The sequence below is a fragment of the Ziziphus jujuba genome, chromosome 2 (assembly GCF_031755915.1).
Source record: "Ziziphus jujuba cultivar Dongzao chromosome 2, ASM3175591v1".
Lineage (NCBI taxonomy): Eukaryota > Viridiplantae > Streptophyta > Magnoliopsida > Rosales > Rhamnaceae > Ziziphus > Ziziphus jujuba.
The window spans coordinates 29,699,554-29,771,642 of NC_083380.1; the positions used below are offsets into that span (position 1 = coordinate 29,699,554).

General features: G+C 32.8%; 7 protein-coding genes and 1 long non-coding RNA gene across 8 annotated transcripts; 1 reads left to right on the forward strand and 7 right to left on the reverse strand.

Annotated features, from left to right (window-relative positions):
• Positions 1–24,154: 24,154 nt before the first annotated feature.
• Positions 24,155–25,153, reverse strand: LOC107419377 (mitogen-activated protein kinase kinase 9). Its single transcript, XM_016028145.3, has one exon. It carries the CDS (start codon positions 25,151–25,153, stop codon positions 24,155–24,157), a length of 999 nt encoding a protein of 332 aa, XP_015883631.3.
• Positions 25,154–25,566: 413 nt separating this feature from the next.
• On the forward strand, positions 25,567–26,261 carry LOC107419378 (putative F-box protein At5g52610). Its single transcript, XM_060815057.1, has 2 exons — positions 25,567–25,920; positions 26,037–26,261. Exons 1-2 carry the CDS (start codon positions 25,567–25,569, stop codon positions 26,259–26,261), a joined length of 579 nt encoding a protein of 192 aa, XP_060671040.1.
• A 3,197-nt stretch (positions 26,262–29,458) lies between these two features.
• LOC107419379 (receptor-like protein 9DC3) lies at positions 29,459–30,000 on the reverse strand. Its single transcript, XM_048474798.2, has one exon. The coding sequence runs from the start codon at positions 29,846–29,848 to the stop codon at positions 29,459–29,461; it is 390 nt and encodes a 129-aa protein (XP_048330755.2). The 5' UTR covers positions 29,849–30,000.
• Positions 29,890–32,294, reverse strand: LOC132799265 (receptor-like protein 6). The gene is made up of 4 exons (XM_060815058.1): positions 31,907–32,294; positions 31,363–31,842; positions 30,749–31,263; positions 29,890–30,438 (listed from the first exon to the last, which is right to left on the reverse strand). Exons 1-4 carry the CDS (start codon positions 32,292–32,294, stop codon positions 29,890–29,892), a joined length of 1,932 nt encoding a protein of 643 aa, XP_060671041.1.
• A 1,901-nt stretch (positions 32,295–34,195) lies between these two features.
• Positions 34,196–38,480, reverse strand: LOC107419382 (uncharacterized). The gene is made up of 5 exons (XM_016028151.4): positions 38,265–38,480; positions 37,064–37,333; positions 36,662–36,767; positions 35,035–35,178; positions 34,196–34,664 (listed from the first exon to the last, which is right to left on the reverse strand). The coding sequence occupies exons 2-5, from the start codon at positions 37,330–37,332 to the stop codon at positions 34,437–34,439; spliced, it is 747 nt and encodes a 248-aa protein (XP_015883637.3). The 5' UTR covers position 37,333; positions 38,265–38,480; the 3' UTR covers positions 34,196–34,436.
• Positions 38,481–39,533: 1,053 nt separating this feature from the next.
• On the reverse strand, positions 39,534–47,795 carry LOC112491667 (putative late blight resistance protein homolog R1B-16). Its single transcript, XM_025073786.3, has 2 exons — positions 46,016–47,795; positions 39,534–45,821 (listed from the first exon to the last, which is right to left on the reverse strand). Exon 2 carries the CDS (start codon positions 41,801–41,803, stop codon positions 39,740–39,742), a length of 2,064 nt encoding a protein of 687 aa, XP_024929554.3. The 5' UTR covers positions 41,804–45,821; positions 46,016–47,795; the 3' UTR covers positions 39,534–39,739.
• Positions 47,796–47,931: 136 nt separating this feature from the next.
• Positions 47,932–49,234, reverse strand: LOC125422336 (protein CDI). Its single transcript, XM_048473621.2, has one exon. The coding sequence runs from the start codon at positions 48,985–48,987 to the stop codon at positions 48,238–48,240; it is 750 nt and encodes a 249-aa protein (XP_048329578.1). The 5' UTR covers positions 48,988–49,234; the 3' UTR covers positions 47,932–48,237.
• An 8,765-nt stretch (positions 49,235–57,999) lies between these two features.
• LOC112491547 (uncharacterized) lies at positions 58,000–58,707 on the reverse strand. The gene is made up of 2 exons (XR_003055798.3): positions 58,563–58,707; positions 58,000–58,411 (listed from the first exon to the last, which is right to left on the reverse strand). It is a non-coding gene; the product is annotated as an uncharacterized LOC112491547 (long non-coding RNA).
• Between the last annotated feature and the right edge of the window lie 13,382 nt (positions 58,708–72,089).

Below are 72,089 nucleotides of genomic sequence, written 5' to 3' on the forward strand. Positions count from 1 at the left end.
TTATTTTTTATTTTTTATTTTTTAAGGACATGTCTTGATCTCACTATTAATTTTGGAGAATTTTTTTTTTTTTTTTGGCAACAAGTAACAACCAAAAAAATAGAAAAAAGAAAACTGGAGGAAAATCATTTTAGCAAAGATCAATAAAATTGGATTTTTTGGTCCACAAATTAAATAATAATGAAATTCGATTTGAACTTCGATTATATGGATGGCGGGTTAGCGGATGATTCATTCGGGGTTTCAAAAGCTCAATCAGCTTTACCCAAATTACATATGCACGAGTCCATGTTGACTTTCCGACTGATCGCCACCTTACTCCACGGCAAGTCTCCAAACCTCCCTCCTGGTGTGTGTGTGTGGTGTTTTTTTTTTTTTTTTTCTAATACATTTTTGCCCCCCCTTTTTTTTTTTTTTTTTTTTAACCAAAGAACCGCTAAAAAGTTTCAGATTAGTACCTTAGGTTAGATTCTCACAAACAATTTTTTGCTTAGTGATTATAAGTCAATTGAGCATAAAGGGTTTCTAAAAGTAAGGTTTAAAATATCTAAATTTCCTGTGAAATTTTTACAAAATTTTCATTTTATAAATATATCAAAAGAAAATTTAACTCCCAAATGGAAATAGATATAACTTTCATAATATTTATACAAATTTTTAATTTTTTTTTTATAATTTATATGCAAATTTCCCTCATAATATCCATATCAAATTTTTTTCAATTTGATTAATAAATCCATAATTTCTATAGAAATTTAAAATTTGTTTATGAAATTTTCATAAAAATTTTGAAAATATGTATGATTGTTTTGTTATATTTTTAATCAAATTTTTTTTATAAATATTATTGATATTTAGTAAAACTTTTTGCTAAGTTAATATTATTGATAGTGTTCTTTTATCTTTTAATTATTTTTCAATAATTCGGCAAATAAAAAAAAATTCATATTTAACAAATAATGTTTAAAATTACATTAAATAAATTTACTTATTATATTTGTAGAGAAAATTAATATTTGCAAGTTACAATTTACCTATAATTTTTCTTTTTGCAATAATAAATATAATATTTTTATAAATATTATAAAGTAAATAAAAATTAGAATGTAGAAAAAAAATTAAAAGATATGGACGAAATGTATTTTCTACAAATCAAAATCCAAAACTTCGATATTGATGCCATATTAACAATTAGATGCAAAATTATTAACGGGATATTTTTTTTTTAATAATTATTTCTTATATTTCATATTTTAAAATAAGAAATGAGAAAAATATAAACAATTCTCAATCACCCTTATAATATTGAAATAACATTTATAAAATATAATACAATTGTAATAATTATTTTATATATTTTAATTAATAAATAATTTTATTGAATATATATTTTCTTATATTTTTTTATTAATAATAGTATACATTTAATTATTATGTTTATTATAAATTGATTAAAAAAACTATAATATTCATTCAATATTTTTGCAATTCTAATAGTTAATTAACTAATTAATTAAATACGCTAATTCTAAGGGTTTAATAAAAAAAATTATTTTTTAAAATAAATTTCCATCAATTTTCTTTACTTTTTTTATGAGTTTTTATCGATATTCAATAATTTATAATATTTTCATGGATATTTTCATATTTTGAACCTTTAATATTTTCATTAATATCGAAATTTTGAACCTTCTCTAAAAGATACTACAATTTTACTAGGAAACCGGTTTTGCTCTTCCCGACCCCAATACAACGGTGGATCACAGGAAAAGGCCTCTTGAAGGGAAAAATATCCACACGCTTATAAGCCATGCTTCGTTCCACTTTCCAACCGATGTGGGATGTTACAATCCACCCTCCTTAAGGCCCAGCGTCCTCGCCGGCACACCGATCCGGGTCCGGCTCTGATACCACTGTAACAGCCCAGACCACCTGCCTCAAGATATTGTCCACTTTGGGCCCGGCCCGCACCGTTTTACTCTTCCCGACCCAATACAACGGTGGATCACAGGAAAAGACCTCTTGAAGGGAAATGTATCCACACGCTTATAAGCCATGATTCGTTCCCCTTTCCAACCGATGTGGGATGTTACACTAAATTGTCTGTAACAGCCCAAACCACTCGCATGAGATATTGTCCGCTTTGGGCCCAGACTGCACGGTTTTGCTTTGCGACCCCGTTACACTGTGGGTCCACAAAACGCGTCTCAAGGGAAAGGTATCCACACCCACTTATATGGCATGCTTCGTTCCCCTTTCCAACCGATGTGGGATGTTACATCAACTATTGGGAGTTCACTTTTTCAAAATTATTTATTAAATGTCCACATTCCGATCCAAAAAGCTAAACCAAATTAGGACAATATGTTACCTAAGATTGTTGCAACATTTACCAGCTTTGTCTTAGAGGAAAATGGAGAAAACGAAGGGAATGGATTCAATTTTCTTGTTACTAATGTGGTTGTTGTATTTTTATATGCATGAATGTGAAGCAATGGTGTAAAAACCAATTAAATGGATTTGGTGAGGGGGTCATTGTGTTCAGACTTCAACTTGTAGCTTATGTGACTGGATTTTTTTTGTTTTTGGGTCCCACACCTCATGTTAAAGTGAGAAAACAGAGAGGGTCAAAGACCTCAACTTGCATATTTTTACTAATCAATAATTCAATGTCATGCTAAAATCATTGCTACTTTTTTTATGTGGTTGTCTCTAACTTCAATTTGTTGTTGGAATGCTCAAGTTCTAACCCATTTGGAAAATTCAGTAAAAGGTTGTTGTAGCTTGTATTTTTGACAGCTCTTTGTAACATCCCACATCGGTTAGAAAGGGGAACGAAGCATGCCATATAAGTGGGTGTAGATACCTTTTCCTTGCGAGGCCTACGTGGTCGCACCGTGTAACGGCGATGCTTAACAAAACCTTGAGGTATGCTTCCGCTGCCAAAGAGGACAATATCGTGATTGGGCCTGGGAGGCCCGGGCCAGTGGGACTGGCAGGTGTAGGGGTGGGACCCCTAACCATTGCGAGGCCTTTTCCTGTGACCCACCGTTGTTCTGGGGTCGGGAAGAGCAAAACCGTGCGGGCCCGGCCTAAAGCGGACAATATCGCATGCGGGTGGTCTGGGCTGTTACAGTGGTATCAGAGCTCTAGGTTCTAGTATTCCTAAGGGACTGTGCATTGTTGTGCATCCCTTCCGCATCTAATCTCTCGTTTTATCTGTCTTAAAGCGTTCTTTCCGTTTGTCTCGAAGCAAATTCGTTGCCCGAGTTTGAATAACTCTAATATTCGAGGGTGTCAAAATATTTTTTCCGATCGATTATTAAAACTTAAACCCTTTTCAAAGTGATATTTGAAATTTAAGGGTATTTTATTCAAGTATTTTTTGTTTATGTACGTACATGTATTTGTATGCTATATTGTTTGATATTATACTGCACCATATGGAGGCGGCGAAGATCGGCAGCGATTTTTCCCTCCACCGCCGGCCACCGCCGATTGACCCATTTCCGGCCATTTTTTGGCCACACACGCTAGCTAGCCCTCACCACCTCCTCAAGCCCGGCTGACCCACCAAATTTCACGGCCACCGGATCACCGACGCGCCGGGATCGAAGCTTTTTCCGGCGAGGGGCCGGAATTCTTCAAACCGCGATTTCTCCGCCGTCCGGCCTCCGTTTACTCATCGCCGGTCCCGTTGGAACCCTCTCCCCTCGATCTACAAAACCGCCAAAAATCTCAGCCAACGGCCACCGCACGGGCCGCCGCCGGCGACGGTTGCCGGTGACCGCGGCGGCTCGCCGGAAGTTACTGTTTCGGCGAGTACCCAGTCACCCCGCCGATCCCTCCCGACTGTGTTCGACCTCCTGAACCTGAATCCGACATCCGTTTCCGCCAATTCGTGATGGTTTGGGAGAATTGAAGAGTCGAAACCCGAAAGATTTTCGGCGAGATTCCGGCCACCTCGGGTCCGATCACCGGAAAGTAAGACCGAATCCGTGATCTTCGTTGCTCAAGCTTCGATTCGGTATATTATTCAATTATTTTGGATAACGTTTGTGTTTGACCCCCCGGGTACCGGGTATTATTACCCGATTAAAATATTAATTTATTTGACTGTGTCTGGATTTTGTTCTAGGAGCACGGGTGAATCATGGAATTGATCCCATGGTGGATCTTAGATTAATTGCGTGCTCCAGGTGAGTGACCCACCTTCAAAAATATTTTGGGCAATTAATTATGTTTAATTGGTGTTTAATTGGTATTTAAATTATGCTCATGTGGTACAATTTAGTTATGGTTTTATTGTGATTTAATTTATTTATTGTGCATGAGCAAAGTATATTTCAGTAATAATTGTACGTGGTTTTAAGTGTTATTTTTCGGGCATAATTGGGTTAAATATTTTATAAAAATATTTGTTTAAGTTGGTGGTTTAAATTATAAATTATGCCCGCGGTATTTGAATTGTTGAACCTCGTATTACGAGAAAATTATGGTTTTATTGATCATCGATGTTTTCGTACCGGTTTGTTAAATAAAAATATGTGGGATGGTATTTTGCGAAAATTTGGTATATTTCCCACGGTAATTTTGGAAAACGGTACGGTTGGTTTAATAATTATTTTAGACGCATTCACACAGTATTGGTGTTTTGGTATATGTATATGTGGTTCAGCGTGCAAGTATTATTATTTCACCCGTGAGTTGCCATTGGACCGTGGGCAGGCAAGTTTGATATTGGCCACAGCCACCCCTCCCTTGGCCGGGATGATGGTTTCAGCAGCTGTACTGTCGGGACGCCAAAGTGCCGTTTGCAAGTTTCTCTCTTTAATCTCCCCGCCAGTCGGTGCTCAGGACTCTGGGTATCGGAGGGCATCACTGGTATATGGTGTGGTGCGTCAAGTACAAATTTTTCGGATAGAAATTTCAAACCCCAAAGAGTACAAAATTATTTATTATAATTTATTGCAGTTTATTTATATTTGGGGTATTTATTTATTGTTTATTAAATTATTTGGTCCCTTGGTTTTTGGGAAGTACGAATATCAGGTTTTGTGAAAATGTTTTAAAAGGGGGACATTTCCAATGGAGTGAATAGTGAGGGTTTTGAGAGAAATTGTTATCTCAATTGTTTATTTATTTATTTATTTAATTGTTCGGTATTGGTTGACTAAATTCCTTTTATTTTTTTTTATATTATTAATATTAAAGGTGTACAGTAGATAGGGTCACTCACTGAGATGATTAGCATCCCACGTTTTTAAATTCCGTTCCCCTAGGTCCAGGTTGGGAGACGTTGATTATCCGGGACTAGCCCAACGTCTCAGTTCGTTGCCGAAGTCCAAGAAGTATTTCTTCCCGTTTTCCTCTCTATCTTGTATTGTTTTTTATCTGTCATGGTATTAATTCCACATTTGTTGTATAATGCTCTGTATACTATAATGGACATGTAGTTATCATTTATGCACTGGGTTGCTGTTGTAATTATTTGAAGTGCTGTAAATTTGTGGAAACAAATTGTAGTAATGTGGGAAGAATAAGGGGATGAATTTTTGAAGTGTGTTTTCAGTGCAGGTAATTTTTGGTAAGTCCTACCCTTAGGGGAGGTGCTGCCAGATTTTCCGTTGGAAGGTTCGGTGGTATTTTCCTGGGATCAGGGCTTGTCTAGGGTTCCAGGGAAGAAATTCTGGACGGGTCCTGACATCTTAATACTTGGATGTTTGCAGTCGATTTTGGTTAAAGATTGATGCTTGAGTTTTATTGAAATTCTAACCTATATCTGAAATAATATAGTTTCGACATTGATGGACAAAGCAATGCTCCTTCATAGTGTAGTTAACTTTGTCTCATTAAAGGCAGCTTATTTAAAGTTGTTGAGTTTGATATCTTTTGCAATTTCCACCGTCTTTTGGATTTTATCTAAAAAAATTTCTCCGTCTAAGTTGTCCTTTTAATTGTTTTTATATAATTTTGCTTCATACAGGAATGTGCTTCATGCATCAGTGGCTGGTTTCAGTCCTTACACTGTTTCTGATCTCCTATCCTATCACTTATATCTCTTTATATGTATGAGTTTTGCTTATGTCTATCTGTTTCCAATTTGCAAGTGTCATCCTGCATCTTACTGTTGCTAAGAGAGGAAAATCATGGTCAGATTTGATAAAAATAGGAGAATTTCATGATGATGACATTAGAGTTCAACTATAACTGATGCTGAACACCCGCAAGTAAGAAATGATAAAAATTGCAAGTGTCATCCTGCATCTTATAAGCCTTATGTTTGCACCTTTCACAAGAAGCTGCAAAACACCTACAAATAAGAAATGATAAAAATTGTTTCAGTGAATCCAACTATATATTCACATATATATTCTGGTCTTAAAACTATTTGTGCATTAGAAAAAAAAAAAAAATATATATATATATATATACATATATAAAGTAGGTCCAAGAATATGATAGGACGAACCCTCAAACCCCAATATGGGACGATCTGGGTAAGCATTTTCTCGCCTACACTATCAGTTTTGCTTTTTTCGATCGCAAAATTTGCTTTTATATGTTAATTCCTCATTACTTTTTCTAATAAAAATATGTTTGGCCCTTTTATTTGTATCATGGGTGTTCAAGATTTTCATAGCTTCTTAATAATTTTTAGATTACTTTTTGCTTGGATCTGTTGGTGGGTGAGTGCTTGTTCAGTGTGGTGAAATTCTGGAAAGCTCATTACTTTGTTTTTATCTTTTGGTGGATGGAAAGTTCATTAATTTTTGTGCCAGCAGGAAATTTTGTCATTTTGGTTTTTGAAGCTCATTTGCTGGAGACAATGAGAATTTGGGTTTTATCTGTCTGTGCCAGCTCTTCTGAAATGAGATTCTGATTCAAAAATGGTGATGGTGGAAGTGAGAGAGTGTAATAGAAGTAGGAGATTCCTCCGTTGCTTGGGTGTGTATGTTCTGGCCTTCATGCAGCTTTAGTTTAGGTAGAAGCGATGGAGGCATCGTCTGAGTATGCTTTTAAGAAATCTAGTCGTTCTAGGGGATTGAATACTTCAAGAATCTCTAGCCATCTAAAATTGTAACATCTATGATTGTCTTTATCATTTGCTTTTAAATGAATACCTTGCTCTGTATAGTGGTGGTTATTGTTGGAATATTGATGTAGGAACAATTCTTGATATAAGGATATTCGAAGCATACAGTGATAAGGATTTATGGAGTATGCTATTCACTATGCTCTATTGCACTCCTGCAACAGCAACTGCAAGGCATTTGCATTGAAACATTGGTGGGATTTTGGAAGGAGACCAAGATATTTCTTCTGCGTGAGGAGGATGAGGAGAGGCATTGGATATTCACATCTGTGGACGAAATACAAGTATGATTAGCTGCCAACCGACAGAGCTTATTTCCGATTGTCTTTGATTGATCAACTCGCTAATTTTCTAATAGCAGGCAATTTCCTTCTCTTAGTTTCAGTTGTTGGATCGATCAACTCCTTAATTTTCTAATAGAACTTTTCTCCTTTTAGTTAGTTTCAATTGTCATCCTCTTCCATTTATGAAGTTTTCATGTCCAATCCAACCAGATTGATTGCTGATGCAGGAAGGTACGCATGTGTTGCATTAAGGACTTGATAATGGGTGGAAACTAAAATTATTAATTTGACTAATATTGAGACATCTTAATTCTTACCAACAAGTGAAGAAGGTACGCATCCATATCCACATTAATTTGAAGTTTTTGGGATTGGGTTTGATTCCAAAAACAATGAGTACATGCCCTTCTTCGCTCACACTGTAAGACAATACAGTTCCCTATCAGAGTTTGAGGAGAGAAATTGAGAGATGTACAGCTCCCTTCTTCATCATTTTTATTAACTATGGATTTGGACGATGTTCAATATTGGACACCTTTAGCATATATAGTTCCTTGCTTAATTAGTTTGGATTTTAGTCTACATTAAAGATAGTAAATAGAATGAGAAAATTAGACAAATAAAAACTATATATCCTTGTTGTTTTCACAATATCATTGTTTATCAAATACTGAATCTGGTATATGTAATTTCCAATCTAGTATATAATATTGATCTTCCATAGGTTGAGCTTTTGAAAATGAAACAAGTTAGGTTTTCCAAACTCTTATAGCCAACTGATCACAATTAAAAAGAGCGATAGACTATTTGGTATAGTGAAGGAAATAAATTTTTATTGTCACTATAATTTGATGTAATACTATAAGTCAAAATGCAAGGTATATATGGAAGTATCCATTCACAGAAAACTGTAACATGCAACGGTGATGTGGTGCCTTTGGAAGTATCCATTTGTTAAAAAAAAAAAAATTTAGATGCGATGAGTGATGTTCAATCTTTTATAAGAACAAACGAAAAAAAAAAAAAAAGAACAAAAGAAAAGAAAAAAGAAAAAGAAAACTTTGTAGCTTTTAACTTAATTACAAAAATAATGTTTATAATTACCATTACTCCTCTAAAGCTTTTTGATCCCCAAATATACATCTCAAAGCAACGATTTTGATGTTAACTATAAATAATTACAGTAACACTTTTTAATTTGACACAGAAAATATCTAATTGTTTGTTTTTGGCCAATCCATTGCTTTGTCTTTAACATGCATTGACAAGAAAATAGCATTATTTAGTATTAGAAAATCTTATACAAGAAGATTGCTTTTGCTTTCGTAATCAACATTATTAATACTGAAAATTTTACGCAATAGTTGCCTAGTTATTCACTAAGAATATTTAAAAAATACATATATATATATATATAAACAAGAAAAATTAAAATATAACATAAAAATGAAAAGAACTTAAAATTTACAACCGGAAATCAAGGTTAATTATTCAAATACCCTAAAATGCCCTATTTGAGAAATGTGATTGACCATATTCTTTTTGATTAATCTACTATTCCCAACAAAAAAAAAACAATTTTTTTACGTCTAAATTTACATTCAATAATTTCCAATTCTTATTTGATTTAGGAGAGATATAAATATATATATATATATATAATAAGAAAATCCTACTAAATCCTTACCATTCTCCCCCAATAAAACCCATATCTTCTAGGATCCTCCCCCCCCCCCCCCCCCCCCAAAAAAAAAAAAATCATCATGGTGACGAAAAGAACGATGGTACTGGCGGCGATGAGGTTGCCGGAGGAGTTGGTGATTGAAATTCTGTTGAAGTTGCCCTCCAAATCTGTTATTCGATTCAAGCGCGTGTGTAAGTCATTTTATTCCACAATCAGAACCTCTTTCTTCATCTCCAAACACTTCCTAATCAATCGCGACGATACTTACATCGTCATCGTCAATTGTGATGGAACCCACATTCTTTCCTCTTACAATGAACTCGAGCGCAGGGCCCGGAGCAGCCGGCCCCGGCAGCAACCAATCATTCACCGAAATTTCTTGTACACATGCTGTCGAGGGCATTCTGGTAATTACAGATTGTATGATTTTCACTGCCTGTGTTGTTGCGACGGCTTCATGCTTGTTAATTACTCACACAACTACAATGACTATGCAATGTGGAACCCATCAACCGGAGATACAAAGCTTATCCCAAATCATCCATACCCTCATCATTTTGATGGAGTGGTTTGTGGGATTTGGTTTGATTCCAAAACCAATGAGTACAAGCCCTTCTTCGCTCATTCTTCATTGGAAAGAAAGGGAATCGAGATGTACAGCTTCAAAACGAAGTAGTGGACAAATCTCATACATGATCATTCTGAATTGGGTACTATTAATGTTTTCCTATATGGATGGTAAAGAGCTAGAAGGATTTTATATGCCAATGGGATTCCACATTGGATAGGATTCAGTGGATTTCTGGATAAACTTGTCATAATTTCATTTGACATGAGCAATGACAAGATTCTAACCACACCCTTTCCTGATGATATTAATTTTCAGCCGCATCCTCATCATATGCTTTTCAATGAATCTCTTGCTCTTATTAATCACCATTGCCAGAGGAATGGTAATTTTAGTTTTGATATATGGGTATTAGGTGAATATGGTAATAAAGATTCATGGAGTATGTTATTTACTATTCCACCACTACAACCCTTGAAAGGCATTTGTACAACTGTGAGATTTTGGAACCAAACCAAGATATTTATTTTGTGTCAACAAGAGGAGGAGGATGAGGATGGCAAAGCTAAGCTGTTTCTGTATGACATGCTTACTAAATGAGCATTGGATCTTCGTATTTGTGGAACAGAATCAAGAGTGATGATGTAACACCCTGTCCCGAAGTACAACAGAAATTTTCCAACTTTGACCGGGTTGATCGTTGACCGTTGACTTTGACCATTGACCGACGGGGTCAAAAATTGACTTTTTGACTCAGATGGAATTCTAGGTTGACTGAGGTACCGTTATGAAGTACATGTTGGTACGAGTCCGTAGACTAGCGGCACGTCCGATTTGGACATGTGGTTTGAAAGTTATGGACCTGTAGAGTTTTTCAAATACTGTATTATTTTAATATTATTTTTAAACGTGTAACAATGTGCCACGTGTGACTTAATAAAAGTGACCATGTGTTACCATGTTGAGATGCCACATGTCAACCATGCTTAATACCATATTATTTTATTATTGTTATTTTATATAATAATATTATTTTAATATTATTTAATTATTTTATTTTATTTTCTTTTTCTTCCTTTTTCTTTTCTTATTTTCCTTTCCCCCACGTGGGAAAAAAAAAAAAGCCACGGGCCCCTATTTTCTTTCTTCTTCTTCTTCTTCTTCCTTTTTCTCCTTCTTTCTTCATTTTCTCCTTCCCGTCAATATATATCTCTCCCTGCTGCACATTTTCCGGCCACCACCTTGTTACACGCGCCGGCCAGAGAGGAGCGGATGGAGGAGGCGAGCTCGGCCCTAAAATTTTCCGGTCACCTGACGCCGGACGCTCCCAGATTGAGCAGGCGAAGCTCGACGGCGGGAGTTTTTCTCTCTCCTCGATTTGTGTGTTTTCCGGCCAACCCAGCTCATCCCATACCTCTATCCCATCATTTTTTACCCCTGTGAGTCCATTTCCGAGGTTAGATTGCCCAAACTCTCCACCGTTTGAGAGATCCCTCAAGTTTAAACTCGGCCGAAGCTTTCCGGCCAAATTCCGACCACCGCCGGTTGAATTGAGCTCAATGGAGGTCCGTAATGTGATCCTCATCTCACAAGCTTTCCATAGACTTATAATTTGTCAATTTTGGTTAACGTTTATGTTAGACCCCCCGGGTAACGGGTATTATTTATCCGAATAAAATATTAATTTATTTGACTGTATGTGAATTGTTGTTCTAGGAGTACGTGTGCATCGTGGAATTGATCCCATGGAGGATCTTAGGTTAATTGCGTGCTCCAGGTGAGTGACCCACCTTAAAAAATATTTTGGGGTAATTAATTATATTTATTTGGTGTTAAATTGATATATGGAATTTTGCTCATGTGGTGGAAATTTAATTATAATTGTGAAAAAATATTATTTTATAAGTACATATATGTTTATTGGTGCTAAACGGAATTTTGGGTTATTAAGAAATCCCCGATTTTTATTATTGTGATTTAATTGTATTTATTACACATGAGCAAAGTATTTTCATTAATTAATTGTGTTTGGATTTTTATATTATTTTTTGGGCATAATTGGTTTAAATATTTTAAGGAAAATATTTGTTTAAATTGGTGGTTTTAAATTTGATAATTATGCCCGTGGAATATTATTTGATGGACTTTGTGCTACGAGAAAAATTATTTGTATATAGTTATCGATGGTTTCGTGCCAGAAATGTTAAAGGAAAATGTGGGATGGTGAATTTAAAAACTGGTATATTTCCCACGGTGATTTTTGAAAAATCGGTACGGTAATAAGAAATTTAATAATTTGTTTTAGACGCACTCATAGAGTATTGGTGTTCTGGCTGTATATGTGGATTAGCGCACAAGTTATTATATCTCCCGTGAGTTGCCATTGAACCAAGGGCAGGCAGGTTTTATATAGTGCACATAGCTGCCCCCTTCCATGGCTGGGATGACGGTTTCAGTAGCGGCGCTGTCGGGACGCCGAAGCGTCGTATGCAAGTTTCTCTCTTTAACCTCCATGCCAGTCGGTGCTCGGGATGCTGGGTATCGGAGGGCATCACTGGTATATTGTGTGATGCGTCAAGTATAAATTTGCGGATAGAAATTTCAAACCCCAAAGTGTTCAAAAATTATTTATTATATTTTATTACATTTTGTTTATAATTGGGGTATTTATCTATTGTTTATTAAATTAATTGATCCCTTGGTTTTCGGGAAATACGAATAACGGGTTTTGTGAAAATGTTTTAAAAATGGAACATTTCCAACGGAGTGAATAGTGAGGGTTTTGAGTGAAATTATTACTTCCAATTGTTTATTATTTATTTATCTAGTTAATTGTTGGTATTAATTAAGTTCCTTTATTGTTATATTATTAATATTAAAAGTGTTCAGTAGATAGGATCACTCACTAAGATGATTAGCATCTCATATTTTTAAATTTCGTTCCCTTAGGTGCAAGGGGTGGTAGACGTTCTTCCGGAGCGTACCTAATCTCCGTCGCTGTCTCAGTTCGAGAAGTTACCTTTGTCTTCATTTATTTCAATTGTAATATTTCTTTCATCCTTGTTGTATTCTATACTTAATAGTACTTCATGAAGCTCTGTATACTGTCTCGGACATTTATGTATTAATTTTGCACTGGATTACTGTTATTCATTTGGAGTGCTGTAAATTGCGGAACCAACTTGTAGTTTTGTGGGAGGAATAAGGGGATGTATATATAAGTGTGTTTTCAGTGCAGGAAATTTGTGGTAAGTCCAACCCTTAGGGAAGGTTCTGCCGGATTTTCCATTGGAGGGTCCGGTAGGGTTTCCCTGGGATTAGGGCTTGTCTAGGGTTCTGGTGAGGAATTTTGGACGGGTCCTGACAGTTGGTATCAGAGCTCTAGGTTCTAGTATTCCTAATGGACTGTGTATTGTTGTGCGTCCCATCCGTGTCTATTCCCTTGTTTTAATCATCTTAAAGCGTTCTTTCCCTTTGTCTCGAAGCAAATTCGTTGCTCGAGTTTGAATAACTCTAATCTTCGAGGGTGTCAATTAGAATCATCTATCCTAACGGGGAATTCCTATGGCCTAGTCAATGGTCGAGGATTGCCTTTTCCTTATTGAAGGTCAAGTAATGGGGCCAGATCCAATTCTGTGAATCTTTTGGGATTCGAAGTGGTCCTAGATATGGATTGAGTAGTTATGCATCTTATGTTTATGGACCGCTAGCATAAAGGAGTAAAGTTAAAGTGATTCAGCTTACCTGAAGTGGTGCTTCGTGGAGGAGTTAGGAGGCCTTTGCTGTGGTTAATTTCTGTCCTCGTCTCCAAGGAGCTATCGGAGAATGGTTGTCAAAGATATTTAACCCATGTGGTTGATGTCCGAGTAGATGGTCAGCGTTGGAACTGCTCATAGTGGGAAGCAATTCGAAAGCATTTTCCCAACAAGTTACTTGGATTATGACCGTAAAAAGGATATCGAATCATTATTGAATTGGCTTTGGACATCGATCTATTTCAGTACCGCCATATCGTGCAACTCTATCAAAGTTAAAGGACTGAAAGGCTCAGCTACGAGATTTGGTGAGTAAAGGTTTCACTCGATCAAGCTTATCATCGTGAATGGCATTTGTTTCATTCATGGAGAAGAAGGATGATTGCCTAAGGGTGTGTATCCTCTATCAACGATTTAGCAAGGTCACCACCCATAATTGATACTTGTTGTCGAGTGTGGATGTTTGTCGATCAACGCCAAGGTGTCAAGATATATTTTTTCCGATCGATTATTAAAAATTAAATACTTTTCAAGGTGATATTTGAAATTAAAGGTATTTTATTCAAGTATTTTTGTTTATATTCATACATGTATTTGTATGTTATATTGGTTGATGATATACTGCATATACTGCACCATATGGAGGCAGCGAACCAATGTGGTCCATGTAGAGCTAGCCCCATAATCATGTTGCCTACGAGTCTAAGGGATCGGACGGCCAATATAGGCAACCACCCTGGTTTGTATTGGTAGCGGAGTGCCGGTGACAGCTGGAATCATGGATCACATAGCATGTTAGAAGGTATCGTACGTACCTCCATTACGAGCGTGCATATTTCATTTTATGCTAATGGATTTTAAGATATGATTTTATGCATTTATTCATGTTTTTATTATTGTTCCAATGTGGAGTTTTAACAATTGCCTATGCAAGTTAAGAAGTTTGGAAATTTAATTTGGGTTGATGAATTGTATATATTTTATGTTGGTGGTATATTTGAAAAATATATTTTATTATTTGTTTTATGTTATATTTTTCCAAAAGCCATTTAAGGTTTAAGTATCGCCAATTGAGAATCCAAAGTAGGATATCGTTGAGTTCAAAAAGGAGATCCTAAAGGAAGCACATGATTCAATGTATGCGATACACCCCAAGGGTACAAAGATGTATGGAATGCTCACTAGATGACATTATGGTTTGGCACGATAAAGGAAGTTGCAGGATTTGAATAAAGGTACTTAAGTCACCGACAAGTAAAAGTGGGGAGTAGAAACGTTTGAGGTAGTTTCAATCCTTGTCCATTTCCGTGTCGGGTGGGGAGATGTAAATATGGATTTCGTGCTCAAACTATCATTCACAAAGAGAAGGTACGACAGCGTTTAGAGAATCAAACAAGATCCGGATAGCGATAAAGTTCTACTTGGTTGTTAATGAGGTTAATGAGATGAGGATGATTCCTTAAGCATGGTTATTTTCATTCTAGAAGCTAAGATCTTGATATCTTATTTCCTTGGAGATTTAACGTTCGTATTGGTGGTGCTTTATCGATTCAAGGTGGTTGATATTATTGGTGATAATTTACAATGATAAGGAGTATGATTTTTAGGATGTAGTTAGAATTTAAGAAGTGTGGAATACTTTTATGGGTTAAGGATCTAGTGATTTGTTCATAGTATTGGTGGTGATGCTAGAATTAAGATTTAAATTCCTTATTGCTTGAGGTGTGGATTCATGGAATTTATTTGAAATTGGGGGAACTTAGGGTTTTCAAGAATGGTATTTGAATGTTGAAAAAATTTTATTCATGACCTTGATGAATTTTGTTAAAAGAAAGATTGATGTTTGTCGAGGTTAAGACTATTGGTTAATCAATGAGGAGCAAGGGTTTTATAATTGTAAGTACTAGGAGGGTAATCAAAGACAAGAGAATTAATCTCAATCTTAACTTGGTGATATTAGTATTTGAGGAAATTAGACTTAAGTTCTAATCTTACCTTTTGAATTGCTGACCGATTTACGAGAGTTGGTTGTTGATTTAAGGATGCATGCTTCAGAAGCACTTTATGGTTAGCGTTCGACTATGACCAAGACTTGTAGATCATGTTCTCGTGGTCTAGTTTGAATATCCTTAATTAGTCGTCATGAGAAGGAAAGTTGCACAAGAGGAAAGTTAAAATTCACTATTAGGCGTGATGGTAGTGTAGTGATAGTGGATGAGGTCTCTATTATACTTGCTAAGTTAAGTTGCTCAGGTTCAGAAGAAGAGCTATACAATTGTGTGTATACAGATACACTTGGAGCGAGACTTAACGACTGCATCGCCTTTCACCATAGGCCAATGGACAAGCAAAGTGCAGAATTCACACTTGGAAGTTATGTTGAGACCGTGCATTATGCAATGTCGAAAGGAGCTGGATTGAGCAATTTCTACCGATAGGATTCGTTACGATATTAGCCACCAAGCGAGCATCGAGGTGTCTTTGTATGAGATTCTATATGGAAGGCAGTGTCAAACCCCACTATATTGGAGTGAAGTAGGTGAGAAGAAGCACCATACGACAACCAACCTGAATTGGATGCGAACACCTATGAATGACTATGAATAAGGTGAAGGTCATCCAAGAGAGTTTGAAGACTGCTCAGGGACAAATGTGTTAAGTCGACGTGCATGGAAAAGATGTTAAGTTCAAAGTTCGAGATTAAGTTTTTGAGATCATCTCCGTAGGAGAGAGTCGTACGCTTTGGTTGACAGAGAGAGCTAAGTTCTCGTTACCTTAGTTTCTACGAGGTTATTGGAAGAATTGGTTTGGTGGTGGGCAAGTTAGTATTTTCAGGAGAGCAGACATGGGTATGTAGCGTAATTCACGTATTGTTGCTACGAAAGGACATCGAAGACCTGTCATGTAAGGAGCGACCAGTGCAGATTTTAAATCATGAAGGATGCGTATTGATCAATAAGACTTTTTCTCAAGTAAAGTCTTATGGTGAATTTTAACCTAGTCGGGAAAGCGACATGGAAGCTCGAGGCTCAAATCCGCAACAAATATTCTTCTGCATTTCTATGACGTATGAAATTTCGAGTATGAAATTTTTTGTAAGGGGGGAAGATTGTAACACCCTGTCCCGAAGTACAACAGAAATTTTCCAACTTTGACCGGGGTTGATCGTTGACCATTGACTTTGACCGTTGACCGAAGGGGTCAAAAGTTGACTTTTTGATTCGCGTGGAATTCTAGGTTGACTGAGGTACCGTTATGAAGTACACGTTGGTACGAGTCCGTAGACTAGCAGCACGTTTGATTTGGACATGTGGTTTGAAAGTTATGGACCTGTAGAATTTTTCAAATACTGTATTATTTTAATATTATTTTTAAACGTGTAACAATGTGCCACGTGTGACTTAATAAATGTGACCATGTATCACCATGTTGAGATGCCACATGTCAACCATGCTTAATACCATATTATTTTATTATTGTTATTTTATATAATAATATTATTTTATTATTTTATTTTATTTTATTTTTCTTTCTTTTTCTTTTCTTTTTTTCTTTTTTTTCCCTTCCCCCACGTGGGGAAAAAAAAAGGCCACGGCCCCCTCTTTTCTTTCTTCTTCTTCTTTTTCCTTTTTCTCCTTCTTTCTTCATTTTCTCCTTCCCGCCAATATATCTCTCTCCCTGCTGCACATTTTCCGGCCAGCACCTTGTTACACGCGCTGGCCAGAGAGGAGTGGATGGAGGAGGGGAGCTCGGCCCTAAAATTTTCTAGCCACCGGACGTCGGACGCGCCCAGATCGAGCCGGCGAAGCTCAACGGTTGGAGTTTTTCTCTCTCCTCGATTTGTGTGTTTTCCGGCCAACCCAACTCACCCCATACCTCTATCCCATCATTTTTTACCCCTGTGAGTCCATTTACAGGGTTAGATTGCCCAAAATCTCCACCGTTTGAGAGATCCCTCAAGTTTAAACTCGGCCGAAGCTTTCCGGCCAAATTCCGACCACCGCCGGTTGAATTGAGCTTAATGGAAGTCGGTAATGTGATCCTCATCTCACAAGCTTTCCATAGACTTATAATTTGTCAATTTTGGTTAATGTTTATGTTAGACCCCCCGGGTACCGGGTATTATTTACCCGAATAAAATATTAATTTATTTGACTGTGTGTGAATTGTTGTTCTAGGAGCACGTGTGCATCGTGGAATTGATCCCATGGAGGATCTTAGGTTAATTGCGTGCTCCAGGTGAGTGACCCACCTTAAAAAATATTTTGGGGTAATTAATTATATTTATTTGGAGTTAAATTGATATCTGGAATTTTGCTCATGTGGTGGAAATTTAATTACAATTGTGGAAAAATATTATTTTATAAGTACGTATATGTTTATTGGTGCTAAACGGAATTTTGGGTTATTAAGAAATCCAGATTTTTATTATTGTGATTTAATTGTATTTATTACACATGAGCAAAGTATTTTCATTAATTAATTATGTTTGGATTTTTATATTATTTTTTGGGCATAATTGGTTTAAATATTTTAAGGAAAATATTTGTTTAAATTGGTGGTTTTAAATTTGATAATTATGCCTGTGGAATATTATTTGATGGACTTTGTGCTACGAGAAAAATTATTTGTATATAGTTATCGATGGTTTCATACCAGAAATGTTAAAGGAAAATGTGGGATGGTGAATTTAAAAACTGGTATATTTCCCACGGTGATTTTTGGAAAATCGGTACAATAATAAAAATTTAATAATTTGTTTTAGATGCACTCATAGAGTATTGGTGTTCTGGCTATATATGTGGATTAGCGCACAAGTTATTATGTCTCGCATGAGTTGCCATTGGACCAAAGGCAGGCAGGTTTTATATAGTGCACATAGCCATGCCTCTCCATGGCCGGGATGACGGTTTCAGCAGCGGCGCTGTCGAGATGCCGAAGTATTGTATGCAAGTTTCTCTTTTTAACCTTCCCGCCAGTCGGTGCTCGGGACGCTGGGTATCGGAGGGCATCATTGGTATATGGTGTGGTGTGTCAAGTATAAATTTTCGGATAGAAATTTCAAACCCCAAAGTGTTCAAAAATTATTTTTTATATTTTATTACATTTTGTTTATAATTGGGGTATTTATCTATTGTTTATTAAATTAATTGATCCCTTGGTTTTCGGGAAATACGAATAACGGGTTATGTGAAAATGTTTTAAAAAGGGAACATTTCCAACGGAGTGAATAGTGAGGGTTTTGAGTGAAATTATTACTTCTAATTGTTTATTATTTATTTATCTAGTTCATTGTTGGTATTAATTAAGTTCCTTTATTGTTATATTATTAATATTAAAAGTGTTCAGTAGATAGGATCACTCACTGAGGTGATTAGCATCTCATATTTTTAAATTCCGTTTCCTTAGGTGCAAGGGGTGGTAGACGTTCTTCCGAAGCGTACCTAATCTCCGTCGCTGTCTCAGTTCGAGAAGTTACCTTTGTCTTCATTTATTTCAATTGTAATATTTCTTTCATCCTTGTTGTATTCTATGCTTAATAGTACTTCATGAAGCTCTATATATTGTCTCGAACATTTATGTATTAATTTTGCACTGGATTACTGTTATTCATTTGGAGTGCTGTAAATTGCGGAACCAACTTGTAGTTTTGTGGGAGGAATAAGGGGATGTATATATAAGTGTGTTTTCAGTGCAGGAAATTTGTGGTAAGTTCAACCCTTAGGGGAGGTTCTGCCGGATTTTCCATTGGAGGGTCCGGTAGGGTTTCCCTGGGATCAGGGCTTGTTTAGGGTTCCGGTGAGGAATTTTGGACGGGTCCTGACAGATGACCTGCCCACAGACATTATTTCCACTTGTCTCCAAGTGAAAAATTAGCTTATACCAACTCCATCTTTTAATATCAGGTAGTTAATCAACACAACTCCTTTGTATTTTGTTAATTTCAGTTGTCGATTGATAATGGATGGGTGTAAATTAAAACTTTAATTTGTATTTGTTCAACTCCTTCCTCCGTTTTCATTTCTCCCTTTTAGATGGATTTTTTTTGGGATGTACGATATTTAGATCTTTTTTTTTTCTTTTAGTCACACAGCTAATATAAGTGTCATTTTTTTTTTTGGATTTAATATAATATAAGTAGATTTTAGTTACGGGTACAAAGTTCGAGACATTATGGAGAATTTGATTGATTAACATATTTTTAGATGAACTTTATTTTTTTAGGAATGCATAGTATTTTTTTTTGGCTAATATACAGTTTATTATAATATAAAAAAGCTAAAATATGTTTTTTTGTTTATCTATTTATTAATGTTTGTTTGTCTATCTATTTATTGATTTTTTTTGTCAAGTGTCTAATACGTTTGCCTTTTTTTTTTCTTTTTTTTTTTTGGATTTATTTAAATACAATGGTCAAACCTGGTTATGAATCAATAAAACATGCTTCCTTCTTCAATATTTCTGTAATATTAAGGTCATTTTTTGGAACTTAATCTATTGGAGGGGAAAAAGTACTCATGTTCTCATGAAAGTAAAAGGTTTTTGGCATGTATATGCTTCATTCTAGCCTTTTATTTTATAATATCTTCATTTTTAAATATAAAAAAATAAGCAATTAATTATTTCTTTTCATACAACTTCAGAAGAATGTCTCAAGAACTAAAGAAACGGGAAAAGAAAAACAAAAAAAAAAAAAAAACTCTGGACCTTTACCATGACTCCTCTAAAGCTTGTTGGTCCACAAATATACATCTAAAAGCAACAATTTGATGTTATTGTGTAACACCCCGTCCCAAACCACATCGGAATTCTTGCCCGTTGATCGAGGTTGACCGTTGACCGAGTGGGTCAAAAGTTGACTTTTTGTTCCAGTTGAAATTTCTAGTTGACCGTGGTACTGTAGCGAAGTACATGATGCCCCGAGTTCGTACACTAGTAGCACGTCGAAAACGGAGCTACGGTTTGAAAGTTATGGACAAAACAAGTTGAGATTCAAACTGTCCAAAAGGTGCCGGAAGTTACTTTTTATGGTTGTAAAGTACTCGTCGATACGAGTTCATAGACTAGCGGCACGCTTAAATTGGACATCTGGTTAAAAAGTTATGGACATGTGAAGTTTTCCGAATACCGTAATATTTTATTATATCTGGCTTAAGTGAACAGTGACGCCACATGTCGACATCTGAGAGGTCCACGTGGGTGAACAGTGTCACCCACCGTGGCTTTTATTTTGGCAAAACGGGAGGGGAGGAGAGAGAAAGAGAGAGAGGAGAGAGAGAGAGAGAGAAAACCACTGGCTGCCGGAGTTGCAAACTTTTCCGGCCGAATCTTGCCACACAAGCCGGCCAAGCAGGAGCACCTCTCCATTCTCGGCCAACCCCCAAAATTTCATGACCAACCGACTGGTGACGGGCCCGGATCGGGGCTTTTTTGGGCGGCGGCGCCGATGTCTTCAACCGCCGAGATCTCCACATTCCGGCCTCCATTCTTGTCACCGCCGGTCCCGTTGAGACTCTCTCCCTTCAATCTATAAAACCCCCAAAAATCTTGGCCACCAGCCACCGTACGCGCCGTCGGCGGCGACGGTTGCCGATGATCGCGACGGCTCGCCGAAGAAATCACTATTCCGGTGAGTACCCAGTTGCCCCGCCGGTCCCTCCCCACTAATTCCGACCCCCTGAATCCAAATCCGGGGTCCTTTTTCTTCAATTCGAGACGGTTTGAGAGAATCGAAGAGTTGAATCCCGAAAGCTTTTCGGCGAGATTCCGGCCACCTCGGGTCCGATCTCCGGGAAGTAAGAACGGATTCGTAATCCTCGTCACTCAAGTTTCGATTCGGTATATTACTCGTCAATTTTGGTTGTCGTTTATGTTCGTTCCCCGGGTACCCATTTGGGTGTTACCTGATTAAAATATTAAAATAATTGGTTTGGTGTATTGTTGTTTTAGGAGCACGGATGCATCGTGGAATTGATCCCATGGAGGATCTTGGTTTAATTGCGTACTCCAGGTGAGTGATCCACCTTTAAAACTATTTTGGGATGATTAATTATATTTATTTGGTGCTAATTTGGTATCTGGAATTATGCTCATGTGGTGGAATTTAAATATAATTGTGGAAAAAATATTATTTTATATATAAATATACCCATTGATGCTAAACGGAATTTTGGGTTATGAAGAAATTTCCGATTATTATTATTGTGATTTAATTGTATTTATTACGCATGAACAAGGTATTTTCATTAATTAATTGTATCTGGATTTTAAGATTTTTTTGGCGCATGATTTGATTTTTAAATATTTTAAGGGAAATATTAGTTTAAATTGGTGGATTCAAATTTTATAATTATGCCCGTGGAATATGAATTGATAGACTTAGTGATACGAGAAAAATTATTTGTATATTGTTATCAGTGGTTTTGTATCGGAAATGTTAAAGAAAAATGTGGGAGGTTGCGTTCGAAAAATAGTATAATTCCCACGATGAATTTTGAAAAATTGGTACTTTAATAATAAATTTAATAATTGGTTTTAGATGCACTCATACAGTACTGGTGTTCTGTACTGTATATGTGATTAGCGCGCAAGTTATTATGTCTCCAGTTATTTGGTAGTGGATCCCATTTTATAATAGTAGGCTTGATTATAAAACAAAGGCAAATTAATTAAATATAATTTAAAAATTGACAATGTTGTTTTTTAGCATTTGTAATTGGAGTATTGCTTTGGCAAAAATTTGACATTAAAAGCATTTGTATTGCATTAGAAAACTACTAAATTTTATAAGTGGGATTCATCATTAGAAATACTCTCATTAAGAACGCCAAATTAGGATAAAATGCTAAAATTCATTGACAACATTGCCCAATGGCATATTCCCTTGAAAATGCCATGGCAACTGGTATGGAAAAAAACTTTTTACTTCTGCTTATGGTTTTTAACTTATTCTTCATTCATATCCTTTAGGGACCAAAGCAAAATAAAATTCTTTTCACGTCCAAAAAATGAAAACAAATAAACTTCTATTGGAATTTATCACACTAAAAGGTAAAGCTTTATCTCAATGTCATAGCCACCGAAAATCAAATTGTGTAATTAAAATAACTCAAGAATAGTTGGCTGCTAATTAACTTCAACATATATATAATATATATAGGAAGTAGAAAGTATATGTTGCTTAAACGAAGGCAAAAGCACTTCACATTCTTTTTTAAACCCCACTATTGATTTTTCTAATCCTTTTGTTTACAGAAAACAACCTAGGAATTCTTTTCACTAATTCATCATCTCAAACCATGTTTCCCCCATCATCGTCATTCCACTAGAAATAGCGTAGATGATGAAGCAAGATCTTCGGTCCCTAATTTGTTGTCTCCAACTCTGTCCTACCAATGAATTACTGCCACCTCATTTAAAAAATTTCTTCTCTCTTTTTTGTTAGTTTGTTAGGTCTTCATTTCTATGACGCAGATACATTGCAATTCCTTTGTTCATTGTAAAACAAGTCTCTTTTGCATACGGGGAACATGGAACTTGTATAAAATTGGATTTACTTGAAGGGAATTTGGGATGTTTTATTTGGAGAAGTGGCTTTCCACATTAACCCTGGAAATTGATGTTTTAATTGGATCCAAGGAGAATGATGTTTGTGAATGGGAACATAGAAATTGAGAGTGGAAATAAAGTGGAGAACAAATCATGATTTTGTAGGAGAGGCGAATATACTAATCCAATATTGCTGGTCATAGAGGATCTATCTTCGCATAGAATTGGGAATGAATCCCATTTTTCTTAGAAAAAAAGATGGTAAATTTTAACCAAGCTTCTCTATAAATTCAAATCTTTCTTCTTTCTTAATACTAGAGTTAAATTCCAAATTTTGGGTTCAAAATCGACTCTGGCTAAACAGGTCTAAAATATATATATATATATACACCATCAAATTAAAAACTAATAATATGATTATATTATTAATTCTTTCTTCTTTTTTTTTCTTTTTTTGAGATTATGTCAAAGTATTAGAATCATTTCTTTGTTGTTATTAATTAATGATCAAAGGAAAGATATTAATAATGTTGGGAACTTGTTATGGTAGAGGTCGTATATATGCTCAAGGAACCAAATAACAAATTATGGATTATTATTTTATTAACATGTCATTTTATATTCATGTCTCTCAAATAAGTGGTATCTTTTTTATGGTTATTTATTGTCTTTGTCAAAATGCAAATCATTTCCTTTTTTATCATGTAAGTTGCATCTCAATGTATAGTGATTTAACATTCGGTTTAAACAGCATCAACTTCCTGTATCATGATGTTACATAAATTCTATATTTTTTGCCGTACAATTTATATACAGCAATCGCTTTCACTGAGGCAGAGCACATTTTTTCAACCCCCCCCCCCACAAAAAAAAAAAAAAAAAAAAAAAAAAAGAAGAGAAAAAAACTGAGCCATGGCACATATACATATATAAAATCTCATATGCTTTTATAATTTGTTCAACTATTGCTAGCAGAGAAAAACAACCCAATATTAGACAATATGAATATCAATATGTATATATATATATATATGCTAGCTTGCACTATTTATTGATTTTTTTCATTGACTAGAAATGAAATATGAATTTCTTAATCCATACAGAAAAATATTTACACTTATAAGGATTCGTGTAATATGTACAAAACTGCAATTAAATTAAGAAAAAAAAAAAATAACACAATGCATGTAATTTTTTGGTTCATTAACGGGTAAAGCTTTAAGAGACAGATACTGAATCGTGACACAAGAACGGGTGTGTCAATAGCTGTGCTGCCGTCCATCTTTTGGTGGAGTCCTTGTCCAAGCAACAATCCACGAAACTCCGAAATTCCTCCGACACATTCTCCGGCAAACCGGGCACTTCTCCGAAACAAACAGCACACATCAGGGTAGCCCAGTCGGGTCTCTGACCCACAGGCAACAGAGGGAAGTGACCCATGTAGAGCTCCATTAGGGTTACACCAAGACTCCATATGTCCCCTGCATAACCATCGTAGTTTCCTCTACCATTACCATACTTTTCAGGGTCGAACCGTTCGGGACTCATATAAGCGCAAGTCCCGACGAAAGAGTTGCATGCATCCAATGTGGGACCTATGATCTTACTCACTCCGAAATCTGCGATCTTGACCTCCTTCTTGCTATTCACCAGAAGATTAGCCGGCTTGATATCCCTGTGAACGATCTTCTTGGAGTGGAGGTAGTGCAGTCCCTTGGTGACTTGGCGAGCCACGTCAGCAATCTTGGATTCGGACATTTTTCCATGGCTTTTCAACTCGGTTTCGAGTGAGCCGGAATCCATGTACTCCATCAGAAACGACACGTCGCCGGAGGGTTTCTCGAACACAGCGTGGCAGCAAACGACGCAAGGAGAGTCCGTACGACGGAGTATGTCGATCTCTTGTAAGAGATGGCGCCGCACTTCAGGGTTGGAGTCGCCATGAACGACTTTGAGAGCGTAGTGGTTTGAAGTGGCTTTGTGGCAGACTTTGTAGACAGTACCGCTGATTCCATGGCCAAGAACTTGAATCTTTTCAAAATCAAGTTCAGAGATATTGGTATCCGAAGAAGAAGAAGAAGAAAACAAGGCGGTTGTGCTGAAGACAGTAGTAGTAGCAGAAACGGAGTAGGGAACGAAACGACTACGTTTGACGGCAAGTTCCGGCAAACCGATGGAAAGGTTTAGCTTGCGTTTTCGTTCACCAATGAGAGCCATTACCGCACAAGATTTTCTGGATTTCTTGATTTTTGAAATTAGAATCGATCGGAAAAAAAAAGGGTTTATGGGGTTTGTAGATTAGTTTCTTGAGCAGAAAGAAATTATGAAGTGGAAGTTGTAGTGAACAAGTGGAGAGTGAGTTTAATTAAGTAGTAGAATAATTGCATGTTTTTGTGTTTGTATGGATGTGGGCCACATTCTCACTATCAATTTCACTCATTTACAATAAGGGTATAATTGTATTTTACTTTTTCCTATTCTCATTCAAATAAAAAGTAAAACACATATAGGAGTTTCATTATGAAATTTGTAAAATAAAGCGTACTAATGATTTGATTTAAAGATTATATGGACTTATTATTGGATGAATCTTAAATAAAAAAATCCTCGTAAACCCTAATCTTTTTCTGATGGCGACGTTGACGGAAGACTTCCCGACGGAAATTCTGTTGAGGTTGTCGGTGATGGATGTGATGCGATTGAAGAGCGTGTGTAAGTCATGGAATTCCTTAATCAAAAGCTCTTCCTTCATCTCCAAATACAACAACAAGAGTGATAATGATAATAATGATGATGATGAACCCTTTATCGTCATCGTCAATTGTGATGGAACTCTCATACTTTCTTCTTACAATGATCTCCTCAAGCACCACCGGAGTCATCAGAATCAGCCTCAGAATCCTTACACAACTTACCGGAATTTGAATTTTCGATGGGTTTGCTGCTGCGACGGTGGCCTGATGCTTGGGGGAGTTGGATATTCAGTACTTGAGCCGACTCCTAAAATAATGTTAACCCTGCAACTGGAGAAACCAAAGTTCTCCCAAATTATCCACGCGAGTTTGATTATAACGATTTGGAAGTTTATGGATTACTTAAGGAAGTTCGTGGAATCGGGTTCGATTCCAAGAACAATGAGTACAAGCCCTTCTTCGCTCGCATGGTTTACTTAGAGAACATGACGACAATGGAGATTGACATGTTCAGCTCCAAAATGAACCAGTGGAGGAAACTGATCGTAGAACAAACGGAGGTGACTCCGCTGGAATATTTGGATGGGGAGCTGAAAGGGTTGTCTATGCCAATGGGATTCCGCACTGGATAGTATTCAACCACGCTTCCCAAAGATTCATGATTGTTTTGTTTGATATGAGCAAAATGAAGGTCATAATGATACCCTTTCCTGATGAAATTGTTTCTACTCCTGTAGGCAATCCTAATATTATTTATAGCATGGAATATTGCCCTTATCATTTGCTTTTCAATGAATCCCTTGCTCTGGCTAGTCATCGTCGTGATGAGGATGATAATGGGAATCTTATTAATAATGGTAATTGTAGTTACGAAATATGGTATTCGTTGCATACGGTGATAAGGCTCCATGGAGTAAGGTAGTCACTGTTCCACCCCTGCCATTAGCCTTGCAAGGCATTTACACCACGTTTGTGGGATTTTTGAGCAAAACAGGAGGAGGATGATACCAAGGTAAGATGTAGGGGTATGCGTAAAGGTAAGCTGTTCCTGTATGACACGCTTACCCGACAAGCATTGGATCTTCATATGAGTGGAATATCCACAATGGTCATGACCTGCCCCGAAGACCTTATTTCCAATTGTCTCCCAGTGAATGATCAACAGTGCATGACTCCTTTCATTTTCTAATTCAAAAACCAGTTAATTAATTATTTCCTTTTGGTTAGTTTCAATATTCATCATGGATTGATGAATTGAACTCCTGTTATTTTAATTAGTTTCGTTTCTTATGTTGATTGATCAACTCAACTCTTTCTATACATATATAGTATGTATCTCATCAATCTGATTGTTCTAATGAAAGATTGGTTATATATATATATATATATTTGTATGATTATATTTTATTTATTTTAGAATTTTATAAATCTTTTGAGTTAATTTATTTATCTTCTAATAAAACTATGACACATTTTTACTCCTCTCTAAACTTTTACAGCAATATAAAATTTTACTATTTGTCACTATTGATAATGATTATTAATTTATATAATAAATTTTGATTGCTATATTTAATTATACTATTTTTTATATTAAAAATTTTAAAAATTAATTTTTTAAAAATAATTATTTAAATTGTTATCTGGTATATAAATCATATTGGTAATTATCTATAATGGTAACAAATAATATTTTTCCAGCAATATATAGCTCCACCTCACTATAATGCCTCTCAGCTAATATGACTCGTCAATTGGAGTTCGTTTTTCAGATAGAGATTTGCCAGCTCAGCTTGTTAGAAGCTTGTACTCGATTAAGCTTTCGTAAAATCAATTGAGTAATTCTTCTGAAAATTTTCATTTTCTCTCTGTTTTCTTTTATTTTCTTTGTATTTTCCTTTCACTTTCTAGCTGCAAGTATCGTTTCATAAACTACAAAAAACAAAAAAAAAATAAATTAAAAAAAAAATTTTCATTGTCCTATAGACTATTGTTTCCATGTCATATTGGTCCAATTATATATGCATCTCTAATGGATTCAGTCAGATTTGATTGCAAAATACCCAAAAACAAAATAAAATATAATAAAATTAATTTGCTTATAAACAAGTTACGTAGGTTGCACAATTAATTTCATTAAATTCATCTATTAAAATGCTTGATTGGATTAAAGTGACATAAATACATGCAATAGTTTGGGGTAATGTAAGAAAATTTATATGCTTTCTTGGTACCTTGAGAAACTTGGGAACTTTATCAAATTACACAAACCCAAATCTAAAATTCTAAACTTGGGAACTATTGGATTTATATACTCTTGGTGTCAATAGTGAGAAATGATAAATTGTTATATGAAAATTGGAGTTTGATGAGATTCTCTATCTCCATAAACAAGCCAAAATCCACTGTGACATTCTTCTTTTTTATAGGAGGGAACGTGAAAGCTTCAAGATATTTCAATCCAGAAAATGACCATGGAACCACAGCATTTAACTTATTTTCTTCAAGATCGGTTAATTGGGTAAGGTTTGCAAGCCAAGCAATAATTTGACCAGTTATAATTCATTACGACCAACTCCTAAAAAATTGAGTCGGTTAAATTTAAAAGAAAGAAAAAAACCGACCCTTAAAATTATTTTTTTATGCCTATGTAATGCAAATATGAGATTTGACCTTTAAAATTATTTTTTGTGACTGTCTAATACAGGTATGGCTCGTTTATTTCGAGTTAGGATTCACTTTGCTAGTGTTGGCTGTTGTAGCAATACAATAGCTCTAAGAGTTTTTGTAATGATGATCTCTATCTTAATTACAATAATACTAATACTAAAAAAAATTATATTTTATAGTTTTATAGTTTTTTATTTTTATTATTTTTTAGGTACCAATTATTTTGGTAAAGATACTACAACTTTAGTTATATCAATTCATACTTTATCTAAGCAAAAATAAACTTACTTGGTTTATCAATCTTATACATATAAATAGAGAGCCAAGATCATCCAAAATGACATGCCATTTGGGCATACCAGTGCTAAAGTATAGCGAAATTTCCCATTTGGAGCATTATCCACATAACAAAGTAAGGGGATCTATAACCTTTTATTGAGTTAAATGTTATTGTATTTTGTTTTTTTATTAATAAAAAATGTACCTTATTCCATTTAATAGAATTTATAATTTGACATTTTTAGCATTTTACCATTGAAGTGCAAATACTAAACATCTTCCCAATGATAAATATGCAGATTTGGAAGTCGAAAACTAGCTAGTCTTAGGAAACTTACCAAATATACTTCGTTTGCAATAATTTTTTTTTTTTTCCCAATAGTGTTTATTCCTTTTTCGTTTGTTAGTTTGAAAGTTAATACCATGTTAGACTTGCTACTTTAGCAAATCTATAGTTTTTTTTTTTTTTTTTTTTTTAATTCATAAGTTTTAGCTAGAAGAATTTTACCTTGATAATTTGAGAATTAATTTACCATATATAATAATACATTTTACTATTCAAGGATACAACTTTTTTCATTCACAAAAAAAAAAAAAAAAAAAAAATGGGAAAAAAAAAAAAGAAAAAAGATACAACTTTTTCATTCATTCTCTTACAAAAAGATTATTCATATATACTTAATATATAATAACATTCAACTTATTATATATTGAATATGTTGAATGAAAAACATCAAAAGAAAAAAAACACAAGCCAAAAAAAAGCAACAACATAACACACTTCAGAAAAAGAAAAGCAAAAATATATATAGCTGCTAACAGAGTAAAGAAATCCTGGCTCCCGATATTTATGCAAATCCTATCCCCAAGAAGATGTCATTCAAACAGGTAAAGACAACCAATCTGCGACCTTGTAGCCTAGCTTTGATACAATTTCCAACCAATATTCCTTCTTTTGGAAAAAAATATTACCCAGAACAATTCCAACTATCAGTCCACCACCATATCCTGGCAAAAATGTGCTCCAATCAAATTCAAAGAGTGACCCTGAATTTTTCTCTTCCTCTTCAACAGCTGGGGACTCAGATTTTCCACACTTATTTGGCAATGGATTTCCACATAACCCCAAATTCCCATCATATGAACTGCTATCAAATGTAGAAAACTGGTTTCCTTGATGTATTGGCCCTGTAAGATGGTTATGAGATACATCGAAAACTGCCAGAAATGTGAGTTGCGTTAGCTGATGAGGAATCTCTCCATGAATCATGTTTTGTGAAAGATCAAGTGATTCAAGCTCTGATATGTTCCCTAGGGCTGAAGGAATGCTACCACTGAGAATGTTGTTGGACAGGTTAAGCACATGAAGCCCTTGTAAACTCCCAGTGGACTCTGGAATCTCTCCATTGAAGTTGTTACTTGAAAAAGATCAATCACTGCAAGAACATCTTGGATCCCTTCATAGACTCTTTCAATACCTTTGATTGTTATAGTGACTGAGTATGGAAATACATTAGTCCATCTATGTGACGGAACTTTGAAACTTGAGTTTGCCTTCATATATGTTGAACCGGAAGCATCAACATGTTTCATGAAATTCCAATATTGAAAGTATTCAGATGGCAACATACCTGTAAAATTGTTGTATGAAAGATCAATAAATCGCAAACTGGGAAAAGCAGAACCAAAAAGAGGTTTCCCTATGACTCCATGGAAGCGATTGGATCGCAGCACAAGTAGTTTTAGATCTGGAAGTGGTCCCAACCAAGAAGGGAATATGTCTGTTAATTGATTGTTCCCAAGATTAAGAACTTGTAGCATCATACAACTAGGCAATGATGGCGGTATGCGACCTTCGAACTGATTATAGCTAAGATCAATGACCCTTAATTGACTTCCATCTGTGCAGATTTGATCAGAAATATTACCATGAAAATGGTTATCCAGCAGACTTAGAACTGATAGAGAACCACTGAGATTGTCCAAACATAGTGGAAGCACACCACTCAAATTGTTACCGGCCAAATTAAGATATTGAAGGGAATCCAAATTGCAAAACAATGGTGAAATTCCTCCACTTAAATTGTTATTTGAAAACATCAGAATTCACAATGGATGGTGGTGGAATTGGAAGAGATCCTTTCAACAGGTTATAACTAAGAAAAAATACCTTTAGACGAACCCATGGAAGAACAGTTGGAGGTTGGTCAAAGCCTGTCAAGAAATTGTTAGAAAGATCAAAGGAAACCATTGTTTCTGAACTTATGTTCCATACCCATTTGGGTATTTGGCCATATATTTTGTTTGCACCAAGTTCCAAAAACATTAGATTGTCTTGGTAGCTTAAGAAACTTGGGAAGTTTCGCAAATTACACAAAGCCAATCCCAAAATTCTAAACTGAGGGACAGTTGCATTTATATTTTTGGTGTCAGTAGTGAGAAATGACAAATTGTTATCTGTCAGTTGGAGTTTGATGAGATTCTCCATGCAAAGAAACATGTCAAAATCCACTATGCCACTCAACTCGTTGGAGTTAAGATAAAGGGTTTCAAGTTTCTTTAGTCCAGAAAATGACCTTGGAACCATACCATTTAACCTATTTGCTTCAAGACCTAGATAAGTTAATTGGGTAAGGTTTGCAAGCCATGGAGGAATTTGACCAGTTAATTCATTACGACCAAGTCCTAAAAAAGTGAGTTGGGTAAGATTTTGAAGAAAAATAGGGATTTGACCCTTAAAATTATTTGCTGGAATGTTTAGATAAGTTAGGCTAATTAGCTTACCAATTGATGAAGGAATTAACCCAGAAAACTTGCAACCCTCAAGATCTAGCTGATCTAAGGAATCAAGCTCTCCAATTGATGAGAAATCACCAGAGAAACTTGTATGCCAAAGCGACAATTCCTTAAGAGGACTACCAGATTGAAATTCAGGAAAAGAACCAGTAAGCTCTTTGTTTTCCGCTAAACTAAGAAATTCCAGATTTGGAAGTTGAAAAATACTCTCTGGAAACTTACCATACAGCCCACAATTTCTTAGATAGATGGATGTCAAAGAAGAGAAATTTGACAAAAAATAAGGCACTGTGGAGGATATGTCAACATAACTAAGAGCAAGTTGTCTCAACTTTGTTAAATTTTGGAGTAAAAAACCAAAACCAGGATTTTTCAACTCCAGAAGTCTGATCACATCTGAAGGTGAATCAACAACATGGACATTGAGAGCGAGATTAAGAGACAACAACTTGGAGAGTTTCGAGATTTCTGATGGGATTTGGCCATAGAAATAGGAATAGGAGATCAAGATGCCTTAACCTTGTAAGATTGCCTATTGCAGAAGGGATTTGAGAGTAATTGAAATGGTTATAAGCAAGGTTAAGGCTCTGAAGTTGAGTGAGATGGAAAAGACTGCTCGTGGATTTGATAGAACCAAAAAGACAGCTACTGCTGAGATCAACTTCAGTGACATGCCCGGTTTGCTTATCACACTGAATACCATCCCAGAAGCAACAATCTTCACGACTCCATGATTCAACCTTTGGATAAGCCAAAGGGTCTGCAGAAGTAGACTTGTCTATAACAAGGCTGTTCTTGAATTGCAAAAAGGCAGACCTCTCATGGCTGTGGCAAAGTGGTTGAGCACAATGAAAAAAGGAAGTGATAATTAATGTAGTTTGAAGTAGGGAGAGTATGAATGGAAAGAAAGAAATTTCCATTTTTTTCTCGGAAGAAACTGTTTGAATGTGTGAGGCAGGGAAGTATACGATGTCATCTGTTATATAGAACACGAAGACAAAGTTCTTTAATGGCGGATATGAACTTGCAACCACTCCAATTAATACAATCCAGAGGAAGAGTGAATACATTAATTAATTGTAGTAAAAATTGAGTATACCATGTTTGACCAATGGAGTTTGTGAATTAAATTATTATAAAGTTAGCAATGTTATGGAGGAGATCATTCTTTAAAAAGAATTTGTTTGTTTATAGTGCCAAACTTAGAGTTACATGAAGACCTTCTTGTACCATGCAGGAAGAGGTATTATTATAGCATCATATTAGATTATTTATTTATAATAAAAAATTATTTATCATCATCCTAAATGATTAAGGATCTACATATGAAGTAACAATTTAAATGATTACTATTAAAGAATTTATGTTAATTATATTCATGTTAATTATCAAAAATAGACAAATTTCCATATAAAAATAAAGAAATTAAATAAATAACAACTATACATGTTTTGAAAGCCATTGGTTAAACATCACCACAAAATTGTTCCCGGCTGGTAAGGTCAAAAATTCAAATCCCTCCACCGTTAATGTGAAAAAAATTAAAAAATAAAATAAAGGGGGGAAAAAAATCTGTTTTTTCGTGTTTGAGGGGTTGGAGTAAAAGAAAGACAGAATAAACGTCCAAAAGGGAGTAGGAGGGCAAAAAAAGAAAAAAGTCCTCGTCACAATTAATGCTCCATATTAATGCTATATGGAATATGTCAAAAGAAGGGCCATATTCATGTTAATCACCATAAATAGACAAATTTCCATATAAAAAAATAAAGAAATAAATAAATAAATACCAATGATACATGTTTTGAAAGCCATTGGTTAAACATCACTACAAAATTGATCCCCGCTCGTAAGGTCTATAATTCAAATCCCTTCACTGTTAATATGAAAAAAATTAAAAAATAAAATAAAGGATAAATTGCATATCAGTAATTTCCAAATGCACTTTGGGTCCTTTGTTATAAAGCTCATCATATTGAACCCTTTGTTTTTTATTCTGTGCACATTGAACCTTACATAAACTTAACGCTTATAGTTTTTATTCCCTAATTATAGAGTATGGATTGCAACCGTCACAAACTAAATTGGATGGTTTACACTTGTTGAATTATGTGGAACATCCTCAATATAATTATTTATTGGTTGATATTGAACAATTTGATAATAATTTAACCAATATGCCCCAAATAAAATTAGGGCTTAACTTGATGAATTTTAAAACCAATTTTTTTTTTTTTATCCTTATAATAATTTCTAAAATAAAAAAGAAAAGATATAGTATTTCAAATCCACGATCTTATAGATATAAATGTGAAATACATACCAACTAAACCAATCTCATTAGACTGCGAACATCAATTGTTGTCAAGTTTATTAATCTTTGTAAAATAGTATTTCTCCATGCTTAATAACAAGAAGAATGAGTAGAGGTATTGTCAAGTTTATTAATCTTTGTAAAATAGTATTTCTCCATGCTTAATAACAAGAAGAATGAGTAGAGGTATAAAATGGATTAGACGTACACAAATTTGAGATAGCCACTGTTAAGTGCCATGAATGTGGCAGACCAGTCTTTCCCCATACAAGCCAGAAAAAGTCTTAAATGTCCATGTCCAATAAAGGAAAAAAAAAAAAAAAAAAATTTCTTAATGTTGAATAAGAACCACATAATTCTTTGAAAATGGACCCAAAGTTGGCACGGGTCCATAATAGTGAACCACCTTAAATGTAATTTATGAAAGTAAAATGCACGTAACTTGAGTCTATTGTATACACAGATATTTAGTAAACCATCTATAAGAAAAAGACTAGACAAACCAGGAAATGGCTAAAATGTCAAAGAATATTTTTCCTTTCAGACAAAATTCAATAGCATTGCCAAGCAAAACAGAAAATTCAATAGCATTGATACACTTCGCGGATTCTTTTTTGCAACGGCATAAACAATATTGTTGCCACCAAGAAAAGAGAAAAGAAGAAACTAATTCTATATTTGTCATCCTATCTTTGAACCAAAGCGATGCTTGAATAATAATAATAATAATATAATTTAACCGTTCCAACAATCATTCTGCATCATCTTTCGGTTGGCCACCTCCGAGTATGTCATCATCATAAGAAACAGGCATCCTTAACCTATCATGGACTGATACTCGCTTCCCTTCATCATTTGATTGCTGACTTTGATGCTGCATTTCAGATTTCAGATCCATGGAGCCCTCTGCAATTTTTTGAGAAGAGACCTCTTTTCCTTGCTCTGTTTCTTGCCTAATATTTGGTCGTTTGAATTGCTTCTGTGAAAGGATAAAGTAACAATTCACTTGCAAAAGAGATTAGAACACGAAAACCTTCTCCATAAAGGAAAAACTCTATAATGATGCAAAATGGTATTGTTTTAGCTGACAATTTCTTTTGTCTTGGTTTTTGAATCAGCAGGCAATTTGAAATTTATAGAGCTCAGGGAATTCAAAAACATTCCAGAATTATTATTTATCAAAAAATCCTAATGCATTAAAAGAATTTTCTTTACATCAAAAACAATCTTGTCAGCAATCCAAACACTTGAACATAAACATATGTATGCACCTAAATTTGCAGATGTATACAATTTTAGATCAGCTCATTTGAATTATAAAGCAAATAAAAGAAAGTTTGTTAATATACCTCAAACTCCTTTGTTTTTCTCATTATCTCTTTGTATGCATTTGGTTCTCGTGCTTTAATAATGTTCCATAAAATGCCTCCACCAGTTCGAGATCGTCTACCATCCGCAGTCATCTGACCTCCACAAGACTGAATTACATCCACCTGCAATGTTTATCATAGTTAATTTCCAGGCTCCAACGGGCAGAAAGTTTTCCAAATACTGTGTTTTCTTTGGACTACAAAGAGTTATAACCTCAGAGTATGAAGATAAAAACTGCTCAAGTATTACTATTCAAAAACTTACTCAAACAATACATGCAGTAAAACTATGCCTTTTCCCAATAACTGACACAAGCACAAAAGTTTTTGTTAACCACAACATGATAAAACTCAACCATCAGTGTCAAATCTAAATCATGTACTGAGAAGTCCTTATATTCTTTTATCTAGCCTAGATTAGATAAGCAAACAGCAATGGCAAGTTCTTTGGCTCAAAAAGGAGTAGTAAATCTTAAAAGCACCCATCTATAAAATATGGTAAAAACATGCATGCTTGAAAATAAAATTACATGCATATTTGGCCAATGAATTCCCAAAACAATTTATAACGACATACAGAAATAGCAAATGATGGAAGTTGTTCAGCCAGGGGCCATCATAGCTCAGAGCACAGGATTTGAAGGAGCAAAATAGCTTCTGCAAGAGAAATCTGCAAAGGTATGGAAACAATATTGAGCATCAGAAATTAGGAAGGTTTTATGGCTGATTAGAGTGGATAAGCATCGTCAGCTCTAGGCTTGGCTGAAATCAAGCATAACCCAGACTCACACCTTCCTTAACCATAAGCACATGGTCAACACCCACACCCACCCCCCAAACAAAAAAACAAAAGAAGTAGAGAACGAATCCCTAAATCCAGAAAAAGGGGAAAAAAAAATAAAAAACAATAAAAATGGGAAAAATAAAAAAATAAATGAATAAATAAAATAAAATAAAATAAAATAAGAAGATGTGAAGAAGGATTAAACGATAAACAGATGGCTGACAGAGTACACCAACCTAAAAAAAATATACAGTTACAAGTCCATACCCTATTGAAGAAATCCCTAAAACCCAGAAAACGAGTAAAAAATAAAAATAAAAGAGAATTAGATGTGGAGAAGGATCAAATAACAGACAGATGGCTGATGCAGTATACCAACCAAAAAAATAACACGGCTACAAATCCATACCCTATTCACTCAATACCAGGATCCCCAGCACCAACAAGACAATAGGGTTCTATAGAATGGAAAATGCATAAGAAAACGGACCAATAACTTACAGATATTAATGCAAGGTACAGATATGCAGCTCAAAAGTACAAAGTATGAACCAGTTTTGCAATAGGTACACATATGATCACGAGTAGATAGATAGGATCATCCCTCAAACTATGCCCACAGCACACAGCACACAGCACACAGCACACAGCACACAGCACACATAACAAACTTAAAAAGTTAAATTTAAAATGTAAGATATGGAGGTATTTCTCTCCAAGGTGAACACAGTTTCCTTTACACAAAACCAATTTCACAACCATATATAGTAATGAATTCCTCATTTGAATCCAAAAATATGTTGTATGAAAAGGGTTAAGTACCTCCTTGACGAGATCACATAATGCAGAAATCCCCAGACAACCTACAGCTGTATACACCATGTATGATTTCTTCTCTTTCAGGCGCTTACATGTATCTAACACAAATCTGCAAAGGACAGAACTTAGGAAGCATAAAAAAAAATTTAAATAAATAAATAAAATAAAAAAAGGGCTCCTATAACCTTTTAAACAGATGAAATTCTATGTAAAATGAGTCTTACAAACTTCAGTTTAACAAAAGAGAGCACAGGTAAGAAAAGCATACGCAGAAGATAAAAGAATTATGTTTCCATTCACAAGCAAAAACAAGCAGTAGAAGTGCAAATGGTTAGGGGTATCTTATGCAAAAATTTAGAAATGCTAGAAAAAGATTTTTCATTCCTGCTTTTGGCAGAGAATAACCTGTTTATATCAGTGACGTTAGGATCCAACCCACTTCTCTTTCTCTTATTCTTCTTCCTGTTTGGCCTACGCTTGCGATTTTTACTTCGAGATTCTTGATCAATCACATTGACATCTTCACTTCCTTTACTCTTGATTTGATCTGAAGCTGTCTGTGAATTATGCTCCACTAACTCCCCTTCCTCCACATCAAGCATTTCAACATCTTCATCACCTTCAAAGTTATCCTCTTCATATAAGGCATCTAATATGCTGTCTCCTCCTTCCATGCTGCATGCAAAGAAATTTCACCAGGAAACCCATAAGTACCACATCCAAAAAGCAAAAGAAAGAGGGAAAATTCAACCATCTGCAGCCCTAATTAAAATGTAAACAAAATGCCCGAAGTGCAAATTCACAAAAAATTTCTTCGAGTTTTCGAGACAAGTTGTACCTAAAACCCTATATAGCAACTAAAACCCTAGCTTAAATTTGTCTGTCAATTTAAGAAGGCCAATCCAATAAAAAAAAAAATGTTGGGAAAAAAATTAAGACATTAAAACCTATCCAAAAAAATGCAAATTACTAGGGAATTGGGACTAATTACAGGGGGAGGTCAAAAGCTACAACTAGAAGAGAAGTGATTTGGGATCCATATGAAAGAAGAAAATCAAATAGCGATTTTGAAGCTTCATGCTTTTATACTAATTAAACCTATGATTTTAAAGCCTCACCATGACCAGCTCAGCCTAAAGAAACTCTATTTGCAAAAACTCCAACTTCTAATGAAAATAATTCGAAACGGCTCCTGAATTGGAAGCTCTCTCATGCCTGCATTTGGCTCTGGAAAACTCATATCTCACAAATTCATCTACTTTTTATTTTTATTTTTTTAATCTCAAAAACCTAATTCACATTATTTATGATAACACATAACTATGCAAATAAAGAAAATTAGAGAATATTCAACCTTTTAGGAAATTATAGAAAACCAATATAACATAGTCAAAAATATAATCTGGTATTTGTTTCCCCAACCATGAATGATGACCTCGTCCTACATTTTTTTTTTTTTTTTTTATAAATACTCATATATATTCAATCTTTCGTAGCTAACAATTTCTAATATAAATCTCCATACCATAATAATTAAATTTACGACTATTTTTTCTTTGCCTACCAAGTGTTAGACGAATTTATTATACAAGAAAAAAGAACATACCTTGCGCCCTTTCTGAAGTTCACTGGAAGCAAGGAATGAAAGAATGAGAGAAAGAGAGAAAGAGTGAGAGAGTAAGAGAGATGGCCGACTGTCGAGTGTCGCCGGTCGGTGCGCGAGATGCAGCGGCTGATGGAGCCGAATAGAGAGAGAGAGAGAGACTGGGGTTCTGCCAAGTGCTATTTGAGAGGAAGAGGTAGGGTGTGTAGTTTTCGCAAGAGTCAAATTATTCGTAACTTTTTAAAACTTTTCTAAAATATACCATCACCGACTAAAAATTATATTATATATATAAATATTTTTATGACAAAAAATACTTATTTATACTTTATAATTAACATGTCACCTAAATTATTTAGTGTAATTAATAAATAATATTACACTAATTTTATTTATAATTACAACTATGAAGGTGAGAATATAAATAATTACCAAAATTTGTGCTCTAGTAATATATTATTGTCTCTTTCAAAAAAGAAAAAAGAAAAAAAGCTATATTGTTGTTCGAGAAATTTAAAAAATAATATAATATTAATTAGACTATAAAAACTTCAATTAAGGGTTAATTTAATTTTAACCTATTGAAATTTATACCAATTACAACTTAATCCCTTTTTTTCTTTTTTTGGTGTTCATTACAACTAACATAGGAGATGTAAATGATATGATTGGTAAGATAGGAATGAAATAATAAAGTAGAAAGATTATCACTTTTTGAAACTTGAAAAAAAAAAGGATTGATGATATTTTAAAAATCAAAGTCCAAATGAAATATTTCCACAAATTAATATAAAATTAATGAAATAAAAAATTTCCTATATTCTTCATTGTAAATAATATATAAAATATTAAATATATATATATGTGTGTGTGTTAAAATTGAGTTTATTATTTTACATAAAAAACTAAAAAACTGCTGGTGTGCATACATTATTTAAGTTTTACTCTTGAAAAAAGTAAGTTAATAACAATTTTAAATAATTTATTCATCAAAAAAAAATAATTATTTATTTGGAAAAAGTAATAATATTATATTTTTAGTTTAGTGGATCGTTTATAAAGTTTCGAGGGTTAACTGAAAGTTGTAACTCACAAATAGTTGAATTTTATTAACAGTTTATTTTTAGTTTTGTTTTCCATTTTTCTCTTGAAATAACTAAGTGAGGTGATGAATTTACCCAACCTAACAAAAAATTTTAAAAAATAAATAAAAAAAAATTGAGTTGATGATTGAGTCGTTAATAAAACTACCATTTTACTTTCATAAGCTAGCCAGATTTTTTTTTTTTTTTTTTTTTTCTCCCTTGATCGGAAGTGAAAATTTTGAACTCATGATCATTGCACAAGATAACATTGATTTGAGGTGATCTGACCATCAATCAGCTTCTATCCCCAGAAGGGCTAACTGTACATAATACATTGGAACATGGAAGTGTAGCACAGACCTTGTTACAAAGTTAACAACACAAAAATTATACCTATTTCATGTACCACTCATCATGTTCATGCTGCATGAGAAGCTTTGCACCATTTTTCATGGTCAATTCCTTGAGCTTCCCTGTCGGCCCCTCGAAAATTCTCACGCTCATTATGCATTTCAATCCCAACAGAAACTCCCACAGACAATGTGAGACAGCCTGCACTTTCACATCTTGGAGAGATTCCAAGCACCAAAGCTCATCCGGCAGAGCTTTCATGGTGAAGTCTCTTATGATCACCAAATGCTGGAGGTTTGGCATTGCATTTCTTTCCACTTCCCAAATTTCAACACCATAGTTGATCATTTTGAAAACTTGGAGTTGAGGAAACTCACCTGCTACAAAACTCAGCTTTGGAACATTCTGAGCCCTTTCTATCTTCAAAAAAAGTAAATTTGGAAGTTTTCCGAGGATTCTTACCAAGAAGGAATCCACATATGAGCCATAAAAGGATACTTTGGTGAGTGTTGATGCCAAATATTTGAAATGAGGTTGACATTTGGGAAAACCGTTGATTTCCAACTTTTGCAGGTAACATAGATTCTCAAGGCTTACCAGTACTTCTGTAATCTCCAATCCGTCCATATGTTCCTCATAAGCACTATAACATAAACTCAGTTCCTTTAGATTTGGAAATTTGGACTTGGAAATGATAAGGGCAGTTTTCCTATCAACATTTATGTCAGAAATGACTTGAAGATTGCATAGAATGTTGTCGTTTCCACAACTTTGAGGCTGCAGATCAGGTAACTTCATTGGACCATAAGCCTGCATATATCTTGCTTGCTTCATTCTCCACATACCCCTTGGCCATGAGTGGTCTTTAACTTGAATTCCTAAGTCAATTGTTTCCAGATACCGAAGTTTGCATATAGAATCCGGAATAGTATCTATAGATCTTAAGCCTTCTGTTCTTTTGTCATTGCCAATCTTCAAGTATTTCAGATAGATCAACTTCTCAATTTTGTTTGGAATTGAGCTTATGTTGTCTATATCCAAAAGCGTCAGCACCCGTATAAATTTAAAGCCTTCCCAAATCCATTGCCAATGCTTTTTCTCAAAATTATTCCCTTGGCAAAAGAACATCAAAGAACGAACAGATGATGTGTCACAGGCATTGGAGGCAACGGCATAATTAGAAGGGTTGCAATGGACAGAGAGTCTTCGAGGCTTGGTACTGGATGAAAGGATACCTTCTAGATGAACTTGAAAAAACTTGTCTTGGTAACTCTGGGACACACATAAATCTCGTAAGAGATCATGGATACGACATGTTTTTACAGTTCCATCACTTTTCTTACTTGCAACCTGGATCAAGCTTCGATCAATGAGATCCTCCAAGTAGTATTCTGCAACAGCATTCACATCCATCTTTCCAATCCCAGATTGTTGTATCAATCCTTCAGCTATCCACAATTTGGTTAATTCCAATGTCGGAATCTCATAATCTTCAGGAAAGACACCAAGATATAGAAAGCACAGTTTCAACTGACGAGACAGCTGGCTGTAACTTAAGGCCAGTATGTCTAAACATCTTTCTTTATCTTCGGTAAGATACCAATTGACATTGCCAATAAACTTGGACCATGTCGCAGGCCACTTCTCTTTTTTTGTTAAAATACCTCCTAGTACAACAATGGAAAGTGGTAACCCTTTACAACTTTCTGCTAGTTTCCTCCCAACAGTTTCCAGATTGGAAGGGCATTTTTCACCTCTAAATACCTTCTTGCATAACAGTTCCCAACTTGCATCATTATCAAGAAACGGTACAAAATAAGGAGGAGTTAAGCTAGCATGTGAAGCAACTTCTTTTTCCCGACTAGTGATCAATATTCTACTTCCATTTAAGTCATTAGGAAAAGCAGATCTTACATCCTCCCACACTTGAGTTTTCCATACATCATCCATGACAACTAAATATCTCTTTCCTTTTAAGTAGTTATGCAGGGTCACTTCAAGTTGTTCATCAGACATCTCATATAGATCGTCTGATATTGATGTGAAGCACTTGAATATGTCAAGAAACAAATTTTGACTCTGTATTCTTGAGATACATATACCCATGCACAACAATCAAAATGATTCTTGATATGAGTGTTGTTATAGATTTTTTTGGCCAGTGTTGTCTTTCCCAACCCACCCATGCCAATGATGGAAATAACATCACGTCTTAAACTATCATGATCAGTGAGTTGGCTTACCAGTTTTGCAGTGTGAATGGAGAAGCCTATTACATCATCTTCTTCAACTTTTCTCCTCCTTCGTTGAAGTGATTGATTAGCCTCCAAATCAACACTTCTACTACATTCAGCTTCTCTGATGCCGTAGATTGCTTTATGTTTGTAAATATTTCTGATTTTTTTCTCGATTCTTGCTGTCTTCCTTGCAACATCATGAAGCATATTTGAATGGCCAAAGATACCGAATAGCTTTCCCAACTGGTTCCTCCTCCTGTGTTTTATGATTTTAGCTATGTATGTGTCTACGACATTCTCAGCCTCAAGAGCAACATCACTGATTTGGTCAAATAACTCTTTCACAAGATGATGCTCATTGTGTTTCCCTGCTGAATCTTTGAGGAAGGCATTCATAATTCTAAGATCACCTTGAAGTAAACTGACTTGATCTTTCACTTCATGAAGCAAACTTGCTTCATGCGTGAGCAGGTTGATCAGGCTCTCCAAGGCAACAGGAATGAGGATGTCGGCCATCTATTGAGATGAGAGGCAGAGAGAAGCAGAATAAAAGATAGGGTTCTATGCAAAAACAATAAAGGAATACTTCTAGGGTGTTTTACTGGTCCTAAAAAAGTTTCAAGTAAATAAGCAAAACGAAACCCACCTAACATGTTTGATTATTCAACTTTGAACACATGTCACCACAAGAAGAAGAAAAGGAAAACGTAACTTTAAAAATATCTGAAAAATAAAACAGAGCTTCTGACTCTTTGTTGAAAAAAATGACAAGTCCCTGGACATCAGGGCAACGCTCGTTATCATTCGATGAAGTTGATAATTATATGGAGTTCCAGATGAAAGAACAAAAAAAATTGATAAAATTAATTTTGAAGTCTTTAGCACATAAGGAGTCTAATTATTTTTGATAATAGAACTCAAACTTGGAACATGTGGAATGCAAATAATGATCCTTATCATTTCTTGTTCACAATGCAACCAAAATAAAGCACATATAAAATTATTGCAAAATTACATGTATAGCTCCAATATGCTATAAGTTTTCATGTCAATGCTCAAAAGACAAAAACAAAACCATATACAACCAATCATAAGCAGAAGGATAGATGTGTAGAAAGGCAGAAACAATTATATAAGATATTCTAAGAAATTGCAGTCAAATTTCGTACATTCCTGTAAGTGTTTCACCAATACTTTCCATCTTAATTTCTTACAGCTTGGACCTTGTTGGGTCAGAAAAATAAGTGGTCCTTGACGAATTTCTAATAGGCTTTGCAAGAATCAACCAATACTTAGGACCTTTTACAAGCTACTCCAATCACATTGCTCATTGGCCTTATATATGATAATAACAAATTGAAAAAAATGGAAAATTGACTTTGCAAGAATCAACTAACTCTTCTTTAGCACTTTTTACAAGCCACAACAATAACATTGCTTATTGGCCTTATATATAAAGATAACAAACTGAGGAAAAAAAAAAAAAAAAAAAAATTGACTTTGCAAGAATCAACCAATACTTCTTTAGCACTTTTTATAAGCTAGTCCAATCACCTTGCTTATTGGCCTTATATATAAAGATAACAAATTAAAAAAAATAAATAGAAAATAAAAATGGAAAAATGAATGGTTAACTATATCTAAATCACTTTTAGCATCTCAATTAGCAAGGATATTGGCAAGCTCTGCTAATTTCATTTATTCATTCTATATTATATCTGAATCAGTTGTTAAGATTTTCATGAATTCATGATCTTTCTTAGACTTGAAGATGATATTAATCATCTTCAACTACTTTCCTGCATCCAACAAAAGTTCAATTATTTGCAAGCTAGTCATAAAACTATTCACATGTTGTCATTGCTAAGAAGCAACAGAGGAGATTGCTTTTGCGAATCAAAGTATTTATTATTCCTTTACTTAAGCAGCAGCTTGTGCTTTTTAAAGGTCTTTGAGCCCCTAGTTTTAACACAAAAAGCAAAACGAATCAGAGTATTATCTAACTTTTAAACTATTTCACAGGAAGAGTTTAACAAGCATGTAGAATTTGGTGAGCAAGAATAATATATCAACTACACGATGGAAGGAGGAGAAAAAGTAGAAAGAAATTACTACAGAAAAACCCATATGAACACAGCAGGTAGACAATTTCTACAGAACAAAACACCCATCCAATATCAAATACGTGTTTGCCCTTCCATATATACAGGAAATAAAAGACACATTCTTATTTGATTCGATGACAAGCTAAAAGATTGCACCCAAATTCATTGAACACATGAAAAATGACATATAAGCAGAGCAGCTAGACCAAATCTCACCGAACAAAACCACCCCCTCCAATATCAAGTATGTCTTTTGTCCTTTCCTTCCACATATACAGTAAATAAAAGACACATGGCTCGCATAAATTTCAATTCTTATTTGTTTCCATAAATAGATACGGCTTACACTCAAATTGAACAAATGAACAATTACATATTACATATAATAAGTATAGATATGCCACCAACACCTAAAAGTTAACTACAACAATCTACAAAAAGATATCTCTCTCAGTCAAAGTATTGTTAAATCAAGTATTTTCTCAGAGAAAAAAAAAAAAAAAAAAAAACCAAAATCGAAACAAATACTAATAACAAATCTATAGCTTAACAATGAACAATGAATTTCAAACTAATACGTAGTTTGCTAGTAAAAACAATTAAATCTCAAACTAAAATGCAACAACATTCCACCTGGTTCAGTCTCTAATTCTTGGCCTTCTTCTTGGACCCCATGTACTCATCCATTTCCTTCAACCACAAATCAGCAACTCAAAATTCTTCCAAGCCTCAAACCAAGGTCCTGCACAAGTACTAAATGAACTTGAGAAAACTTGTCTTGGAAACTATAGACACATATAAGTCTCGAAAGAGATCATGGATATGACATGTTTTTACACTTCCATCGCTTTTCTTACTCTCAACTTGGATCAAGCTTTGATCAATGGGATCCTCCAAGTAGTATTCTGAAACAACATTTACATCCATCTTTCTAACCCCAGTTTGTTGTATTAGTTCCTCAGCTATCCATAACTTGGTTAATTCCAATGTTGGAATCTCATAATCTTCAGGAAAGACACCAAGATAGAGAAAGCACACTTTCAAACTGATGTGGCAATTGGTTGTAACTTAAGGCTAGTATGTCTAAACATCGTTCTTTATCCTCCGTAAGATACCAATTGATATTGCCAATAAATTTGAACCATGTACTGGGTGACTTCTATTTGTTTGCTAAAATACCTCCCAAGTACAATAATAGAAAGTGGTAATCCTTTACAACTTTCTGCAAGTTTCCTCCCATTAGTTTCTAGATGGGAAGGGCTTTTTTATGACTTCTATTTGTTTGCCAAAATACCTCCAAATAAAATAATAGAAAGTGGTAATCCTTTACAACTTTCTGCAAGTTTCCTCCCATTAGTTTCTAGATTGGAAGGGCATTTTTGTGACTTCTATTTGTTTGCCAAAATACCTCCAAGTACAATAATAGAAAGTGGTAATCCTTTACAATTTTCTGCAAGTTTCCTCCCATTGGTTTCTAGATTGGAAGGGCATTTTTCTCCCCGAAATCCCTTCTTGCATAAGAGTTCCCAACTTGCATGATTGTCAAAAAGGGTAAGAAATATGGAGGAGCTGAGCTAGCATGTGGAGCAATTTCTTTTTCTCGACTTGTAATTAATATTCTACTTCCGTTTAAGTCGTTAGGAAGGGTAGATCTTACATCCTCCCACACTTGAGTTTTCCACACACCATCCATGATAAGTAAATATCTCTTTACTCTCAAGTGTCGCTTCAATTTCTTCATCGAACACCTTATATATATCATCTGATATTGATATGAATCACCTTAATATGTCAAGAAACAAAGTTTTAACTTCGTATTCTTGAGATACATATACACATGGACAACAATCAAAATGATTCTTGACATGAGTACTTTCAATATTTCTTTTGGCAAGTATTGTCTTTCCTATCCCACCCATACCAATGATGGAAATAAAGCTGGGCCCTAAACTATCATGATCAGTGAGTTCGCTTACCAGTTTTGCAGTGGCAATGGAGAAGCCTATCACATCATCTTCTTCAACTCTTCTCTGTCTTTGAAGTGATTGTTTAGCCTCCAAATCAACACTACTACTGCAATTAGCTTCTCTGATGCTGTAGATCGCTTTATTTTCGTAAATATTTCTGATCGTCTTCTTGATGCTTGTCGCCTTCCTTGCATCATCACGAAGCATATTTGCATGGCCAAAGACACCAAATAATTTCCCCAACCGGTTCCTCCTGTGTTTTATGTCTTTAGCTATGTATGTGTCTACAAGATCCTCCGCCTCAAGAACAACATCGCTGATCTGGTCAACTAACTCTTTCACAAGATGATGCTCACTGTGTTTCCCTGCAGAATCTTTGAGGAAGGGATTCATGAGTCTGAGATCACCTCGAACCAAATTGACTTGATCTTTCTTGAATCACTTCAAGAAGCAAACATGCTTCATTCGTGAGCAGGTCAATCAGGCTCTCCAACAACAGGAATGACGATGTCGGCCATCTAATAGAGGATGAGAGTCAGAGAGAGGCAGGATAAAAGATAAGGTTCAATGCAAAACGATAAAGAAAAAGTTCTGGGGGTTTTGACTGGTTCTTTAAAAGTCTGAAATAAACCCAAATTCCCTGTTTAAATATTATACTTAAAATGCATGTCCCTATAAGAAGAAAAAAGAGGAAAAGAGGAAAAAATGAATATGTCTGAAAAAAGAATAGACTTCTGACTCTTTTGATATAACTTAAATAAGACTAGAAAGTGATTAGTCCCTGGGCATCAGGGTTAACTATGCTTATCATTTCAAGAAGTTTGGAAAATAATATGGAGTTCCAAATGGGGGAAAAAAAATGTTAATAAATATTTTTTTTTCTTTTTTTTTTTTATAATTCTTTAGCATATAGGGTGCCTATTTTTGATAATTGAACTCAAACGAATATGAGGGAAGGGACAGTGGTCCTTATCATCTCTTGTTCACGGTGCAGTTCTACAAATTTTAAATATATTCTAGCAGCAAATTATAGCCAAATTACATATATAGCGAGGAACTTGTTATGAGATTTCATCTCAGTGCTCAGAAGACAAAACCATGACCTCATTAACCGAACTAAAAGGAAAGGAAAGATGGTTAAAGACGCAGAAACAATTATATAATTGAGTGTACGAAAACTGCTATCAAAATTTGTACCTCCATGAAAGTTTATCACCAATACAAAGTAAATTATCCCTCTTAAATTTTTGCAGCTTGGACCTTGTCCATGTCTAAAAACAAGTGGTCATTGACGAATTTCTAATAGGCTTTGCAATTTTCGACTAACACTTACTTGAGCACTTTCACAAGCTACTCCGATAATATCACTTCTTGGCCTTATAAATAGAGACAAACAAATGGAAAAAGTTGAACGCTCAACTGTATCTAAATCACTTTTAGCATCTTAATTAGCAAGGATACTGGCCACCACTCTAGATTTTCCATCTAAGCCTTATCCATCTTCTTAAGTTGTAGTTTGTGCTTTTTAAGGTCTTTCTCCCCCAAGTTTTACCACAAAAACAACGGTATCATCATTCCTTCTTCAAAGAAACAAAGCAGAGTATTATCTAATTTCTAATTTGTTCCATACAAAGAAATTATGATGTAATATTTTGGTCAGTGGTCACATCATGGAGCACAAGTAGAATCTGGACAGCAACAAGCATAATATATCAACGACTCCACAAACAGTAGGAGAAAAGACACAAAGAAATCGCTACAGAAAAACCCATAAAAGCAGAGCAGCCAGACCAAATCTCACAGAACAAAACCATCCACTCCCATATCAATTATGTCTGCTGTCCTTTCCTTCCACATATACACAGGAAATAAAAAGACAAATAGCTTGCATAAACTTGAATTCTTTTTTTTTTTTTTTTCCCATAGAAAGCTAAAGATCAAATTCATTGAACAAATGAACAATGACAAATTACATATAACATGCATAGATAAGACTTCAACACCTAATAGTTAACTACAACAATCTGCAAAGAGATATCTCTCTCTCAGTCACAGCATAGTTACATCAAGTATTTTCTTAGAAAAAAATAATAATAATAAAAAGAAATACTAATAACAAATCTGTAGCTTAACAATGAACAATGAATTTCAAACTACTGCATAGTTTGCTAGTAAAAACAATTAAATCTCAAACTAAAAGTGCAACAACATTCCACCTGATTCATTCTTCTCTAATTCTCACCCTTCTTCTTGGAAACCTCCAGGTACTCATCCTTTTCCTTCAACCACAAATCAGCAAACTCACAATTCTTCCAAGCCTCAAACCAAGGTCCTCCACGAGTATAATGGATAGCTTTGGGAAAAGTTGCAGGGTCATTATCAACAACCCTGTTATGCCCCTCAAGGAAATTCCAAACAAAAGGCACAGATCCAATTTCTTCATCCTCAAGCCACTGAAACCTATGCAAAAAAGCACCCGTTTGGGTATTCACAAGCTCAGGAGTCAAAACCTTGTTCTTCGGATGCCCACAATTATACAAAACCATTGAAGACCAATTCTTCCTTGGATAGACTGTTTGAACAGCACCATCCATTTTCGTTGTCTCTTTGGGAGCATAATCATGTTGAACACACATTATAGCATATTTGTCATCAATCAAATCCCTGAGTTCCTTAATATCTGCCAAGTAGAGGAAATCACAGTCGACGAACATTGCCCAACCTTCGAAATTCGCCAAGCATGGCGTCAAGAACCGAGAGAAGGAGAACTCTGTGCTCTCCAATTTGCCTCTCTCGCGCCAATAGAGACCGTTCTTCCTCAGATCCGATTGCTTGATGGGTATGATCTCGACAGGGATCGAAGACCTCTTCAAGATCGAATGTCGGCAGACCTCGTAGGCTAGATCTTCGCGTACGTCGTAACCCACGAAGATCTTGAAGGGTTTTTCCAATGGGTGGACCTTATTGTCGGTGGAGCTCATATTTGGTTAACAATGACGGACAATGGGACTCTCTCAGAGTATTATTTTCAATTTTATTTTCTTGGAAGAGAATGGAGAAAATTGAGGGTCTGGTTAAAGAAGAAAAATGGAAGAATGGTATATATATATATATAAGATAAGGAAAACGATTTCGTGAGGAAATTTTGGAATAACGCGTATCTTACGCTATTCACTGTAATAAAAGTGGCAAATCTGAGGAAATTTGAATTTTTTTGAGCCCCAGTTTGCAAATACTATGGGAAATCCATATACTTTGCCCCAAAATATGTGGGCTGGAAAAAAAAGGGATTTTTTGCTTTTTTTTTTTTTTTTTTTTCTGGGGAGCTCAAAATTAATAATGTAGCAAATAAATAAAAATCTAAAAGTCTTTTTTTTTTAAAAAAAAAGTTTAAAATGGTTTTTGTTTTTTATATTTAGTTAATTTCATGTATTTATATTCTTCATTTATTTACCCAAAAAAAATGTATTTATATTCTTCATTTTAGTAATTTGGTTATGTAATCGTTTAATGAAAGTAAAATAATGTTGGATTTAAACGAAACGATAAACAGAATTTTTTTTTTTCTTATTATTATTATTTTTTTTTTTGCCTTTTTTCTGCATTAAAAAAATAATTTATTTGGAATACAGTTTTTTCTTTAACCATAGGCTAACACATGGGTTGCTCCGTGGTAAAGCAGATTTCAAGCACAGGTTATGATTAAAAATAAAAAATAAAAAAAGTACCATCACCGACAAACCCACTGTGGCCTGAGGGGCTGTGTCCTCCAGCTCACATGCAATTTTTAAATCTTTTGTTGTTCACTCACTTTATCTGGCTTCCAATTAAAATTTTTAGTTCCTCTTTTGTTTACCTTTTTAAGCTACTATTTTGAAATTTTTTATTAATGTAATATACGTTCTTGGTAAAATAAAATAAAATATTATGTTATATATCAATATAATATATTTATTTTAATAATATTACATTAACATTTAAATTTTAAATATTACTTCAAAGATTTGTAAATTTTATAATTTTTAAATTTAAGATAAACATAAAAAATAAAAATAAAAATTAAGATAAACATTTCTTAAGAAAATAAATCAATAAACGAACTGGACTATACTATATAGAAAGATATTTAATAAAGATTCTTTTTCCAAAAGAGCAGTGCTAGCAAGACCTGCTCCAACACTCGCTTGTATACTCTTCTGACTCTGCATATTCCACGTGTCTTTTACTTTTTGTCAAAACCAATACGTATTTCGTATGAAATATAGCCCACACTTCTTCATTTTAATTACACAAGTACCCTTATTTAGATGGTTCTCTTTTTTTTTTTTAAATTTCTTTGGCTTTAAAGTTTTTTTTTTTTTAATAATATTATATGCGCAAAATTGCCTTGATTAAAGTTGGAGAGGGCACGGATCACTCAACTACTAGAGAATTTAATTTAGACATTTGTATTTTTTTTAAAAAAAAATCCAAGAGGATTTAGTATTAAAATTTTTATTTTTATTAATATTAGAATCATTAAATTTATTTAATTTAAAATAACATCACAATCATTAAAACAATTTATTTATTAAATATTGGATATCCAATATCCTAAGTGAATATCATTATTTCTATTAGTAAAAGATGCAAGAAAAAGAAAATAATAAAACAACAGAAAAAAAAAAATTAGAGGTTTGAGAGGGTAATGGATATGTGAGAAAAATGAGAATTAATAAGGTTTTAAATGGTTGCTAAAAGATGACCCACAATATATATATATATATATATATGGTGGCTAAAAATTTTAAATTCATTAAATTAATTTTGAAAACCAAAAACAAAAATTGTTAGTTGTACTTTAATGATCAACTTTTCAAAAACTAAAAATTACAAATATGAAGAACGTTGTAATATTTTCTCATGTTAAAAAGAATATTACAAAGACAAGAGTTGAAGAATTTTAATTTAATAGATATACAACTTACAATTTTTGGGTTTTGCAAATTAATTAAAAAATTGAAAACTTAATGGTTTTAATAATAGAAATAAATCAATAAAGTGACACGTGTAAATAATATTGTCAAAGTACAATTAATAATAAGAGCACCCATTAAATGATAATATTATATGAAATATTATAAAAAAATATTATATGGTGAAATTATATAATTAAAATATATAGGGAAACTAATAATATTATATGGTGTTTGTATTTTTGTTTTAATTATTTATATTATAAAAACCATTTTTCAAAATTTTAATTAATTTTCAAAACCAAAACCAAAAATTGTTAGTTGTATATCTACTAAATTAAAATTCTTCAACTCTTGTCTTTGCAATATATATATATATATATATATATTTTTTTTTTTTTGAAAAGTTGATCATAAAAGTAAAACGAACAATTTTTCGTTTTGCTTTTGAAAATTAATTTAATAAATTTAAAATTTTTAGCCACCATATATGTATATATATATTTTTTTCTAGGTCATCTTTTAGCAACCATATAAAAACATTGGTTTTCAATTTTCACTTTTTTAAATAACTTTTCTCACACATACATTACCCTCACGACCCTTTAATTTTATTTTTTTTTCTGTAGTTTTATTATTTTCCTTTTCTTGCATCTTTTACTACTAGAAATAATGATATTCACTTAAGATATTGGATATCCACTATTTAATAAAAAAAATTTAATGATAATAATGTTATTAAAATGAAAATAAATTTAACGATTCTAATATTAATAAAAATAAAAATTTTAATATTAAATCCTCTTGAATTTTTTTAAAAAAATATAAATGTGTATATTAAATTCTCTTGTAGTTAAGAGACCCGTGGCCATAGGCTTGGCAAAATTTCATACGATACGATAATACGATATAAACGCACATGATAATTTATAGGTTTGGAATGACGATAATATATCGGGTTTATATCAGTATCACGTAATAAAATCCAATAAATTAACGAGTTTTAATGGATGAGACACGATAAACCTATTAAATCTATTAAAGAGGAATATTTTGATAATTACATGAATTTTTTAATATTAAAATTATTTAATTTATTATTAAATATGTATTAATTTAATTTTTTAGTTTAATTTTTAAAAAATATAAAAAGAAACAAGAACTTTTGTAATTTTTTAAAAGATATTATTTTATTATTTCAAAACTAAATAAAATTTAAATTTTTAAATTTATATTTATCATTAATAAATTAACGGATTAAATGATGATTATACAAAAATTTATGGAATGAATTCAAATTTATTTATTTTCATATAAAAATTTAACAAATAATATTTAAATTAATTTAATTCTATACTAATACGATACATTGCCAAGTCAATGTGGCCGACACCAACCTTAATCCGATCCAAGGCAATTTCGTGCATATAATGTTATTAAAAAAACTTTAAAAGCAAACGAAATTTAAAAAGTGAACCGTCAACAAGGGCACTTATGTAATTAAATGAAAGAATGTAGACTACATTTCATATGAAATATGTTTTGGTTTTGACAAAAAGTAAGGGACACGTGTAATATGTATACACAAGAGAGTGCACAAACGAGTGTTCGAGCAAGTGTTGCGAGCACTGCTCTTTTCCAAAATCGTCTCCTTAGAAATAAATAAATAAATATATATATATATATATATATATAGAGGAAAATTCTATGGTGATGATGGTTTGAGAATATTAATATTAGTGACGATTTTATATAGTATTAACAATAGCTTTTTAAAAAATTATTATTAATATTATAAAAAACTGTCATTAATACTGTGTTCCATATGAAGATAGATGGGCTGTATATATATATATATATATATATATATATAAATTATAAAAAATAACTATTTATAATTTTTAAATATTTATCCAATATTAAATTTATCCAATCAACGAGAAAGATGATTTAGCCAAGTTCTCCACAACAAACTATATTTCTTCATTCCATTAAACAAAATCAAAATTGTCATTCACCTCCCTCTTTCGTGGATATTGGTTTCATAGTCTACCACCTTACTTTTTCCAATTGTTTCTAAATAAGGAAATCATGTAATTTGATTTTAACATTTTTGCATATTTTTCAGAAGAGAAAATGAAGCACTTTAATTTCATTTATAGTATTATCTTCTATAAATTTTATTATTTTCTTAAAAAACTAAGATAGCTTATTGTTTGGTTTTAGAATTTAAAGTTTTAATTATATATGATTTCAAGATTTTAAAAATGAAGAGCTCTATTTTGATCAACGACGTAAATTTCTTATAATTTTTTAACATATTGACATGAGATTGAGTTGAAATATTCGAATGCTGACTGTTTGTTCTATGATTTTTTTTTTTTTAAATAAATTTGGTCGCATCATTATCGGCATTACAGGCACATAATAATTGGAAATATCAACATCTAGATCTTTTTTTTATTACTTTTATTTCGTAGAATAATTCGAGTTTAAAAGGTCCCACCCTAATATAAAAAATTAATAATAAATAAATAAATTCTAGAATTTTTGTTTTTCTTGTATAAAAAGTATCACATTAAAATATTTTAATTTTAATAAAATCTAAGCGCAATACAAATAGGGTTAATTTCTCTCTTTCAAGGTGAAAATAGATTATATGTTATAAGTATATTTATTTTTTATTAGAGTTAGGATATCTTAATATGATTAGAAATTTTTTATAAATTTATCACGATCAAATAGATTAAAAATTTTACAAAAAATATGTAAATTTTTGATCCATTATTCTTAATAGATAAACCATGGAGTTAGTAAGGTTAGCTCGTTTTTATGGAGTTGATAATCCAGCCATGCATATAGGAAAAAAAGAATGAAAGAAATATAGAGAAGTTTAGTATTGGTTGTTTTGTTAGACAAAAATTGTATAAATATAAAACTAAAAATAAAAGAAATACTGTTTAATTGTATAAATTTAATTTTTTAATCTTAAAGAGAAAAAAAGGTTTTGAATTTTTATTTCTCCTTTATTTCTCTAATGTGATTTCAAATGTACAAACATACTAATTATATATTGGATTAATTCAAAATATATTGTGAAATCACTCACGCACAAAACAATGATGCATACAAAATCCATTCTAATTATTCTAATATGAGGAGCCACAAAATTGAATAGGTTAATTAGTATAATCTAACAAAGCAATTATATATATATATATAAGGATATTTTATGGTGTAGACTGTTCGCATGCGAATCTCATAAAAAATCGATATTTTTTGAAAAAAAAATATCAAATTTGCTGTATATATATATATATATATATATATATATATACAACGTACACAAATAATTTTTGATACGGTCTACATACGTACAATCTGTACCATAAAATTATTATATATATATATATATATATGTAATTCGTTACTTGCTAAACATATCTTCAATGTAAATAATTAACTAGCTATTCATTGATTGAAATCATGATTTATTTCATGGTTAACGAGTATATATGTAACAGACCGACCTCCGCGTCTTCCTGCCCGGGATGGAGGCAAACGTACTACAGGATGATCATGGAAGCTTCCAGCGCCCCAAAGCCTAATGAGTGATCAATGCACTGCACTAGCTAGGAAGGGCATTAATATTTTGACGACGTTCTTGTTCATGGTAAACATAATTAGGATCTAAATATAGAGGCTTAAAAATAAATAAACAAAATGAATCAATATTCCATGCATATTAAGTTTGATTTATGATTAATATCATCAGCTATAATATGGATATTACTCACATCTGCTGGACAGATTGATGAAAGAGAAGAAACAAGCAGCACAAGACTATGGCCAATATCGTTAATAGCACGAATCTCATCTGAAATGTGCTTTTCTTATTTCTAATTACTCTTTTAAGTGTAAATGTAGAAGAAAGTGAGAACATTTTTTTTTTATTAGTTATATTGTAAAATCATACGTGTACAAGATATAATAATAACACCATCTCACAAGTATAATATATCAATACTGCCTTCTTCTTCTTCTTCTTCTTCTCATTATTATTATTATTATTATTATTATTCTTCTTCTTCTTCTTCTTCTTGTTATTGCATATGTAGCAAAAATATCAAACTTCTTGTTGTTGTTGTTACATATGCATAAAAAATACTACAGTTTGACATCAAAATTATCCACTAAATTTTATTTACCAAAAGGTATTTTGGTAAAGTGTCAATGCTTTTACATAATAATTTTTTTTATCAACCACTAAGGCATTGCCGCGTTATTTTCGTTTTGGTAAACAAAATTTGATTTACAAATTTTGTGATGCTAGCATTAATAGTCATAATACAGGTAATTAACAAATAAATTAAATACCAAAAATTAATAAAAAGGATATATATAATCTACCCTTTACAGTACAAGGGATTTATTTATTAAATAATGGTACCCCTTCAATTCATGGTTTAGACAATCACAATATTATAAAATATTCATGGACCTTGATACGGAAGTCCATCGGGCAATGGAGAAGTTATTGGATGATCACCATAGCGACCATAAGCCATTAAAATTGAAGGATGAAATCCGGCAGGAAAAGTCGTTGGACTATTTTGTCCTTGTACATAATGATGAACTTAATAAGTCAAACCGTATATATATAGGATTGATATATAATTTACAAAATCAAGAAAAAAGAAGAAGATTTATCAACTTAATTCCATGCATATATGTATTTGATTTGAAGAGAAAAAACATACTTGCTTTTCTTGTACAGACTGATGATAGAGAAGAAACATGATGAAACATATCCCTAAAGCCCTCATGAAAAAAATGAGAATATAGTTAGGTGTATTTGAAAATATAAGTATAAATAGTGAAGAAATTAACAAAGATTTTAATTGAAGTAGAAGAGAAACAAATTGTTGAATTGGAAGTTATTCAAAAAAAAAAAAAAAAAGAATTGTTGAATTAGAGATATTGATAGCTAGACCAATCCTAGACCTTCTGACCTATGAATTGAAATAATTTTATCAAAAGTCAAGACCTAAGTAGCAGTATTTGCCCTCGGTTAATACCTTCTGTAAGTGTATAAACAATTTCATAAAACAAATAAATGATAATGCCAAAGCGAAGAAAAAGTTGAGGGCATTTTGGGATTTTACTGTAAGCCCATAAGGCCCATGTCCGTGAATCCCAAGATCATTACAGTTGGATCAGCCCATATACTAAAACAACCCCATTAAATTATTCAGTTGTACAGGTATAAACATTGTTCTTCTTCTTCCTCAAAATATATTTCATATTGCTTTATACGGTCCGTCTATGGTGCGGACGGTCATTATACGGACCATAATATTGGTGACAGTTTTTCATAGTATTGGTGACGATTTTCTAAAAAACTATCGTTAATACTATAAAAAACCGTCACTAATTCTAGGATCCTCATGCGGACCGTTTTCACCATAGAATTTCTATTGCTTTATAATAGCATTGTGAATTAAGCATCCTTGGCAGATTTGTCATTCTTATCAATAGGTTCCAAAGTTCGATCTTATACTATTCCCTCCCCCCCCCCCCTTGGTGCCATGAATTACTTGAGGGCATTTCTACCATAATATACTATAATGAAGTATGGTATGTAATCATGTGGAGCTCCACAAGTGCGAAGATATATATATATATATATATAAAACGTTACATCATAATGTGTAGACATATGTATAGTTTTGTACTTTTGTTATTGTAGAAAAAGTTTGATGATAGCTTGAAGACAATCAATCTTTTCCATTCAATCACTTATAATGGAAGGGTATTCATGCGCTATTTGAGAAGGAACAAATTAATCAACATGTGATATTATGTATTTTACGTGATAAACTTGATAACCTCGTTACCTCGTTACCACTCAAATATTATCTGGATATAGATAAATTTATTTCTAATTTATTTTCTTCGACCTTTAACATAGATTTCAATGCAGACAGACCATATATAGTATAAATTTCTGTGTGTGTATACATATTCATATACATATATATATTGCAAAAAATGGATATCAATCTTTAATATTAATAGTGCCCAAAATAACATTTATGTTTATTTAAGAAATTATTTGAAGGATTTAACATTCATAATCATAATATGTACGTATGAAGGGACATGCAAACATAAACTATTGCCCGCAAGACACTACGTACAAGTACAATACTGTATGCCTTTTTATCAAATAAAAAGGACAGTATAATACTAGCCTTACCATAATATATAATAAAAGATGATCTTGAAAACCCTACCTCATTCATGTACGCAATTAGGCTTCTTATAAGAGAATAACATCTAAAAAAAATTGGGATCAATTATACAAGATAATCAATATTCTTTTAGATTAATTATACTTTAATACCTTCAACTTTTAAGATTTACAATTTAGGTTTTCAATTTTTCGAATTAGTAATTTAGGTATTCATTTTTCAATTTATTATCCCATATATATATATATATATATAATTTTAACTATAGGATTTAACTACATCTCAATTCATATTAAATTTGTATTATTTTTAAATTAAAATATAATAAAGTGCAAAATATTAAAATTATTTTAAAAATTTTGTAGTTTGCTATCCTTTATTTTTTAAAGAAAGTTTATGTGGTGATATGTAGATTACCCTATCGGTATTAAACTGTATCAAATTTTAAAATAAAATATACTAAAAATAAATATTTTAAAATTTTATACTTTGGTATATTCCAGTATAAAATTTTTCATAGTTTAATATCAGTTAAAAACGTTTGTTAGCCAAAAATCAAAAAGGTCTAAATTGTAACAAATTAAAAAATCAATGATCTAAATTACCAAATTGAAAAGGTAACAGCTTAAATTATAAAATTCTAAAAACCAAGATTATCAAAATATAATTAAACTTTTTTTTTTCAAAATATAAAATTCTTTCTTGATCTAGGTCAAGGAAGCTTATCAAAGTGTATACTTGTAGGAATCTATGATACTTTCAATTTCATAATTGTATTCCAAGCTGAACACAACATCCTTATGCATAGTTTATTTTCCCTTTTCAAAGATTGCATGCAAAAAAGCATAATTATACATATACATTACGGTTTCAGGAACCAAATTACTTAAACAAATCTTCTACTTGTTGAACTATTGCTCTGATAAACAAGATATATTAACTAACTAATCTAGAGAATAATATCTATATATATATATATTGATCAAGACCGGAGAGAACCCAAAATTAGTTATGAATAGGGGTCTTCTTTTTCGCAGGAGTATAATCCAAGACCAGCATGTCTTCTTCACTTGCATTCTTTTGGTAATAGTCTTCGTCACTTGCATTAGCTTCTTTAGTTTTCGGTGAATTCTCACTACTGATTTCGACTTTGTTATGACGAATTTCTGCTCCTTTACTTGGCCAAACCTTCCGAGCTGTTTCGACAAATAATATCAGTGACAAAGGCTAAATTCATTAGAATATTATTTGTAAACTGTGTAGAGCAAGTAAAAAAGTTAGATGAACATGAATATTTTCATAGCTAAAGTTACTAATTTGCTAGTGATTTGAGAAGTTAGAGATTACCCTCGATATTGATCATTGCCATGAAGCAAAGCATAAAAAGAACCAGAGCAAAGCATTTGTTTAGACTCAGGGCCATTTCTATTTCTTCTGAACAATAATATCGTGCTTTGAAAAAGGAAAAAAAAAAAAAAAAAAGAGTAATAAATTTTTGGGAAAAATGTTGCATTTTAGCCTCTTCGAGCTTCTCTCTTTAAATAGTTTGATAGACTGCTTTGCTTCATAGACATGTGGGACAATGGCAACTTTATTGGGTTCACGTAGCCATATTCAAAGCCATAAATTTTTTGCCATGGTTCAACAATATCAATATTTTCAGTAGAATTTTTTTTTCTTGTCTTGTATCATTGAGTATAATAGTTTCTTTCCTCTTAATAGTAATGTTTGGTCTTTTATGTTTTGTCTTTTTATAATGGTTAATCCATCTTTCAAAATTAATTATTTAAACAATTAGGGAAAAAAAAACTTTCTATGTGAATCAACTTATTGTATGCTAATAATTTATAGCATAAATTTCACAGAAGTTGGATGGGATCTTTTGTTTTTTGTTTTTTTGTTTTTTTTTTTTTGTTTTTTTTTTATTTTTATCGAAAGTAAATAGATTCAAACTCAGAGTATTATTTAAAGAAATAATGGATTATACTATTATGTTCTTTATGCAGAGATAATAAAATATGAGAATTAGTTACTATATTTTCAAGTAAAAGATACTCCTTCTTCTAAGCTAAGGCTTACATGAATTTTCAGTGTACTGGAAAGTTGATAGCATATAAAGTAAGACCTAAACAGAATAAACTATGGCAATCAAAAAGAGGTGTCTCAAGTACTGAAAATCCATTTTGAAACCTCGTATGTTTACTTGACAGTAATTTCAAAAATGTCCACTATATATATATATATATATACAAGAATTCTTTAGTTAAAAATTCTTCATTTTACTAAATTAATAATTTTTGTGTGGCAAGTGTTAAGAATTACTGCATCCAATTTTAAAATTTTAAATTTAAATTTAAATAACAAATGATAAGATAATCAACTTATAAGCATTTACCATATATACATTCTAGAGTTAATTACGCAAAAATTAAGATCTAGCGACACCCACTTAATGACGCTACGAAATAAATGTGTCTAAAAAAATAAAACCGTTATTCTGAGGTTAATGCGTCAGTAAAAATTTAATAAATAGACGACGCATTTGAAAAATATCAACGATAAAAAGTTGCTAGAAACAACAACACACGACGCATCCGTTAAGAGTCGCTGAATATTCAGCCCAACAGAGTCGCCTTTAATAGAGTGCGTATATTTTATATGAATTATATTGTTTAAATGCTACACTAAAGAAAAATGTTAATCAATCTGATTTTCTTTTAACTTTAAAAACCAGTGAAAATATTTAAGAAAAATAACAGAGCTGGATTTTAATTTTTTTTCATTCCCACATTATTGATATCCGGCAACGCATAACAAACTCTATGGGTCGCCTGTTAACTTATTAATTTTTTTTTTTTGGTTTTTTGTAAATATTAATCAGTTAATTTTCTTTCAACTTTAAATAACAAATGAAAATATTTAAGCAGCATCACAGAGATTTTTTTTTTTTTTTTACAAAAATATATACATCTGGCGATACATAGGCATATTGTGCGTCACCTGATGCCCTTATATTTATTTATTTTCTTTTTTTTTATAAAATATTAATCAATCTGATTTTTTTTCAACTTTAAAAACCAGTGAAAATATTTAAGAAAAATAACAGTGCTGGATTTTTATTTTTTTGGAACACACATTATTGATATAAGGCGACGCATAATCAACATTATGCGTCGCCTGTTAATTTATTATTATTTTTTTTGGTTTTTGTAAATATTAAGCAGTTGATTTTCTTTCAACTTTAAATAACAAGTAAAAATATTTAAGCATCATTACAGAGCTTTTTCTTTTTTTTTTTTCAAAAAATATTTGTATCAGGTGACACATAGCTATATTTTGCATCGCCTGATGCTCTTATATTTATTTATTTTTCTTTTTTATATACTATTAATCAATTTGATTTTTTTTCAACTTTAAAACCAGTGAAAATATTTAAGAAAAATAACAGTGCTAGATTTTTATTTATTTGCAACACATATTATTGATATCAGGCGACGCATAATCAACATTATGCGTCGCCTGTTAATTTATTAATTTTTTTTTTTGGTTTTTTCTAAATATTAAGCAGTTGATTTTCTTTCAACTTTAAATAACAAGTGAAAATATTTAAGCAGCATCATAGAATTTTTTTTTATTCTTTTACAAAAAATATTTGTATGAGGTGACGCATAGGTATATTTTGCGTCACCTTATGCCCTTATATTTATTTATTTATTTTTTTTCATAAAATATTAATCAATCTGATTTTTTTTCAACTTTAAAAACTAGTGAAAATATTTAAGAAAAATAACAGAGCTAGATTGTTATTTTTTTGGTCCGCATATTATTGATATAAGGTGACGTATAAACATCTCTATGCGTCGCCTGTTAACATATATTTTTTTTTTTTGTAAATATCAATCAATTAATTTTCTTTCAAATTTAAATAAAAAGAGAAAATATTTAAGCAGTTTCACAAAGCTTGTTTTTGTTTTTTTTTTTTTAACAATATGTTTATCAGGCGACACATATGCATATTGTGCGTCGCTTGTTCACTAAAAATTTATTTATTTTCTTTTTTCATAAAATATTAATCAATCTGATTTTCTTTCAACTTTAAAAATCAGTGAAAATATTTAAGAAAAATAACAAAGCTGGATTGTTATTTTTTTTATCCGCATATTATTGATATAAGGCGACGTATAAACATCTCTATGCGTCGCCTGTTAACATATATATATATATATATATATTTTTTTTTTTTTGTAAATATTAATCAATTAATTTTCTTTCAACTTTAAATAAAAAGAGAAAATATTTAAGCAACTTCACAAAGCTTGTTTTTATTTTGTTTTTCAAAAATATGTTTATTAGGCGACACATATGCATATTGTGCGTCGACTGTTCATTAAAAATTTATTTATTTTTCTTTTTCATAAAATATTAATCAATCTGATTTCCTTTCAACTTTAAATAACAGGTGATAATATTTAAGCAGTATCGAAGAGCTTGATTTAATTTTTTTTTTGTACAAAATATTTGTATCAGGTGACGCACAATCACGTTGTGCATCGCCTATTACCCTTTTATATTATTGGATTTTTTTTTTTGGTTTTCTTAAAATATTAATCAATCTGTTTTACTTTCAACTTCAAATAATTAGTATAAATATTTAAGAAGCATAGCTTTGTTGGTTTTTTTTTTTTTTTTTGGTTGTATAAGGCGACGAACAATATGGTTGTGCATCGCCTGTTACAATTTTATTTTATTTTATTTTATTTGTTTGGTTTTTAGAAATATTAATCAATTTGTTTTACTTTCAACTTTACATAACCAGTTAAAATATTTAAGAAGCATAACTGTTCTTGTTTTTGTTTTCTTTGCATTATTTGTATCAGGCGATGCGTAATCGTATTATGCGTCGCCTGTTACCTTTTTATTTTTTTTAATTTTTTTTTGGTTTTCTAAAAATATTAGTCAATCTGTTTTACTTTCAACTTCAAATAACCAGTTAAAATATTTAAGCACATAACTGTGATGGTTTTTGTTTTTTTTTTTTTTTTCATTATTTGTATCAGGCGACCCTCAAGCATTTTGTACGTCGCCTATTCACCTTTTATTTTATTTTATATTTTTTTTTGGTTTTGTAAAAATATTAATCAATCTGTTTTACTTTCAACATCAAATAACCAGTTAAAATATTGAAGTACATAATTGTGATGGTTTTTTTTTTTTTTTTTTTTTTGCATTATTTGTATCAGGAGACGCTAAAGCTTATTGTGCGTCACCTGTTCACCTTTTATTATATTTTTATTTTTATTTTTTGGTTTTCTAAAAATATAAATCAATCTGTTTTACTTTCAACTTCAAATAACCAGTTAAAATATTTATACACATAACTGTGATGGTTTTTGTTTTTTTTTTTTTTTGGCATTATTTGTATCAGGCGACTCTCAAGCATATTGTGCATCACCTGTTCATCTTTTATTTTATTTATTTATTTTTTTTTGTTGTGTAAAAATATTAATCAATCAGTTTTACTTTCTACTTCAAATAACCATTTAAAATTTTTAAGCAGCGTAACTATGCTCTTTTTTTTTTTTTTTCAATTTGTTTTGCAATATCAGGCGACACACAAGCATCTTTTCCATTTTGTGTTTCTACTCTTTTAATTATTTTTAATATTGTTTGAATTTTTGTAAAATTGGTGTGTTTAAAACCAAAGTTCATGCAAAACAAATATTACCTTATCAGCGATTTTTACAGATTGGTCTACGATATTTTATATGTACAAACAAAAGCTATTAACAAAAGCTAGCTATTCACTACCATGCATAGATATTCATTGGTTTGAGATACTTGTGATCATCACTGTTGCCCATTCATCTCTAAATTCGTTGACATTTTCAGCTTGTAACCAAGTGACACCTTCATACTGAATATTAGAAACTTATGTTAATACATATACAAATAATCATAAATATTAATTATTACATAATAGAAATATGATGAAATCATTAAATTACTAATAATTTACCATTCCTCTTAAGTCCAGGGGAGGAACTTTGTGCCTAATGATATCTTGCATTATCATCATAATATAGTAACTGCATTCCGTACTCCCGGGCTGCATCGGTGTTCTAAATTTACAAATAGTAAATTATGTATAATATTAGATACGAATATATACAAGTATTTAAATTAACTAACAACTAATAATGCTAAGTTTATATATAATAATTACCTTAGTATTTTGCCACCGAAGTTTGTTTTCAGATGTCTTGCCTTGGTTCCATGCAACCAAGGAATTATATAGAAATATAAATACTGTATAAGATTATATTGTAGCTTCAAAAGTATAAATCCAATATAAGAACAATTAATTAAAAAAATTAGAGTTATTAACTTACTCGTCGATCAAAGTTTTTAGATCTTTATCAATTATACTCTTATGAGTTTTCAAAGAATCAAAAAACCATGCTACTGCTTTGTACAAATCAACAACACATAGCATCCAATGATTCCTAAAAACCCCAATAAATATTTTAGTTAATATGACGTCTTTTGAAATTAATATTTTCACAACATAATTCAATTAAAACTAACACAATATTTCCTTCCACACTAGGGAAAGAACCATAGTTGATTATTTCTTGCATCTTGCCATCTACTCAATATATTTATCATCCGTTCATGAGGGTTTGGATGACCAACCGAAGCAATAATATCCGGATGAACAAAGCAATAATTCCCTTCAAAGGAGCCTGTCAATCCCTCACATAAATGCCTACATAATCTGATTACAAGTAATTATAGTGTTTATAATTAATTAAATTGAAGAATTAGTTATAAACACATCCAAATTTAGTTTACCTTATGTAGAACAAGATGCATTCGGAAGATAATTCTTGCATGTAACAAAAATCGTTTATATTGCTCCTCGCTATGCCCAACTGTTGTTCTTCCCCAAAGATCTCTTTTTTCATATTAAAAAACCATAAATGATTGCTATCGACGTCTTGATCAGACATAGCAACTCTCGGATCGTTGGGGTAAAGACTAAGGGATCAACATTATCATCTTGATCATTCTCAACATTTGACCTGTTCAAGCTTCCCTATAAATATCAACAAACAACATTTAAAGAGAACAAAAATGAAATTATTTTAAACTTCATTATTATATACAAAAATGAAATTATTTTAAACTTCATTATTATATATAGCTGCATCAAATAATACCTCCTCAGATGGCAAGATAACAAGATCTCTTGGCCATGCAACAAATGCACCTTCAGCATCACCGACACGTTTGATGTCAAATAACGGAATAGGCAAAGGTGCAAATCCATCAATAACGTCATTAACAGTGACTTTATAATTTGCTGCACCTAGCTTCACACCATGGCATATATCCGTTGGCAGCGAAGGTACCAAAGTGCCACATGCTACTATATGGCCAACATTGCCTTGTGCAAGATTGCATTTTACACCTTGCAAAGTTAAAAATAAAAAATAAAAAAATTAATATATGTTCATATGACGATATTCCTTCAACTTAAAGACTCGATCCCATGACCTCATGGCGGTAGGTAGGGCTCTTCAACCATGGGAGCTATATAGATAATAATAACCCACTTAAACATATATATATATATATATATATATATATATATATATATATATATATATATATATATATATACATATAATGAAATAATTACCTCAGGATAGATCCGAGGAGCACCAACCCTAGATGTAGATTGGGTCCCATGAGCAGCAACATCATAGACTTGGGTCCCAGGAGCATCAACATCATCGGCTAGGGGGGTCCCATGAGCAGCAACATCATCGACTTGGGTCCCAGGAGCATCAATATCATCAGCTGGGGGGGTCCCTTGGGCAGCAACATCATCGACTTGGGTCCCAGGAGCAACAACAGTATCGGCTGGATGAGTGAGTGACAGAATGTCAATACCACATGTCGATATGAGGGCATCAACTTGGGCAGCGCTGCTGCTGTTTGAATTTCTGACGATCGCCACCAGACCTTTGAGCAGCATCTCATAGACTGTATTGTTTCCACTTCCCTCCGACTTGGTCTTTTTTTTAACTCGACTTAGGAGTATGGAAAAAGTTAGTCACCATGTATCCTTTGCCTCGACCCCTAAGCCTACCTTCATACTCCTCTTTTCCCAAAGCTTGTGTGAGGATATCCACCGGAGGTGAAAGCCGAATTTCTCCTTCTGTTGCCTTCTTCTTTAAGTCATTCTACAATATATTGTTTAAATGATTAAATATATCAGTTTATATAATAATGAACTAAATAATAATAAACTAAATAAGAATATATGCAACAAATATCCATAAAAAATACAATACTCACAATTTTTTCCGCTACATGTTCAGTTTCTTCATTTGCATATTTTCTATCCTTCCCCATACGTGCTCGTATCCATAGGTCATCTCGGTCTACATAATCTTCGATGCCTCTTTCAAGTTGCTTCAAAAGTTACAAATAAATTAATTTTAATAATGCAAGTGATCAAGTAATGGTTAAATGTAAATAAAAATAAATTGCATACAATGGCTCTTTCTAATCTCGCATAGCCCATTGCACCCATCCTATGCGGATGCTTGTTTAATTGCCATTTTTTCTAATATTTTTGACTTAATGCCTACAAAAGTTATAAACATACATATTAGAAAACCCAAATAATTTAAGTCACCATAACAAATTTTAATTTTTATATAAATAATGACAGCGCAATTTAATATAACATTAACGTGCATTAAATAAAACTATACCTGGAATTTATCCGACAACCTTTGTTGTACAAAATCATTCCACACCTCTTGGCTTATGAATTCATACCTTGAGGGTCGATGCTTCAACTTTTCGGGTGTGTCAATATATGGTCGAACAAAATATCTGTATAAGTAATTCGTGAATTTTCTCCATTCGTCACAACAATCTTTTAAAGTTACCTTCCTAAAACTATCATCTTTACCCGTATATTGCTACAAAATTAATATATATATATATATATATTTAATAACATTGATTGACAAGTAAATGCGGTAAGTTAGACAAGTAAAATGCATACAAGCTACAAATGCAAAAAAGGAATTATAAAATCTTCATCAATTAAATATGATTCATAATAAACAATATTTAACAATAATGCACTCCATACCTTTATTAACGCCCATAGGTTATCTTTCAACCTATCTGACACATCTCACCAATTAGGTATATTAATTGGTATTGTGCTCCTAGCCAACGAGCCCTCCAAATTGTTCAGTCGAACGGCCTCAGAGTTAATAGCAACTCCAACTCATTATATTGAGGTTCCAAGCTTTTGTTTCCCGCCAAATACTTCCTAAAGCCTTTCATTGTTGTAGCCCCTCGTTTTCTACACCTTGAGGATGACGTATTCGGTCTTTCCATATCACTGGATGGTGATCCAGCGCCATCCCCATCTGAGAGGACATGTTCATCAAAAGGATCCATAATTCTACATACAAAAAACATAAACACAAATTAATATTACTAACAATATGAACATAGGGTGTAGTATAATTAATAAACCATTAATAACAAAAATAAACGATAAATTAATGTAATTTATTTACCAAGTGATGCAGTAATAGTATCTTCTCTTAACATCTATTCCCTTTAACAGTCATTAACATTTTCAAACACAAAAGGCGACTAAATCACTAATGGATTTTGAGCCGTACAAACGACATCGTTTTAAGACCCGTAACAGAGCACCATCTGTGATACCGTTGACATTTCCCATGCAATTTATAAAGGCTATATCTTGAATTTAAACATATAAACACATAATACAAATATTAGCATATCATTTTGCTTTACATAAAATCGAACCCCACTTAATAAATATAGCTATTTTTCCAAACAAAATTTAGCTAACCCATTGCCGACGATAAGACATGATTTTGACAACTTAAAACCCCACCAAAATTACAGTAACGAACAAATATTTAAAAAAAAAAAAACCAGCAAATAGAATATTTTTTTAAGCAACACATACACCACCGAACCCCAAAATGGATGAAAAATAGCACACCTTTACAAATCCAGCAATTAAGAGGAACTTCAAGCCACCATGGTAGGCGACAGTAATGGCACGACAGAAACCCAGCAACCCAATCCCGGTGACGAGACGGCTAAAATCCCAGCCACCCAACCCCACGACAGCGAAGTACATGACCCACCCAACATGGCAATGGCGACGGCCACGGCAAAAGGGTGAAGTGCTTCCAACCCAACCACTGGCAACAAGAAGAAGCAGAGGAAGAAGGAACTTTGAAATTTAAGAAAGAAACCCACAAAATCCTTCAAACCCTTGAAAGAAACATGAATGCCTATTGAGAGCGTGATCCTTCAAAATCTTCTCATACTTCCTAGATTGCTTCCAATTCTCAAGTATCCGTACTTGGGGTTAATTGTTGAAAAGAAAGCCCATCAAATAATGAGCCATTTTATTTTTAATATTTCCTGAATATTGGGGAATAAAAAATGGTTATTAAAAATATTTTAGGGGCAAATAAAAATATTTAAAGACACAAACAAAAGAAAAAATCGAAATACAAAAGAAAAAAAAAAAGAAATTAGAACGGGCGACTCATAAAGAAGAAACTATGTCGCCTATCAAAAATTAAAAAGCATATAAATTTTAAGTGTTTTGAAAGTTTAAATAGAAAATAAAGTATACTTGAAAGAAAATCAAATTGATTAAAAAGATTAAAAAAAAAACTCATTTATGTTTTTTAAATATTTTCACTGGTGATTTGATACTGAAAGAAAATAAGATTGATTGGAAAAAAAAGCAAAAAAAATTTTTGCTAACCGACGACGCAGAAATACGATTACGCATCGCTTGTTACCAAGCTTTTGTGGAAAAAAAAATGTTCAGTAAATAAATTGCTTAAATATTTTCACAAGATATTTGATGTTGTAAAAAAAATCAGATTGATTGAAAAAAAAAATAAAAAAAAATTATTTTCTAATAGGCAACCCGGGAGCGTTATTATACATCGCCTATTATAGATATTTAAAAAAAAAAAACACTAGTTTATGTTATTTAAATATTTTCATTGATAATTTGATGCTAAAAGAAAATCAGATTGATTAAACAGAAAGATCACACACTAAAAAAAAAAAAAAAAATTATTTGCTAACAAGCGACGCATAAAATTTTTATGCGTTGCCTGTTACCATGATTTAGATAAAAATATTAATTTAATAAGTTGCTTAAATATTTTCACAGGATATTTGATGTTGTAAAAAAAATTAGATTGAGTTAAAAAAAAACAAAAAAAAGAAATTATATTTGCTAACAGGTGACGTGGAAACATTTTTATGCGTCGCCTATTACTGATAATTTAAAAAAAAAATACTAGTTTATGTTGTTTAAATATTTTCACTGGTGATTTGATGCTGAAAGAAAATCAGATTGAATAAATAGAAATATTACACACCAAAAAAAAAAAATATTTGTTAACAAATGATGAATAAATATTTTTATGAGTTGCCTGTTACCATGATTTAAAAAAAAAATGTTAATTTAATAAGTTGCTTAAATTTTTTCACTGAATATTTGATGTTGAAAGAAAATCAGATTGATTGAAAATAAAAAAAAAACCAAAAAAAAAATATTTGCTAACAGGCGACGCGTAAATATTATTATACGTCGCCTATTGTCTTTCGAAATGGTCGCCTTAAATGATATGGCGACCCATGTATCATTTAATGCATCTCTTGTTATTTCAAATGAAGAAACAAATGTAATCTATTATTTTATTTGAGTTCAAATAAACTATCAATGATAGCCAAAAACCTGAAAGTTCAACTCGTTAAACATACTTACGTCGAGCAATTGGACTATGGGGCCTTGCTTTAGATCAATTTACAATTGTTATATCCTATCTCAAATTATGTCGTGAGATGTGTTTTTGTGTTTTTGTATACACATATATGTGAATAATTGAAAAGAGCATTGATAAAAATGTTTTCTATTTGTAGATTAATTGAATTGATGTTCATTGGAATGCTATGTGGAAATATTTTTAGATGTAATTTAAAAAAAAGTAACTAAAATTAAAAAATAATTTTAATTACTGTTGGATAAAGCAACCCTTTTATATGTAAATGCATCTCCTATTTATTTCAATGAGTCGCTAGTTCATCTAGTTTTTTAAACGAAAAATTACAATTTTAGAGTTATTGCCAAAAGTTTAAAAAGGCAATAAACAGTACTTGAAGAAACTTTTTTGTTTTAAAAGAATTTTAAAAAATGGCGTCTATGAAACTGTTTATTCTTTAGCGACACAGTTTATCTCAATACGTCGCCTGTTTATCCATCTTTTTTAAATTTTTGGTGCGTTTTAAAATTTTACGCGGGATTTTGAATACCATTTCTTTTCACAAAATATGTGTTAGTACACTTCATAATAGGTGTTAGAATTGGAAACAATCTAAAAGAGACTTGAAGAGTGGGATATTTCGTGTTTAAGTTTCCATTTGCCTGCGTTGCTATCTGGAAGTTGGATTTCTCTGTGTCGCCCTTGTGGTTAGCTTGGCTTCTTCTTTCTTTGTCTCCATGGTTTCGGTGAGTTTCTTTTCACTTTATGATTGGTGGTGACATGTGGTGGATTGGGTTATTTTTTATTTTTTTATTTATTCATTATAACCAAAGGTTAGGTTTGCTGGGTTTTCTTAATCTTGCTTTTTTCGAGGTTCGCTGGATTTTCTTAATCTTGCTTTTGTCGATAATTTGTTTGCGATGGGTTTTCTTAATCTTGCTTTTGTTGATAATTTTTTTTGTGATATTGTTTGATATTGTTCTGCTTAGATTGGTAGGGAAATGGATAAATCGTGGATAACAAATGATACAACCTCAAGTGATTTTGCTAAGGGGGTGAGTGAATTTTTGAAATTTAGCATGGAGAATGCCAATGATTGTAATGCCATATAGTGTCCTTGCATGCAATGTCGGAATATGAAAATCCATACTATTAGGGATATTAAAGGCCATATATATTGGAATGGGTTTGATGTCAACTATCGGCGATGGATTTGGCATGATGAGTCATGTGCTGATGGTATTGGACCATCTTCTCATTTTGGGAATATTAATGTAGAATATAATGAAAATGATAGTAGTAGTAAGGAAGACGTGGCTTTCAATAGCTTAGAAATTACCCATGCTGCATTAGAAACTTTTGATAATAATCCTAATGAATTTGCTACCTTATTGGAGGATGCGGAAAAACCTTTATACCCAGGTTGTACCAAATTTACCAAGTTGTTGGCCCTTGGTTAAATTGTACAACTTAAAGGTAAGATATGGACATTCTGATAAGAGCTTTGATGTATTGTTGCAATTGTTATCCGAGATGTTGCCAAATGACAATGTGTTGCCAACATCCATGTACAATGTTAAGAAGACTTTGAGTGCTTTGGGAATGGAGTTCATCAAGATTCATGCATGTCCTAAAAGTTGTATTTTGTTTAGGAAGGAATATGTGGACCTTAATGAATGTCCTAAATGTGGATCTGCTAGTAATATTCCAAATAAAGTTTTATGGTACTTTCCTATTATTCCGCATTTTAAACGAATGTTTCGCAGTGTTGGAACGGCTAAGAATTTGACATGCCATGCCAATGGGAGAAAGGTTAAGACAGGGGAAATGCAGCACCCTGCGGATTCTCCATCTTGGAAGTTGGTTGATCGTTTATGGCCAAAATTTGCATCCGAAGATAGGAATTTGAGACTTGGGACTGCGGCCGATGGAGTTAATCCACATAATATGTTGAGTAGTAAGTATAGTTGTTGGCCTGTGATGACAGTTGTGTATAATCTTCCTCCTTGGTTGTGTATGAAGCAGAAATTTATGATGATAAGTCTTCTAATTTCTGGACCGAAGCAACCCAAAAATCAAATTGATGTATACATGGAACCATTAGATTGAAGACCTGTAGCGGTTGTGGAATGAGGGTGTTACGATCTTCAATGCTTACCATCAAGAGAAATTCACTTTGAAGGCAGTGTTGGTATGGACAATAAATGATTTCCCAGCTTATGGTAACTTGTCCGATCATGCGGTGAAGGGATATTATGCTTATCCAATTTGCAGTGAAAATACTTTTGCTACAAGGCTAAAGCATGGGAAAAAAAAAAGAGTTTTACCGAGCATAGAAGATTTCTTCCTCCAAATCAGCACTATAGAAGGCAAAAGAAGGCTTTCAATGGATTTCAAGAATTTGGAGTGCCTCCAAAATCATTGATTGGAGAAAAAATCTTAGATAAGCTTAATGCAATGAGATTTGATAACTCAAACAAGAGGAAAAGGACTGTTGATTCTGAAGAATGTTGGAAGAGGAAGTCCATTTTTTTTTAATTAGAATATTGGAAATTTCTCCATGTGCGACATAATTTAAATATCATGCATATTGAGAAAAATGTTTGTGAGAGCATATATGGTACATTGCTCAATATTCCTGGTAAGACGAAGGACGGAGTTAATGCTCAGTTAAATTTACAAAAAACGGGTTTGCAGAAAGACTTGGCCCCTAAGCCGCAAGGAAATTGAACTTTCCTACCACCGGCCTGCTATACATTATCAAAGCATGAGAAGAAATTGTTTTGTAAGTGTTTAGCGGACTTAAAGGTTCCAGATGATTATTCTTCAAACTTTAGGAATCTTGTTTCAATGGAGGACTTAAAGATGGTAGGATTGAAATCTCATGATTGTCATACATTGATGCAACAACTCTTGCCTCTTGCAATTCGTGCAATCTTTCCTAAACATGTGAGACATGCAATTGCAAGACTTTGTTTTTTCTTCAATGCAATTTGCAAGA

What these genes read in the sequence shown, in the direction of transcription:
- LOC107419377 (XM_016028145.3), bottom strand. Translation starts at nt 25,153, where the DNA reads ATGGCTCTCATTGGTGAACGAAAACGCAAGCTAAACCTTTCCATCGGT.
- LOC107419378 (XM_060815057.1), top strand. Translation starts at nt 25,567, where the DNA reads ATGGCGACGTTGACGGAAGACTTCCCGACGGAAATTCTGTTGAGGTTG. An exon ending in TTGGGGGAGTTGGATATTCA is followed by an intron (nt 25,921 to 26,036) that starts GTACTTGAGCCG and finishes GGATTACTTAAG; the next exon opens with GAAGTTCGTGGAATCGGGTT.
- LOC107419379 (XM_048474798.2), bottom strand. Translation starts at nt 29,848, where the DNA reads ATGATTCATGGAGAGATTCCTCATCAGCTAACGCAACTCACATTTCTG.
- LOC132799265 (XM_060815058.1), bottom strand. Translation starts at nt 32,294, where the DNA reads ATGGAAATTTCTTTCTTTCCATTCATACTCTCCCTACTTCAAACTACA. An exon ending in TCAAATCCCTTCTGCAATAG is followed by an intron (nt 31,843 to 31,906) that starts GCAATCTTACAA and finishes AAATCCCATCAG; the next exon opens with AAATCTCGAAACTCTCCAAG. An exon ending in GTTAATTCCTTCATCAATTG is followed by an intron (nt 31,264 to 31,362) that starts GTAAGCTAATTA and finishes TCACTTTTTTAG; the next exon opens with GACTTGGTCGTAATGAATTA.
- LOC107419382 (XM_016028151.4), bottom strand. Translation starts at nt 37,332, where the DNA reads ATGGAAGGAGGAGACAGCATATTAGATGCCTTATATGAAGAGGATAAC. An exon ending in AACGTCACTGATATAAACAG is followed by an intron (nt 36,768 to 37,063) that starts GTTATTCTCTGC and finishes TGTCCTTTGCAG; the next exon opens with ATTTGTGTTAGATACATGTA. An exon ending in TATGTGATCTCGTCAAGGAG is followed by an intron (nt 35,179 to 36,661) that starts GTACTTAACCCT and finishes TAAACATTGCAG; the next exon opens with GTGGATGTAATTCAGTCTTG.
- LOC112491667 (XM_025073786.3), bottom strand. Translation starts at nt 41,803, where the DNA reads ATGGGTATATGTATCTCAAGAATACAGAGTCAAAATTTGTTTCTTGAC.
- LOC125422336 (XM_048473621.2), bottom strand. Translation starts at nt 48,987, where the DNA reads ATGAGCTCCACCGACAATAAGGTCCACCCATTGGAAAAACCCTTCAAG.